Raw genomic sequence first — 64,787 nt, forward strand, 5'->3', positions numbered from 1 at the left:
AAATTAGATAATAATCCAGAGATTGCAATAGATAATAAAAAACAGAAGATAATAAAAAACAGAGGTTTGTGATGATTTTTTTGATGATAAAGAAAGAGAATTCTTGGTTCAGTTCTCTACCTTAACGACAGAAAAAAGGATTGATCAAATTCTATTGAGTCTGACTTATAGTGATCCTTTATCAAAGAATAACTCTGGTTATCAAATGATTGAACAATCGGGAGCAATTTACTTACGATACTTAGTTGACATTCATAAAAAGAACTATGATTCATAGTTAATATTTCGACCTCGCAACCGGACTTTAATAAATTTTTATTAGAAGATACGTAAGTTAGGATAAATAAAAAAATTTCCGACTCCTCAGAATTTGGTGACTTCAACTCCACCAACAACTACTTTTGAATCTTTTTTTGGATTACATCCATTATCTCAAGTTCTGGATCGAACCAATCCATTGACCCAAATAGTTCATGGTAGAAAATTGAGTTATTTGGGCCCCGGAGGGGTGACGGGGCGAACTGCTAGTTTTTGGATACGAGATATCCATCCTAGTCATTATGGACGTATTTGTCCAAAGAATACGTATCTATTATTCACAATTCATATTCCTATTTCATTTTAATGAATATAGATTATGGATAAAAGATACTCATACAAATTCATCATGTGCCAGGAACCATATTTCCTATTAATGAAGCAAATTCAATGAAGCAACAACTGGTACCATAGAGAAGCGGCCATAAATTGGATAGTCTTGACCAATTTGAAAGATCGTTTAATGTAGTTGAAATAACTAAATTTTGGGTTGTTCGATCAAGTAAGGGAAATTCAATGGAATTCATAACTGTCTAAATGTTTTTTTTATTATCTAAATATTCAAGAATTAAGTCCATTCTAATGCCCGTTTATGCATGCAAAGAGTTCGTTGTCGGGCGATCCCGTTGATGAGGTTGCTTGCGTCTATGATCGTGCCAAAGGGCAGAGCTTTGTTTTAAGCACTTATTATTGGGTGAGCTAATACGAGTAGTTACAAATCGGATGCTACCAAAAAATGATATTCATCTATTGTATTTTAATGGTAAGAGGAAAAACTATGAAAAAATAGTGGTTCAATTCTATGCTGTTTTATAGGCAGTTAGAATACACCACTAAGCTTGGTCTGTATTCATATTAACTCCGCTCTTTATTCAAGTAGTTTTTTATTGGCAAAATTACCCGAAACCTATGCTTTTTTGAATCTAATTGTAGATATTATGCCAGTAATACCCTTACTCTTTTTTCTTTTAGCTTTTGTTTGGCAAGTTACTGTAAGTTTTCGATGAAATAGTCAATTGGAATAAATATCCTAAAAAAATTCAGAATTTATTCGTGTTTGGATGTGAATGAGTCGAATTACTTATCCCCCAGTCTATTAGTGAACTATCTCTCCAGGGATTGTGAAAGATGTTCCACTAGAAATATTCTTGTTATTGCTTCGACTCATATTCTCCAAAAAGTGGATCCCGCTCTAATAGCTCCGAATAAATTAAATACATGCATTAAGATACGAAGACTTTTTATTCCACAACAACGAAAGCACTTTTTTACTCTTTCATATACTAGGGGATTTCACTTGAAAAAGAGAATGTTCCATACTAATGGACTCAGGTGTATAACCATAACTATGGGTTATTTTTGCTACTTTAGCTTCGGCTTATATAGGTGAATCCATGGAAGGCCATCATTAACTTAACAAATTTAGGAAATAGTCTTTTTTTTTGTCCCAGGTCCTGCATCCACCAAGAAAAATTCTTCCCCTAAGCGTAAAACTTCAGATTGTAAGGCCTTTCTACTACGTAAGAATAAACTGGAATTAGATCTTAGAAATGATGGACTCAAATAGATGCTCATCATAAGTTTGATTCCCCTCTCTTACTGTTCTATTGATCAGAAGCATCCAGATCCTTTTCTATTTCTTCTATATGGTAGAGTTAAAACTAAAAAAAGATATCCCCCTTCCCTATGTTTTCTCACGTTTTCAATAAAACCCTCTTGTAAAAGCATTTTAGCAATGTTTTCAGTAATGTTAGTAAATGGTATTAGAATCCTCTTCCATTTATGTCAGCATTTCGTATAGAGGCTGGACGAAACCAAGAAATAACTCCTCACATACGAAATTATAGAGGGTCCCCTTTAAGATCAAACAATTCCATCGAATTGAGTATGATTGTATGTGTGATAGCATCTACTATACCAGGAATATCAATGAACCCGATTATTGAAATTGCTCAGGATACCCTTTTTTAGCTTCTAGAATCTATTTCTTAGTTCAAGATCCGACCCCTCTTATCTTACTAACTGGAATCAAAGAATTAGTAGATCTGTTCCGCCCAAAATGGGAATGGACTAAGAAAAAGGGAGGATTAAAAATGCGAGATCTTAAAACATATCTCTCCGTGGCACCAGTGGTAAGTACTCTATGATTCGGAGCTTTAGCGGGTCTATTGATCGAAGTCAATCGTTTTTTCCGGATGCATTGATATTCCCTTTTTTTTTTTAATTATAGTTACTGTTCGCAGGAGGCGTAACGATCTGGGTACTGTCTCGGAGAGAGGCTCGGTGAAATAGACATGTCTGTGAAGATGCGGACTACCTCCACCTGGACAGAAAGACCTTATGAAGCTTCACTGTTCCTTGGGATGAACTTTGGGCTTTTCATGCGCAGCTTAGGTGGAGGGCGAATAAGGCCTCCTTCCGGGGGGCCCGAGCCATCAGTGAGATACCACTCTGGAAGAGCTAGAATTCTAACCTTGTGCCAGGACCTACAGGCCAAGGGACAGTCTCAGGTAGACAGTTTCTTTGGGGCGTAGGCCTCCCAAAAGGTAACGGAGGCGTGCAAAGGTTTCCTCGGGCCAGACGGAGATTGGCCCTCGGCGTTAAGAGACCCTCCTGGCCCCACCCTAGACACTCTAAGATCCTTTTTCAAACCTGCTCCCATTTCGAGTCAAGAAATAGATAAATAGACACATCCCATTGCACTGATCGAGAGCGTTCGTAGTGATTGAGGGGTCGAAGACTAAGAAGTGAGTTATTTATCAGCCAAACATTCTATTCTTCTTACGACTTTTATTCATCTAGATTGATTCTAAATTGGCTTTTTTTACCCCACTCTAATAAAATAAACAAAGAATAAAAATGATTATGAATTCACTATGGTATATACATATACCGTTATATAAATATAACTTTGATGTATTTTCTTATAGATTTTATAATTAATATATATATATAGGTTGCCCGGGACTCGAACCCGGAACTAGTCGGATGGAGTAAAAATTGGATTTGTTAATGAATTTAAAAAGGAAGATCTTTTATCCATACCAAATTCAAAAGATGTCATTTTTGATGCAATCAAAAATTCTGTTTTTTTTTTTTTTTACTTTTTAATTTCAAATTAGATAAGGGTTCCCACGAAACAAAAAAGAGGAGATCCCTCTTAGAAATGATATTTTTTGTTATTAGGATTCTCTTTCACATATAAATTGGTGTCTTTTTTTTTTATTCATTCGGGACTGACAGGGCTCGAACCCGCAGCTTCCACCTTGACAGGGCGCAGCTTTAGTAGTTCTTATGCTTCCAGGATAAATCTCCCTTTTGTGCTTCATAAAAAGAACTAGCGGTTTGATGGATCATTACCCTAATGATATAACAAAATACTGGTTTCCTCTCTGCCGCACGATTAGGCGAGAGAGAGGAAAAAGATAGAATCGAACAACTGTACAGGCATCTTTTGCGGATTGCATACGGATTTTGATTTTTCGAACCAAGAGATCCATAAATCGGGATCTTAATGCATGTAGATACAGATGGTCCAATGGAGCAAGAATTTTCAGGAACATTTAGAACTTCTCAGTTCCGAACAGAATAGCCATTTTCAAGTAGTGTTCGTCATTCATAAACACTATTAATGGTATTAGTTGTTCGTCAATTCCATCTCAAAAGACAAATGACAACAAGCCACGTGGAATTTATTTTTTACATCAGCACCTAATTTTTTTTAAAATATATATATTATATCACTACTTTTATTAAAATATCTTTATAATTTAATAAAAATAAAAAATATTTTTTTATTTAATTTTTTAAAAGACTTAAATACCCTTTTTTTTATATGTTAGACAAAAATTACCCTTTTAGATTAATCAAATTGTTTAATTTTATTGTTTCAAAATTTAACTAATCTAAAAAACAAAAACAAAAACACATTTAATAAAATTATTTATCTCTCCATAAACCCTAATCAATCATTCATACCAAAAAAATTAAACAAATCTAAAAAATACTAAAAAAAATCACTTTATTATTTATTCTGCTAGGTTTTTCACCCAACCTTCATATCTCTTCTCGGTGCTTGTATCTCCTTCTCGTCTTTTCAATAGCCTCTTCTCCTGATAAAGAAGACAAAGAAGCTTCCTTCACGGCGACCTGTCAAGGTCACCGCGTCTTTCGCGCGCGCCTCACCCAACCGCGGAGAACATGCGTCAGAGACCGTTACCGTTTTCCTCGTTCTAGAGCGCGTTGCCGTCTTCCTCGTTCCAGAGAGCGTCGCCGTAAGGTTAGTCTCTGTAATTTGGTTGAATATTGCTGCTTTAGATTCTTGTGTTAATCCTCATCCTTCCCTTAACCCCTCTTTTCTTGTCTCTTTAGAATTTATTTACCATTCTCACGCATGCATATACATATTAGAGCTAGTTTGTTCATCAATTTGTGAAACTAAAAAATTATAATTTAAAAATAAAAAATTCCAGAGGGCAAGCACGTTGGAACTAAATTATGAGTACTCTAAGCTGACAGAATGATTTGTGTATTAGAATCTTAGGAGGTCATATACGGCTCAGATACAATCAAATACTAAATTATCTCCTTGTTTAATGAGTTGTTGAGTTCTATTTGTTTAGCTCTTCTCAAAGAATTGTACACAATCAGGTACTTCAAGACAAAACCTAACTCAGAAGCATAATCCTCTTTATTTTTGGTTTGATTCAGTCACACCCAAGTCAAAAACAGCATTATCTTAACTCTTTTTTTTATGGTAATGTTTCTTCGGCTTTTAATGGGTCCCTGAGTTGTTTTCTGGTCATTTTTATATATTTATTTGTTAGGGAGTTTCACCAAATTCCAAATCACAAGTGAAAGCTATGTGCAATCAGATTTGTAATGCTTATCAGGCACCAAGTTTGCAACCTTTGCCTTTTGAACATGTTCATTCAAAAGAAGCTAACATATTTGCCTGCAGCAATCTCTGTTTCTCATTTTTGGTGTAGCCAAAATAAGAAGAAACTATATGCCTTTGTCATGGCTCTTTTTTTTAAAGTTAGTTTTAAGCTGATAATTTGAATGTTTAGGAACTTGTGATTAAAGTTAGTTTAGTTTCATTGCCTTAACTTTGGATTAAATCTTGTGTTGCAAATTGATGATGGCTTTTAACTCATTCCTACTTTGATCCCAATCCCCTATGCTACTTCTACCACAAGCCACCCTTTTCCTCTTTATGAGAAGAGAAAAAACAAAGATCTGCACTTTTTGCAGGTTCTTTGTTCTCTTTTGGATTCTTTGTTTCCTCCGACAACTTATAAGGACCATGAGATTCTCATTCTCATTCTCATGTTAACAACGACATCATTAATATAAATATTAGTATATGGTCTCAGCTCAAACACCCCCTATTATGTTTTTTATGGACCATTTGTGTTTGTGAAAATGGGGTAGTGAAAATCATCCTCATTTGAAGCTTGTGTTTTGGGGAGTTTGGTTTGCTGGGGATGAAGTTTATGTGAAGTTATTATTTTTTTTTAAGGTTGTTTGGTTTGGTATATTGATAAATCAATGTATTTGAATGTATATCATATCTAGATACATTTTGTTATCAATAAGTATTTGAATGTATTTGGGTTTAGTGTGAGTGCAATGCATCCATTGCTTTTTTATCTTTATATATATATATATATATCCACCTGACATAGTTAAGATTGTTTAAAGGCACGCAAGACACTGAAACAAGATACAAAGACACTACTAACAAGAAACACAACTTACTTTTTATTTTTTCTTTTATTATTCTTGTTAATTTTTTATACTTATATTTTTTTTATCCAAATTTTTTTAATGAAAAAAAATAAGAATAAATTAAATTTTCATAATTTATTTTAATTTATCATCAAATAAAATATAATAATACTAATTTTTGTGTCTCTTTCTTGTCCTATTGTCAGAAGCAAACGCAGCCTAATGGTGGGTGAAAGTGGAGTGACAATAAAGCTTCAGATGGAAAATTTTATATACTATTGCTTAAAAGTATCATGTTGAATTAAAATCAATTTGTGAGTAATGACTATTAAAGTTTGTTCTCGTGAGTAATCCAATTTTATACTCTTCCGGATTATAAAAATGATGTAATCTTATGACATAGTATATTATTACTAACAGCTGAACTCCTTTTGTCAGCGTTGCAGCAGACACAAAAAAGTTAAGTATGATTATGCTACACATTGTTCTCTATCTCACCTCACATAAACTCAACGTGAATTGAATATCCATGAATGAACCGAGCACCTTCTTTCTTTTAATGACACTGAACCTTCAATTACTGGATCTTGTTCCAGCTCTATGGGGATCATAATAGTATATGAATGCCTGCAAAAGAGATTAATAACATAGTGACATCAAAGTAGTACCGGAACTTAAAAAGCAACTTTGTGCATTACATTCCAGCATCAAAATAACCACAAATAATATAAAACTAGGTTAAATAAAAAAAGGAAATAAATGGAAATAAACAGTCAGGTTCCCTGCCTGACTTAGCTTCACGGTTTCTTTGGTAAAATTATTCCAAACATTGATTGAACCTAGTTCCCGTCTTCAGGTACACTCATTACTCAAAATTATGAAACTGAAAAAAGGACGCCTATTACTGTAATGAAGTAAATCCGCATTTTAGTTCCCACAACTTTCAGAAAATAAATTTAGTTTTTGGAAGATTACTAGACTAGCGACATCAAACTGGTCCATAGACTGCACAGTAAAAAATTGTCCATACATTATTAATTTTGCTCACCAAATGACATTAACTTGATTCCATTAGAAAACAACTTTTTTGTTTAGGATACTTTGATCTTACAAAAATCAGTTGAGTACCTTATAGCTGACATTCAACATTTCAACTGTAGAACTCTAATGATTGTTTTAAAAAAATAAACCAGGTTGAAGATGTGTGCCATACACTAGTTAGTAGTTACACACATGCTAATAAGTAATGGACTTATGGACTTGAATGTATCACATCATGGAAAGATGAAAACAATAACCAAGTATTGGACATAGTTATATATACATACACCGCACCTGCTCCCAATGTGCTGGAGGATCCTCTGGTGCAGTGGACAGGAGTCAGGATTTGTCCACTTTCTCTCCTCCAACTAGTGTGCACTAGATGATTATCAGTAAGGAGTTGATTAATGAAAATTGCTTGGTGCTCTTGCTGGCCAATTAAATTCAATATCAAACCAAAATGCAAAACCAATGTAGACATGCAGTGGTGCTGTAGAACAAGCGAAAATTATTTCCATAAATGCAATATATCGCAAGATTTTTCAATAATAATAAATGTTGAGAAGGAAAGAAGAAATTAACAAGAGAAATGTGGGAGGGAGCAAATATATAATATGTACCACATGTTACCAATAATCTTTACACGAGCAAACCCCATCCTTAAAATGATGAAATCGAAATCCATCTCTCATGATAAGTTCCCTTGAGGTGACAAAAGACAATAGCTTTATTACCGAGTGACAATCATGGCAGACACGGAGATTTTTCATCACATATAAAGGCATCCAAGATGGCAAACTCAGTAACCCAAAAGCGAAGGCAAGCTTTTCACTATGGTATTTCTGACTCCTATGGGGAGAAGAAACTGAACTAATATATCTTCCTGTATGTTCTATCTTCTTCATCATCTCCTCCAGTTTTATATAAATTTCCTTTATCTGTGGATGATTGGTGTCATCTACGGTGAATACATGTACCGTGTTATCAACCTCTATCCAGCTACAGCCTGGACTCTTTCGAATTCCCTTCACTTTCATTAGCTTTCTCATATTAGCAACACCTTCTAACTCTCCAGATTCAGCATATATATTTGCTAGAAGGACATAATTACCAGAATCTTCAGGATTTAATTCCACCAAGTTCTTCAAGGCAGTTTCTGCTAGATGTGATTCATGATGGATTCGGCAGGCTCCAAGTAGAGCCCCCCAAACAGTAGCATTCGGCTTAAAAGGCATTTCATCTATCACTTCCTTAGCCTCGTCTAGCATCCCTGCTCGTCCAAGCATATCTACTATACAAACAAAGTGCTCATTTGTAGGAGAAATACCAAAAACTTTAGTCATGGATTTGAAGTAATGTTTACCCTCTACTACAAGCCCCATGTGGCTGCAGCCAGATAGAACAGAAATATAACTAATGTGATCAGGTTTGCACTCGGTCTTCAACATATCCTCAAATGTCTCAATTACTTTCTTGCCTAAACCATTTTGAGCATATGCTGCCATCATAGCATTCCAGGAAATAAGGTTTTTCACATATATTGAGTCAAAAACTTTCTGTGCTTCTTTGATTTGCCCACATCTTGAATACATGGTAACAATACTATTTGCAACTGAAACATCCGATATAAGGGCGAACTTAATGGCATGCGATAGAATTTGCATCCCAAGTTTTACAACAGCTAAGTCAGCGCATGCCCTAATTGAAGTAGCTAAAGAGATCCAGTCTGGTTCTACTCCTCTTCTTCTCATCAGAACATACAACTTCAGCCCTTCTTCCGATAACCCATGTTGAACATATGTGCTTAGCATTGAGTTCCAAGTGATGACATTGCGCTCAGGCATTAAATCAAAACATTCACGAGCTCTGGAAATGTCTCCATTCTGAGAGAAGGCAGTGATCATGGCTGTCCATGATATAGTATCTCTAAGCGGCATCAATCTAAATGCAAGATAAGCTTTCTCAAAATCGCCAAACTTTGAATACATTGTAATAATTGCATTCCCTACAGGAACATAAGAATCCATACCACTTTTGATTGTATATCCATGAAGCAGCTCCCCAATAGCAGCATGATTTTGTTCTGAACAAACCCCAAGAACAGTTGCAAGGGTAACATCATCCAACACAACAGAAGCCTGTCTCATTTGGTTAAACAATGCCAGAGCGTCTTCTTCAAGTCCAAACTGAGCCACACCAGTGATCAAGCAAGTCCAAGAAACTTCATTGCGTTCCTCTAAGCAGTCAAACACGCGCCTCGCCAATTCTAAGCGTCCACACTTAGCATACATATCTATCAAACCACTTCCCAAATAGGCATCTAAGCCATGCTCCACGCGAAGAATCCGAGCATGCAAGTGTGCACCCCATTCAAGATCACCAATGCTGGCACACGCGCTGAGTACACTACCATAGGTCATGAAAATCGGGTTAAACCCCCTATCACACATCTCTAAAAACAAGAAAAGGCATTTGACCCCAAGGCCGTGCTGAGAGAAAACTGAGATCAAAGTGTTCCATGAAACAGAATCATGTTCCGGCATCCGAGAAAACAAATCAAGAGCCTTATAAGCTCCATACAACCTTGAATAACCGTAAATCATGCTGTTCCAACAGAACAAACTGGGCTCCTCAATGCCAAAGAAGACACTCTCCGCGAACCCAATCGCTCCGCATTTAATGTACATATCAACAAGGGCGTTTTGGATGCTGATATGGGCTCCTAAACGTAATTTGACCACAAGGGAATGCAACTGAAGAGCGAAAGGAGTGCATCCGAGGCAGCCACAAGCCTTCATTACACAAGTAAACGAAAAAGGATCAAATTTGTCCTGAGTTTGACCATTATGAAATTCGAATTCCCGGAGCATGGAAGTGAAGGTCTGGATGCTATGAGCTGGGAGGCCATTGTGAGAGTAGCCGGATATGAGGGTTGTCCAAGAGACGGAGTCTCGTTGGGGCATTTCGTCGAACAGGTGTTGTGCGTGGGAGACCCGACCAGAAGAGAGTAGCGCATGGATGATGGCATTCCAAGTGAAGACATTGCGGTGAGTGGTGGACTCGTGGAAGAGGCGGAGGGCATCGTCGGTGAGGTGGCAGTTGGAATAGACGTGGAGGAGGCTGTTGCACAAGAAGACGGAGGCATACCAGCCGGAGAGGATGAGGTGGCCGTGGAGCACGCGGGCGTTGCGTGGGGATTTGAGGGAGGAGCAATGCTTGAGTGTTTCGTAGAGGTTCTGGTAAGATAGGTAAGAATAGGGCATGTGCCTAGGCAAGGGCATGGCAAAGAAGAAAGGAAGAGAGGTTTAATATTTGAAAAAAACTGTAATCTTCTTCTTCTTCTTTGATCGGGTCACCGGATTACTGGTTCAACCGGTGGATCACTGATTTACCCGGTTAATCCGGTCATAATTAAAAAAATATAAAATTATATAAATAAAATTAAAATAATATCTTAAAACTTAAAATGCAAATTTTTACAAACATTAATAATCTAATATCAAGTCTTTGCTGATGATGCTTGTTCTTGAGATTGTGGCGTTTCTGATGGTGTTTGAGATGAAGACATTTTTAAAATTCTAGCAAAAAAAACCAAAAATATTTTCAGCAACAAAAGATTTGCTTAAATCAGTTTTTAAGCAACACAGCAACCACCACCATTTCACCAAAGTCAAGATTCTGAAAACCGGACCGGTTATCAAACCGCTTTAGTCACTAGTTCATTGGTCCAATCGGTCCAACTGGTGGTTCAACCGAAAAAACCGTTTTAGTATAAAATAATAAATAAATTATAAAGGACCAAAGATTAGGGTACTCCAAGAACTCCTATTAGATGCAACGGCATTCAACATTATCACATATTCTCATACACACATACAAAGCCTTAACTCAAAGAACAACCACAGCAAGTGACTTGGAAAGAAAATGTAAACACCGAAACAATCACAAGCATACAGAACATGTGAATATTATTATAGCAAACATAATAATAAAATAGCTCTTCTAATGCGTCTCCAAAAATATCCCGAATCAAGAAAACTACATAATCTGATCCACTTGATTCAGAAAGCTACATATATTAGAAAAATTAAGAATCAACTAAAAGAAAAAGAAAAGGAAGGCCTGGTTGATTCGATTCAATTGCCTGAGATGAAGAATCAAACAGGGCTGAGAAGTTGAGAGTTTAAATGTTAAACCTCAATATTCAAATAACATGACTCCATTATTGTTATTATTACACCCTTCTAATGTCACAAACTCAATATATATTATAGTCCGTTGACACTTGTGTATTCACAACTTGGCCTCATCATTCTGATTCATACCTTAAGTAGAAGAAAAAGTCCCAATAAGCTTTCGTTACAATTTTATCCAGAGAGTTGGGGTTTTGGTTCGGAGTTCATGCCAATGATAATGACGAGAGGGATGAATCCGTGAATCAGTAAAATAGGCAGTGCAAATTTTAACAAAGTTCACCACAGTGATTAACAACAGCAAAAAGCACTGAAGGGACACTCAATAATATAGGCAGTGCAAATTTCAACAAAGCTCATAACAATGATTAACAACAACAAAAAGCACTGAAAGAACAGTGAATCAGTAACATGGGCAGTGCAAATTTAAAATTTAGAAGTTATCGATTTAAAATTTATCATCAAATACAATCAGTAAGCAAAGCCAATCAATCAAGCACTGACTGAGCATTCTGTTCTGATTCTGTGACTGGGAAGCAACAAATTCAGCAACAAATTCAAGTTACAGCAACAAATTTAACAAATCCTAGTAAAGTCCCGATTTACAGCAAAAAGGCAAATTTATTGATTACCAATTCAGCAACATGCAGAAATACAGGGAGAAGGGAAATCTGGAAAAGAGAGAACACTAAACCAAAACATTAACCAATAATCACAAAACACTAAACCTTCAGCCAGCAATTACAAACATTAGCACATTATAAAACATTCCAAAACACTAAACCTTCACCCAGCAAAACCAGCAACTACAAACAAAGCCATCAGTAAATTTGAACAAAAAATTAAGAGCCATCAGCAACTAACAGAGCCATCGAGCCATCAGTAACAGAGCAAAGAATTGAAAGCAACAGACTAACAGAGCCATGGAGCCATCAGTAAATTTGAAAAAAAAAATGTACAGCCATCAACAACCAGCAAATACAAGACAGATCCATCAGCAGCAGACAATTACAATTTACAAAACAAAAGAAAAATGGAACAAAAATTGAACAACAATTTCAGAACTTCAAACGAAGAAGAAGACCGAACATTCAGAAATTAAAAGGAAGAAGCGGAGGCGAAGAATTGTAAGCAGGGCCACTAACCTGGGTTCCGTGCCGGGAAGCCAGCGAAGATGAAAACGACGTGCCGAGCTACCTGGGGAAGAGGAAGATGTAAACGACGTGCCAGCGAAGATGAAAACGACACGGGGAAGAGGAAGCAGCGGCGGCGCTGAGGACCCGGGGACGGCGGCGGCGATGAAGGGCTAGGGTTTTCCTTGGCTTCAGAGGTCTCCACTCTCTAGGGAGTGCACGAACGGTTGGGAAGAAGAGGGGGGGGGGGTTGGTTCACGAATGGTTCTGCTTTTGTTTTTTTTTTTTTTCAAATAAACAAAACGGCGTCGTTTTATTCGAACCAGCCGGTTACCGGTCCGGTCCAACCGGCCAATTCGACGGTGGCGATCTAATTTCTGTTCTCATTTCTCTGACTCGTGTCGGTTCAGGGATCTAATTATTCTCAACTCCGGCGACTATGGCGGAGCAACACCGCAAGACGGTGCTTGATTCCGGGTGGCTGGCAGCCAGGTCCACCGAAGTCCAATCCACTGGAATCCAGCTCACCACTACTCACCCCCCTACTTCCCCCACTTCACCATGGATGCAAGCTCTCGTCCCTGGAACGTAATCTCTCTCTCTCTCTCTTGATTGTGACAAACACAGCATTATTAGCTTTTAATTACTATCCATTCATGCATTTCCTTTCATTCTTGTCTTTGTGGTAGTTTACTATCTATTGAATTGACAGTGTTCTGGGGACCTTAGTGAAGAACAAAGTGGTGCCTGATCCCTTTTATGGACTTCAAAATGAAGACATTGTAGATATTGCTGATTCTGGAAGAGATTATTATACCTTCTGGTTTTTTACCACCTTTAACTGTAAGCTGGTACGTTGATGCTCTGTTGTTGTGGTTCTTTATTTGATATTTGTTTCTTTATTGTTTTGATGGATCATGGATTGACATAAGTTAACTAATTACTGGATCCTTTGCAGTCTATCAATCAACACTGCGATCTGAACTTCCGTGGAATCAATTACTATGCTGATGTGTATTTGAATGGGCACGAAATCACATTGCCAAAAGGAATGTTTCGAAGGCATGCAATTGATGTCACCGATATTCTTCACCCTGATGGCAGTAATCTTCTAGCTGTTCTTGTTCACCCTCCCGATCATCCTGGGAGAATTCCTCCTGAAGGGGGACAGGGTGGTGATCACGAGGTCAGGATACGGTTTAGAGCTTATTAAATCAGTTAGGGCTTTGGAATTGAGAGCCTGACGAGAGTTAGAGAGGAAGTGATTGATTATTGTAGAGTGTCTAAGTCATTCTCGTTTGTTGCTCTGCAGATAGGCAAGGATGTTGCCACACAATATGTGGAAGGCTGGGATTGGATAGCTCCAATAAGGTCACTTACTTGATTAATGTTCCATGGACAACGTATTTCCTTTTATTTTCCCTTAATTATGTCAAATAATATATAAAAACCATCATTCTTTTAAATATAGTGCATTTTGAGCATTACATGTTGACTGCTTAAAATTTGAAGAGAATGTGCACTACAGAGTGGGTCATGTAAAACAAAATGCATCTTTATCTAATGCTAGTGTTGAATTTGATTGCAGAGATAGGAATACTGGAATATGGGATGAAGTTTCCATTTCTGTTACTGGGGTGAGTTATATACTTATATTAAATATTTTAGTTCACTATCCCAAATTCTTTTCATGCATGAGAATTTGTCATTGAGACCATTTAAGTTAGCCTTTTTTCTCCTGATCGTCCTTTTCGGTTCGGTGCATTGCCCTTCCTCTCCCTTCTGTATTCATGGTTAAATATAAAGAACTGCTAGTCCTGTCATATACTGGTTTTTTTGTAGTTCACAATTAGAGAAATGCTATGATACCTTTTTCCATACAGCTAATGAATTTGATTGAGCATTCTTTAGAGTTTACTTCTTGATAGTTGATAGTGCTTCTAAGTTCTAACCATTACTTGGGAGGATGATTTCAGTATCTTTGTTTTGTGCAGCCAGTAAAAATAATTGATCCACACTTGATATCATCATTTTTTGACAATTATGAAAGAGCTTATCTACACACAACTACTGAGTTGGAAAATAAGAGCTCCTGGACTGCTGAGTGTTCTTTGAGTATCCAAGTGATCATGGAACTTGAGGATAACATTTGCCTAGTGGAGCATGTGGAAACTCAATATCTCTCAGTTCCAGCAAATTCAAGGGTGCAGTATACATTTCCTGAGGTCAGTGACAACATTCAATTGCTTTTGACAAAGTTTAGTCCACTGTGTGGATGTATCTTATTCTCACTCTTAAACTGCTCTAATCCTATTATTATAATTGTTGAAATCAACTTTCATATCCTGAACCTGAAGTCCTAAATGACTATTATGACCATACAGTCTTTGATATACTGCTGCTAGTTTTTAGGTTCAAGATACCATAAATAATAAGTGGTTCTCTGTGTTTCTTTGTTTGTGAAAAGGAAATAAAAGGTTCAGGTATGAGGGGACATATTTGATGAGGTGATGTTTAGCAATTTCCAAGATATTGGGATTCATAAGTTGTAATTATTACTTGATGTTCCTCTGAAGTGGTTATACTGATGGTGTGATCCAAAGAAACAAAACTGACAGCAAGAGAGTATATAAAGATTTTTAAGTAGTCAAAGTGATCATAGTCATTGTTGTAGCTTATTTTCTTCTGCATCTTCTTCCCCAGCTTTTCTTCTATAAGCCCAATTTATGGTGGCCAAATGGAATGGGAAAGCAGTCTTTGTACAATGTTATCATTAACATTGATGTTAAAGAATATGGTGAGTCTGATTCATGGAGCCATCTCTTTGGGTTCCGCAAAATTGAGAGCCATATTGATGATGCTACTGGAGGGAGGTATGATGAATTTCTTATTTGATGTTTCTTCAATGTGGTATTCTGTACCTTTTTCTTAGTAGAATTAATTCAATCTTAATCTGTTTCTGTATATGTCTGTTGCATGTTTTTTATCTTTTAGGTTGTTTAAAGTCAATGGAGAACCAATTTTTATTCGAGGGGGAAACTGGATATTGTCTGATGGGCTACTGAGGCTTTCTAAGAAGCGGTATAATGCAGATATAAAATTTCATGCAGATATGAATTTAAACATGATTCGTTGCTGGGGTGGTGGACTTGCAGAAAGGCCAGAGTTTTATCATTATTGTGACTATTATGGCCTTCTGGTAAGCCATATTGCTAATATATCTACTTGTCATCCTTTACCTTAAGCTATATTTTTTGAAGATATTTATTGAATAATGCTGCTCTGTCAAACCCATACAAACTTGAATGACTCAATTGTCATTATTAAAAACAGTGTTATGTAGTTCTCTTCATTGTCTGTGTTGAACATGACTTTGTTATGAGCGTACTTTTGGAGGTCTTTTGTTGCGTCCCAGTATCTGTATCTTAATAGTTTATTTTTATATTACATCAATGCCACCATTGGTTTTGAAAATGGTCATGCTTCTGGTTTAAATCTTCCAGGTATGGCAAGAGTTCTGGATAACTGGGGATGTTGATGGACGTGGCGATCCAATATCAAATCCAAATGGACCTCTAGACCATGATCTTTTCTTGTTTTGTGCAAGAGACACGGTGAAGCTTCTCAGAAATCATCCTAGTCTTGCTCTCTGGGTGGGTGGAAATGAACAAACTCCACCAGATGATATAAATACTGCTTTGAAAAATGATCTGAGGCTTCATCCTTGGTTTGAAGCTGTAGATGAAACTAACAAATCTGTAGGACACTTGTCTCCAGAGCTGACCGATCCCAGTCAGTACCTTGATGGCACACGCATATACATAGAAGGATCATTGTGGGATGGGTTTGCTAATGGAAAGGGGAACTTCACTGATGGTCCTTATGAAATTCAAAATCCGGAAGACTTCTTCAAGGATAATTATTATGATTATGGATTTAATCCAGAGGTTGGCTCTGTAGGAGTGCCAGTTGCATCTACCATAAGAGCCACAATGCCTCCAGAAGGATGGAAGATACCAGTGTTTAAGAAACTTTCCAATGGTTATGTAGAAGAAGTTCCGAACCCTATATGGGAGTACCATAAATACATTCCTTATTCGAAACCAAGCAAGGTTCATGATCAAATTCAACTTTATGGTGATGCAAAAGATCTTGATGATTTTTGTTTGAAGGTAAGAGAAGTCTTCATATCTTTGGCCATTCCTGATTTTCCTTCCTTTGTTCTTTCATTGAAGCTGGTGTAAAATTTTTATTCTATTATCCTGTCAGGCTCAACTTGTCAATTACGTACAATATAGAGCTCTTCTCGAAGGATGGAGCTCTCGAATGTAGAGCAAATATACCGGTGTATTGATTTGGAAGACGCAAAATCCTTGGACGGGTCTGAGAGGTCAGTTTTATGATCATCTCCTTGACCAAACCGCAGGCTTCTATGGTTGTCGATGTGCTGCCGAGCCAATTCACATACAACTTAATCTGGCTACATATTCTATAGAGGTAATTGTGTATGAAATGAAGCTCAGTTATATGAATTAGGAATAAAATTAGACACGTCATTTTACAAATATGATAACTTTCAATTGATTTTATAATTTATCTTTTCCCAACACAGGTTGTTAATACTACGTTGAAAGAATTATCTAATGTGGCTATGGAAGCTTCAGTGTGGAATCTGGAAGGAACATGCTCATACTATAAGATTCTTGAAAATCTCTCTTTGCTGCCAAAGAAGGTTGCATCTATTTCTGAGATGGATTATCCGAAGTCAAAAAATTCAGAACCAGTTTAATTTCTTCTTCTCAAACTATACAGCATGTCAGATCACACAACCATCTCTAGAAACTTTTATTGGTTACATATTTCCGGTGGAGATTACAAGCTATTGGAGCCATATAGGAAGAAGAAAATACCTCTCAGGATAACATCCCAGACTTCCAATGAAGGGTCCACTTACAAAATTCAAATTCAAGTGAAGAACACATCAAAAGAACCATACTCTAAAAGTTCAACAAGTAGGCTCAGCTATGTTGATGGTAAGGACTCACTGGAAACAGCAGATTCCTTGGTTGACAAGGAACATGAAGTTGGTTGGTTTAAGAGGTTACAGAGATGTTTTGCTGGGAAAAGTGATGGTTTGAAAGTTTATGAGATAAATGGGGATGACGTTGGTGTTGCTTTCTTTCTTCATTTTTCTGTTCATACCTCAAAGAAGGACAATAAGGAAGGGGAAGACACAAGAATTCTTCCAGTTCATTATTCAGATAACTACATTTCAGTGATCCCAGGAGAGGTGATGCATATTGAGTTGACTTTTGAAGTCACTGACCCTGAGGGTGTCACTCCTTGTGTTGCTCTGCATGCTTGGAATTACGATGAAGCACACTTCATTCTATGAAGTTGTATGATAATCACACTCAACACAACAGCCTTGTGAAATGCTCATGTATTTTAGATTTTAAAGTAATATTACATGACTAACAAAGTTTATTATTTTTTACCAAAATCAAATACTGAATTATAAAATATTAGGCTCAAAGTGTTGGCTAATATTGATGAGAAAAATTATTGGTTTTTTACCTTTCTCTTAAATTTATCAAAGGAAGGGTAAACATAAGGGAAATTTTAGTTGATTTTTTTTAGTAAGAAAAATCATTAGCAACCGTCTCCTTTTAATGTATGAACTCGAACTCAAGACTATTAAAAGAGAACTAATTAATTTAACGTTTCTCACTAAATTAACACAATACTGTTGTAAAATAAATAAATAAGGAAGAGAAATAAATATAAAATAGAGAAATATAAATATGCTCTTATCTTACTATAATATAAGTAATCTCTATATTTACTAATATTATAGATACTGTTGTTTAAAACTAAAGAGAGATAAAAGAGAGAGAAAATATTTGTATAATAAAAAAGAAGAGAATATTGTTTTTATTGATGTATGTTGCTTCAACCGTAGCTTCTCTTATTTATACATGTAACAATACTTGCTTTTCAAACTTCATTTATTTTGATTCTGTCTTGAAAGAGGTTCCTTCAGTATTGAGAAGGTTAGCCTACGTGGTCATCCACATCCTTATCACAACACTCCCCCTTGGATGACCATTTAGGATTATTGCCTCGTTAAAACCTTACTAAAGAAAAATCCAGTGGGAAAAAACCTTAGTGAAGGAAAAAGAGTACAATATCCTTTAGTGATAGGGACTGCCTCATTAAAAACCTTGTCAAGAAAAACCCAATGGGAAAAAACCTGACCAAGGAAAAAAGAGTACAGTCTCCCCCTCTTGTCAACATCATTTAATGTCTCGAAATCTGCGCATCCCAATCTTATGTACCAATCTTTCAAAGGAGGATTTTGGGAGTGACTTTGTGAATAAATCTGCCAGATTGTCACTTGAGCAGATCTGTTGGACATCAATTGTCCCTTGATTTTGAAGATCATGAGTGAAGAAGAATTTGGGAGAAATATGCTTTGTTCTGTCACCTTTTATGTATCCGCCTTTAAGCTGAGCAATGCATGCTGTATTATCTTCAAACAGGACAGTTGGAGCTATCTTATGATCAATCAGTCCACATGATGACAGAATATATTGGATCAGACTTCTGAGCCAAAAACATTCGCGACTAGCCTCATGAATCGCTAGTATTTCGGCATGATTAGAGGATGTTGCAGCAATCGTCTGTTTCGTGGACCTCCATGATATAGCTGTTCCACCATATGTAAATAGGTATCCTGTTTGAGATCTCCCTTTATGTGGATCAGACAAGTAGCCAGCATCTGCATAGCCAACTAGTTGTGACTTGGATCCATATGGATAAAACAATCCCATATCAACCGTTCCATGAAGATATCGAAAGATTTGCTTGATTCCACTCCAATGTCTTCTAGTTGGAGAGAAACTATACCTCGCTAGTAAATTCACCGCGAATGATATATCAGGTCGTGTATTATTAGCAAGATACATTAGCGCTCCAATGGCACTAAGATATGGTACTTCAGGACCAAGGATATCTTCATTTTCTTCTTTAGGACGGAATTGATCATTTTCCACATCCAAAGACCTTACGATCATTGGGGTACTCAAAGGATGTGACTTATCCATATAAAATCTTTTCAAGATCTTTTCTGTGTATGTTGTTTGATGAATAAAGATCCCATTTTTTATATGCTCGATCTGCAGGCCGAGACAAAATTTAGTCCTTCCAAGATCTTTCATCTCAAACTCTTCTTTTAGAGTTTTTATAATTGTTGGAATCTCTTCAGGAGTCCCAATGATATTTAAATCATCAACGTACACAGCAATTATAATGAATCTAGATGCAAATTTCTTTATGAAAACACACGGAGATATATCATCATTTTTGAATCCGTTTTTGGCCAGATACTCAATAAGACGATTATACCACATTCGTCCAGATTGCTTTAGACCATATAAAGATCTTTGCAATTTAACTGAGTATAACCCTTGCGAATATTCATTGGATGGTTTAGATATCTTTAGTCCTTCAGGGACTTTCATATAGATATCCCGATCTAATGAGCCGTATAAATAGGCTGTTACCACATCCATTAAATGCATATGCAGTTTATGATATGTAGATAAACTGACCAAATAACGCAATGTTATCGCATCCACTACAGGGAATACGTTTCTTCATAATCTATACCGGGCCTTTGTGAAAAATCTTGTACCACAAGTCGGGCTTTGTAGCGCACAACTTCATTTTTCTCATTTCGTTTTCTCACAAATACCCATCGGTATCCAACAGGTTTTACATCTTCAGGTGTACGGACTACAGGTCCAAAGACTTCACGCTTTGCAAGTGAATCTAATTCAGCCTTCATGGCTTCTTCCCATTTTGGCCAATCATTCCTTTGTCGACATTCTTCGACTGATCTTGGCTCAAGATCCTTACTTTCATGCATGATATTTAATGTCACATTATATGCAAATATTTCATTGACAATTGTCTTCTTTCGGTCCCATTTCTCTCCTATAAAGACATAATTTATCGAGATCTTGTCATTTTCATAATTTTCATGTACCTGAACATCTTCTGGCGTTATATCAGAATTTTGGACAACTGCAGGTGTCTTTACAGTGTCTTTTTCAACAGGAATAATATTTACCTCTTTTCTCTTTCGAGGATTTTTATCTTTGGAACCGACAGGCCTGCCACGCTTCTGGCGTGTATTTGCTTCAGTGGCTATTTGTCCTACTGGGACATCAATTCGAATTGGGGCATTTTCTGCCATGCCACGCTTCTGGCGTGAATTTGCTTCAGTGGCTACTTGTCCTACTGGGACATCAATTCGAATTGGGACATTTTCCGCTGGTATATAAGATTTAGTTATCCTCTTTGTATTGAAAAATGCATCAGGCAATTCATTTGCTATTCTTTGCAAATGTATAATCTTTTGAACTTCTAGTTCATATTGCCCTGATCGAAGATCTAAATGCATTAACGATGATGCATTCCAATTAAGTTCCTTTTCAGGAAGCTTATTCTCTCCCCCTAATGTTGGAAATTTTGATTTTCATTAAAATGACAATCCGCAAACCAGGCTTTAAATACATCTCCAGTTTGTATCTCAAGATGCCTCACTATAGAGGGAGAATCATATCCAACATATATCCCCAATTTTCTTTGGGGTCCCATTTTGGTGCAATTAGGTGGTGCAATGGGAACATATATCGCACACCCAAATATTCTTAAATAGGAAATATTTGGCTGCTGGACAAAAGCTAATTGCATAGGAGAGAACTGATGGTAACTCATTGGCCTCAAACGAATAAGTGCTGCGGCATGTAAAATAGTATGCCCCTAAACCGAGGTTGGGAGATTTGTTCTCATAAGCAAGGGGTCTAGAAATTAATTGGAGGCGCTTAATAAGTGATTCTGCTAACCCATTTTGTGTGTGAACATAAACTACTGGATATTCAATATTTATTCCATTAGCCATACAATAAGCATCAAAAGCTTGAGAAGTAAATTCACCAGCATTATCAAGGCGAATTACATTGATTGGATTTTCTGAAAATTGTGCTTTTAATCGAATAATTTGAGCCAGTAATCTCGCAAACGCCAGGTTGCAAGAAGATAATAAGCACACATGTGACCATCTCGAAGATGCGTCTATCAGGACTATAAAATATCTAAAAGATCCACATGGTGGATGAATAGGTCCACATATATCACCTTGAATCCTTTCTAAGAATTTAGGGGACTCAAATCCAATCTTTACTGGTGATGGCTTTAAAATTAACTTCCCTTGAGAACATGCAGCACAACAAAATTCACTAGATTTAAGAATCTTCTGGTTCTTTAGTGAATGTCCATGAGAGTTTTTAATAATTTTCCTCATCATGGTTGTTCCCGGATGACCCAATCGGTCGTGCCAAGTTATAAATTTATTTAGGCTAGTAAACTTCTGGTTTACAATGGCATATGATTCAATTGCACTAATTCTAGTATAATACAACCCATATGAAAGTGAGGGTAAATTTTCTAATATAACCTTTTCATTTAAATCATGAGTTGTGATACATAAATACTCATAATTTCCCTCATTCATTGGTTCAATATGATATCTATTTCGGCGAATATCTTTAAAACTCAACAAGTTCCTCAGAGACTTGGTAGATAATAGTGCATTATTTATACAAATTTTGTTCCTCCAGGAAACAAAATTATAGCTCTTCCAGAGCCTTCAATCACATTGCCTGAACCAATAACAGTATTAACATATTCTTCTTTTGGCACAAGATGGGTAAAATATATATCACTTTTAAGAATAGTGTGCGAACTTACACTATCCGCAAGGCAGATATCTTCAGGATATGTCCTTGCCATTTTTCTTCAAAGACAAATAATAATAAAATGAGTAGAAGTACATGCACAGTAAAATTATTCATATGAATACTTAACAAACACATATATTAAACTATTTCATCATTAATCAAATAGCCAACATTTCCTTCAAGATTCTCAAAGAAATTAGATACATCATAAAGAATGGTAAAATTTTTATCATTCGAAACAAAATTTGTTTCCTTTACTTTGTCATCCTTTTTTAAGGATGCTTGATAAAGATCAACTAGATGCCTTGGGGTACGACAGGTAGTGACCAATGGCCCTTTCCACCACAACGGAAGCATTTATCCTCAATTGATTTACTTTGACTATTGTTTCTTTCTTTATCCCACTTCTGGTGGGATCTTTTCTTGTGAATATAATTTCTTTTCCTTCCATAATTTTTCTTGTTATCAAAATCTTGTCATTTACCTCTTTTGGGGTTATAATTTGCCGCATTTGCTTCAGAAAATGGGGCGGCGCCAGCTGGGCGCGCTTCATGATTTTTTAAGAGCAACTCATTGTTGCATTCAGCAACAAGAAAGTAAGAAATTAGCTTAAATTTTTTTTAAATCATTTTTCTCGATACTGCTGCTACAGGAGCACATTCAAGGCATGGAAGGTCGAGAAAGTTTTCTCTAACATATCGGGCTTACGGAAGTATCACCGTCTTTTGATGATTGTATCTTTCTTCAAGGTCTTTCCACAGATCTACAAGATCTTTTAATGTGGGATATTCATTTTTCAATCATACGTCAAGATGACGACAAAGAAAAATCATAACTTTGGCTTTATCCTTCTGGGATGTATTATTTTCAGCCTTAATGGTATCTTCAAGATCCATTGAATCAAGAAGGATTTTAGCATCTAGTATTTATGATAAATATTTGTTTCCAGATATATCAAAAGCATTATATTCAATATGAAAGAGTTTTGACATAATAAAATTTGTTACCTGAAGTCTTCCTAAAACTTCGTTAGAGCTTCGTGCTGATAACGTGTTGTAAAATAAATAAATAAGGAAGAGAAATAAATATAAAATAGAGAGATATAAATATGCTCTTATCTCACTATAATATAAGTAATCTCTATATTTACTAATATTATAGAGCATTATATACACATCAATAAAAATAATATTCTCTTCTTAGAGTTTTGACATAATAAAATAGAGCATTATATACAAATATTTTCTCTCTCTTTTATCTCTCTTTAGTTTTAAACAACAGTATCTATAATATTAGTAAATATAGAGATTACTTAAATTATAGTGAGATAAGAACATATTTATATTTTTCTATTTTATATTTATTTCTCTACCTTATTTATTTATTTTACAACACGTTATCAGCACGAAACTCTAACGAAATTTTAGAAAGACTTCAGGTAACAAATTTTATTATGTCAAAACTCTTTCATCTTGAATATAATACTTTTGATATATCTGGAAACAAATATTTATCATAAATACTAGATGCTAAAATCCTTCTTGATTCAATGGATCTTGAAGATACCATTAAGGCTGAAAATAATACATCCCAGAAGGATAAAGCCAAAGTTATGATTTTCCTTCGTCGTCATCTTAACGTATGATTGAAAAATGAATATCCCACATTAAAAGATCCTGTAGATCTGTGGAAAGACCTTGAAGAAAGGTACAATCATCAAAAGACGGTGATACTTCCGTAAGCCTGATATGTTAGAGAAAACCTTTTCGACCTTTCATGCCTCGAATGTGCTCCTGTAGCAGCAGTATCGAGAAAAATGATTTAAAAAAAATTTTAAGCTAATTTCTTACTTTCTTGTTGCTGAACGCAACAATGAGTTGCTCTTAAAAAATCATGAAGCGCGCCCAGCTGGCGCCGCCCCATTTTCTGAAGCAAATGCGGCAAATTATAACCCCAAAAGAGGTAAATGGTAAGATTTTGATAACAAGAAAATTTATGGAAGGAAAAGAAATTATATTCACAAGAAAAGATCCCACCAGAAGTGGGATAAAGAAAGAAACAATGGTCAAAGTAAATCAATTTTGGATAAATGCTTCCGTTGTGGTGGAAAGGGCCGTTGGTCACGTACCTGTCGTACCCCAAGGCACCTAGTTGATCTTTATCAAGCATCCTTGAAAAAGGATGACAAAGTAAAGGAAACAAATTTTGTTTCAAATGATGAAAATTCTACCACTCTTTATGATGTATTTAATTTCTTTGAGAATCCTGAAGGAAATGTTGGCTATTTGATTAATGATGAAATAGTTTAATATATGTGTTTGTTAAGTATTCATATGAATAATTTTACTGTGCATGTACTTCTACTCATTTTATTATTATTTGTCTTTGAAGAAAAATGGCAAGGACATATCCTGAAGATATCTGCCTTGCGGATAGTGTAAGTTCGCACACTATTCTTAAAAGTGATATATATTTTACCCATCTTGTGCCAAAAAAAAGAATATGTTAATATTATTATTGGCTCAGGCAATGTGATTGAAGGCTCTGGAAGAGTTATAATTTTGTTTCCTGGAGGAACAAAATTTGTATAAATAATGCACTATTATCTACCAAGTCTCTGAGAAACTTGTTGAGTTTTAAAGATATTTGCTGAAATAGATATCATATTGAACCAATGAATGAGGGAAATCATGAGTATTTATGTATCACAACTCATGATTTAAATGAAAAGGTTATATTAGAAAAGTTACCCTCACTTTCATCTGGGTTGTATTATGCTAGAATTAGTGCAACTGAATCACATGCCATTGTAAACCAGAAGTTTACTAGCCCAAATGAATTTATAACTTGGCACGACCGATTGGGTCATCCGGGAACAACCATGATGAGGAGAATTATTGAAAACTCTCATGGACATTCACTAAAGAACCAGAAGATTCTTAAATCTAGTGAATTTTGTTGTGCTGCATATTCTCAAGGAAAGTTAATTTTAAAGCCATCACCAGTAAAGATTGGATTTGAGTCCTCTGAATTCCTAGAAAGGATTCAAGGTGATATATGTGGACCTATTCATCCACCATGTGGATCTTTTAGATATTTTATGGTCCTGATAGACGCATCTTCGAGATGGTCACATGTGTGCTTATTATCTTCTCACAACCTGGCGTTTGCGAGATTACTGGCTCAAATTATTCGATTAAAAGCACAATTTTCAGAAAATCCAATCAAAGTAATTCGCCTTGATAATGCTGGTGAATTTACTTCTCAAGCTTTTGATGCTTATTGTATGGCTAATGGAATAAATATTGAATATCCAGTAGCTTATGTTCACACACAAAATGGGTTAGCAGAATCACTTATTAAGCGCCTCCAATTAATTTCTAGACCCTTGCTTATGAGAACAAATCTCCCGACCTCGGTTTGGGGGCATGCTATTTTACATGCCGCAGCACTTATTCGTTTGAGGCCAACGAGTTACCATCAGTTCTCTCCTATGCAATTAGCTTTTGGCCAGTAGCCAAATGTTTCTCATTTAAGAATATTCGGGTGTGCGATATATGTTCCCATTGCACCACCTAATCGCACCAAAATGGGACCCCAAAGAAAATTGGGGATATATGTTGGATATAATTCTCCCTCTATAGTGAGGTATCTTGAGATACAAACTGGAGATGTATTTAAAGCCCGATTTACGGATTGTCATTTTGATGAAAATCAAAATTTCCAACATTAGGGAGAGAGAATAAGCTTCCTGAAAAGGAACTTAATTGGAATGCATCATCGTTAATGCATTTAGATCCTCGATCAAGGTAATGTGAACTAGAAGTTCAAAAGATTATACATTTGTAAAGAATAGCAAATGAATTGCCTGATGCATTTTCCGATACAAAGAGGATAACTAAATCTTATATACCAGCGAAAAATGTCCCAATTCGAATTGATGTCCCAGTAGGACAAGTAGCCACTGAAGCAAATTCAGGCCAGAAGCGTGGCAGGGTGGAAAATGCCCCAATTCGGATTCATATCCCAGTAGGACAAATAGTCACTGAAGCAAATACACGCCAGAAGCGTGGCAGGCCTGTCATTTCCAAAGATAAAAATCCTCGAAAGAGAAAAGAGGTAAATACTATTCCTGTTGAAAAAGACACTGTAAAGACACCTGCAGTTGTCCAAAATTCTGATATAACGCTAGAAGATGTTCAGGTACCTGAAAATTGTGAAAATGACGAGATCTCGATAAATTATGTCTTTACAGGAGAGAAATGGGACCGAAAGAAGACAATTGTCAATGAAATATTTGCATATAATGTGACATTAAATATCATGCATGAAAGTAAGAATCTTGAGCCAAGATCAGTCGAAGAATGTCGACAAAGGAATGATTGGCCAAAATGGGAAGAAGCCATGAAGGCTGAATTAGACTCACTTGCAAAGCGTGAAGTCTTTGGACCTGTAGTCCATACACCTGAAGATGTAAAACCTGTTGGATACCGATGGGTATTTGTGAGAAAATGAAATGAGAAAAATGAAGTTGTGCGCTACAAAGCCCGACTTGTGGCACAAGGTTTTTCACAAAGGCCCGGTATAGATTATGAAGAAATGTATTCCCCTGTAGTGGATGCGATAACATTGCGTTATTTGGTCAGTTTATCTGCATATTATAAACTACATATGCATTTAATGGATGTGGTAACAGCCTATTTATACGGCTCATTAGATCGGGATATCTATATGAAAGTCCCTGAAGGACTAAAGATATCTAAACCATCCAATGAATATTCGCAAGGGTTATACTCAGTTAAATTGCAAAGATCTTTATATGGTCTAAAGCAATCTGGACGAATGTGGTATAATCGTCTTACTGAGTATCTGGCCAAAAACGGATTCAAAAATGATGATATATGTCCGTGTGTTTTCATAAAGAAATCTGCATCTAGATTCATTATAATTGCTGTGTACGTTGATGATTTAAATATCATTAGGACTCCTGAAGAGATTCCAACGATTATAAAAACTCTAAAAGAAGAGTTTGAGATGAAAGATCTTGGAAGGACTAAATTTTGTCTTGGCCTGCAGATCGAGCATATAAAAAATGGGATCTTTATTCATCAAACAACATACACAGAAAAGATCTTGAAAAGATTTTATATGGATAAGTCACATCCTTTGAGTACCCCAATGATCGTAAGGTCTTTGGATGTGGAAAAGGATCAATTCCGTCCTAAAGAAGAAAATGAAGATATCCTTGGTCCTGAAGTACCATATCTTAGTGCCATTGGAGCGCTAATGTATCTTGCTAATAATACACGACCTGATATATCATTCGCGGTGAATTTACTAGCGAGGTATAGTTTCTCTCCAACCAGAAGACATTGGAGTGGAATCAAGCAAATCTTTCGATATCTTCATGGAACGGTTGATATGGGATTGTTTTATCCCTATGGATCCAAGTCACAACTAGTTGGCTATGCATATGCTGGCTACTTGTCTGATCCACATAAAGGGAGATCTCAAACAGGATACCTATTTACATATGGTGGAACAGCTATATCATGGAGGTCCACGAAACAGACGATTGCTGCAACATCCTCTAATCATGCCAAAATACTAGCGATTCATGAGGCTAGTCGCGAATGTTTTTGGCTCAGAAGTCTGATCCAATATATTCTGCCATCATGTGGACTGATTGATCATAAGATAGCTCCAACTGTCCTGTTTGAAGATAATACAGCATACATTGCTCAGCTTAAAGGCGGATACATAAAAGGTGACAGAACAAAGCATATTTCTCCCAAATTCTTCTTCACTCATGATCTTCAAAATCAAGGGACAATTGATGTCTAACAGATCCGCTCAAGTGACAATCTGGCAGATTTATTCACAAAGTCGCTCCCAAAATCCTCCTTTGAAAGATTGGTACATAAGATTGGGATGCACAGATTTCGAGACATTAAATGATGTTGACAAGAGGGGGAGACTGTACTCTTTTTTCCTTGGTCAGGTTTTTTCCCATTGGGTTTTTCTTGACAAGGTTTTTAATGAGGCAGTCCCTATCACTAAAGGATATTGTACTCTTTTTTCTTCACTAAGATTTTTTCCCACTGGATTTTTCTTTAGTAAGATTTTAACGAGGCAATAATCCTAAATGGTCATCTAAGGGGGAGTGTTGTGATAAGGATGTGGATGACCACGTAGGCTAACCTTCTCAATACTGAAGGAACCTCTTTCAAGACAGAATCAAAATAAATGAGGTTTGAAAAGCAAGTCTTGTTACATGTATAAATAAGAGAAGCTACGGTTGAAGCAACACACATCAATAAAAATAATATTCTCTTCTTTTTTATTATACAAATATTTTCTGTCTCTTTTATCTCTCTTTAGTTTTAAACAACAGTATCTATAATATTAGTAAATATAGAGATTACTTATATTATAGTGAGATAAGAGCATATTTATATTTCTCTATTTTATATTTATTTCTCTTCCTTATTTATTTATTTTACAACACAGTTTTAGAAAGACTTCAGGTAACGTGTATTATACATACATACACACATTTATTGTACACGGTAATAATTAGCCAATATTTTTAATAGAGATACTTGCTACAATTAGGTAAAAATTATGCCATTATTTTTTATTAACCTTTATTATTTATTCAATAGAGATACTTACTCAGTATATATGTTATTTATATTGATTATGTGCTAATATTTTTAGAAAAGAACTAAAAGATGAGATATATAAATATATATAATATTGTTGCTCTATAGGAAGCAGATATAAATTGCTACGCTCTTTTTTATTATATTATACAACTTAAAGTTATAGTATCATGTTATTATTAATTATAGATACTTACTACAATTATATCAAATTTAATTATGACTCTAAATAAATAAAATAGATAACAATCAATATTTTTTTTTTTACATTCAATATTTACTGTAAATATAAAAAATAAAATAACTAATGAATAAAAATATGAATAAAAAATAAAACATAATAATTAAAATTAAATTTGTTAACTAATTAATTTTATTGTCAATACATTATTATTATTATTATTATTATTATCCACTAATTAAAGCAAAAGATAAAGAACTATATAATTAACGAACCATTATTAGAATGAGTGAGAATTATAACATGAATTATTGTGGATACAACTATCTACTAATAAATTTATTACACATAAATGAGAATTAAAACTATATCAATTAATATAATTAGAATGAATAAAAATATCGATGATTGATAATTAATTTAATAATGCATTGAATATTGATTTGATATAATTATAATAAAGATATTTTTGTAAAATAATATAATTATACATTATTTATGAGCTAATTATAATATAATTAAAATAAATTCATTTGGAAAAAAATTCATATGTAATCTTCTTAACTTACAGTAATTTCTTTATTTATGTATACGTATGTATTAATTTTGTTAAATAATTTTAAATATTTTCTTATTTATACATACATATATATTAATTATACATAAAATATTTAAATCACATATATTAAATATTTTTTATTATAATTATTTTCTTATATATATATATATATATATATATATATTTTATTCTACAATGCGTGCAATAAATTTTTATGTTTGAAATCGATATATAGTCTCCAATTTCAACCCCATTCATATGCAAATTGTATACAATTTTTTTTAATAGAGCAATTTTAATTTTAAATGGAGATATGGAGATATATACTTGCTTTTATGTTATTATCTTTTATTAACCTTTATGATTAATTCAATGGAGATAATTACTCACTATATATGTTATATATCTACATTAATTATGTGCTAATATTTTTAAAAAAGAGCTAAAAGAAGAGATATATAAATATATATAATATTATTGCTATTTAGGAAGCAAATATAAATTGCTACGTTCTTTTTTATTATATTATACAACTTAAAGTTATAGTATCATGTTACTATTAATTATAGATACTTGCTACAATTATATCAAATTTAATTATAAATCGAAATAAATAAAATAGATAACAATCAATATTATTTTTTTTTTACATTCAATATTTACTGTAAATATAAAAAGTAAAATAACTAATGAATAAAAATATGAGTAGAAAATAAAACATAATAATTAAAATTCAATTTGTTAACTAATTAATCTTGTGTCTATACAATATTATTATTATTATTATTATTATTAAAACAGAAGATAAAGAACCATATAATTAACGAACCATTATTAAGATGGGTGAGAATTATAGCATGAATTATTATGAATGCAACTATCTACTAATAAAATTATTGCACGCGAATGAAAATTAGAACTATATCAATTAATATAATTAGAATAAATAAAAATATTGATGATTGATAATTAGTTTAATAATGCATTGAATATTAATTTAATATAATTATAATAAAGATATTTTCTTAAAATAATATAATTATACATTATTCATGAGTTAATTGTAATATAATTAGAATAAATTCATTTGAAAGAAATAAAATTAATATATAATCTTCATAAATTACAGTAGTTTCTTTATTTATGTATACGTATATATTAATTTTATTAAATAATTCTAAATATTTCTTTATTTATTTATATATATATATTAATTATACATAAAAATATTTAATCACATATATTAAATATTTTTTTGTTATAATTATTTTCTTATATATATATATATATATATATATATTATTCCACAATACCTGCAATAAGTTTTTATGTTTGATATTCATATATAGTCTCCAATCGCAGTCCCATTCATACGCAAACTGTATACAATTTTTTTAATAGAGCAATTTTAATTTTTTGTTTTATTTTCTTTCACGTACATTTTCTTTTTCCTTTAAATTGTGATATTTTAATTTTTTTTTGTTTTAAGTGCACTTTTATTAAGAATTGCATTACTAATCTAAAATACAAAAAGAGAAAAAAAAGGTGATACATATACCCAAGAAAAAAAATAAACTTAAATATCAGAAAAAAGAAATTTTATATTAAAACATTTAAAAATAACATATCCAATAAAAATAGTCGTAATATATAAATTGAGGCAACAATTTAAATTTAAATTAATATAAAACGAATTTAATCAATTTAAATATCAGCTATTTAGGAGGGTTTGATTGGTTGGATGTGGGGTTTGGGTATTTTTTGGTTAAATTTGATATTGCTGCGGATCGTGTGAAAGTTATGCTTGGTGGCCCGTGGTTGATAGATGATCACTATGTCGCAGTAAAGTCATGGGATGTGGATTTTAGGTAATGTGAAAGCAATTCCAATATGGTGCTATCAGGACCAAGCAATGCTGCGAATTGCTTCTGCAATAAGGGTTCCGGTGAGAGTAGACTTGGCTACTAAACTTGTAGAGAGAGAAAAATATGTCCGAGCTTGTGTTCAAATTAATCTTGAGTTGCCGGTAATCAAGCATATTATAATGGAAGGCATGACTCATGAAGTGGAGTATGAGAGTTTACAGTTGATTTGTTCTACTTGTGCACGGTATGGACATCATAAATCTTTGTACATGGAGAAGGAGTTTTCGGAAGAGAAGGGTGATTCTTTCGGTGATGGAAAGAAGCATGAAGCCCCGACACTAGTGCCACACAATAATCATGAAATTAAAAAAGAGGTTGAATTGGAAGCTCGTGATTTGGGTGAGGATTCTCGTAATTTAGGCGAGAAATTAGGAGTTGTTAAAGAGAAGGATGCGATTACAGAATTATTGGCTCCTCATGTGCCTGATGGTCATGTTAATGAGGCATGCATGGATGATGGAGAGGGTTGGCAATAAGTGTTGCGTAAGGAAAAATTCACAATGGGTCATCCATCAAGTTTAAGAACCAAGATGGAAAGCAGCACAAGTATAGTTCGAGAAGGGTCTCAAGACCCAATTTACATGGTGATGGAGGCAAATCAACTAGCATTAGGATGGGGCAACGAGGAAAATATGAAACTGTGCCATCTCCATCGCGCAAAACTCCTGCACGTTGTGGAATTTCTTTCCAAAAGCGTCCGCGACCTTCCTCCCTACAGAACTTGCCAGTTGATAAAAATGGCGGCGCAAAGGAGGGAACCTTAGTAGATGGAAGCATGGCGGATGCAGCATTGGAAGGTCCGAGGGTAGCAATTATTGAGGATCAGAGTGTGTCAGCACCGCAGGCCAAACCACCTATTGAGGTTGGTGATTCTATTTAGAGTATTATGTAGTTATTTATTCCATCCCTATTATTTATGAATAGTTTAAATATGATTGTTTGAAATATTAGGGGTGCTTCTAATAAGTTAGTTCGGGTGCATTGTAAGGAACTTATTAAGAAATTTAGACCTGTTTTCTTTATTGTGGTTAAAACTCATCTCCTTTTCAGCATTTAAAATTATTTTTGGAAAGGTTGGGGTATCACTCTGTTGGTATAGTGGAAGCAGAGGGACATAAGGGGATATTTGGTTTCTATCCTCTATGCAGGGTGTTTGTTGTAAGTTCATTGATGCTTTTGATCAGGGTGTTACTGTTGAGGTTCAATCTGAAATTTAATTTGGAGGTGTAATGGTATTTATGGTAGCCCTCAATTTAATAAAAGAATTCTCCTTTGGGATTATCTTGTTGCACAATCTATGATTTTTCAAGGACCTTGGATTGTTTTTGGTAATTTTAATGAAGTCATATTTTCTCATGAATCTAAGGACTGTCAATTTTCTCATCATAGAGCAGACAGGTTTGCTACTTCATTAGGGGATAGTGGTTTGTTTGATCTGAAGACTATTGGGAGACAGTTTTCTTGGAATAGAAGGGTGAAAAATTATGTTGATGTGGCAAAAAGTTTGACCGAGTCTGTATAAATAGTGGTTGGTTATCTATTTTTCCAGAGGCTTATGCAAAAGTTTTAAATAGGCTTCAGTCTGATCATTATCCTATTCTGGTGCGTTGTAAAGGTCGTCCTCAGCCTAAAAGGAATCGACCTTTTTGTTTTGTTGCTGCTTGGGCTACTCATCCCGGGTATAAGGATATTGTGAATCAGTCATGGTGGTCTGGTAATAGAGAGATTCATGGCAAGCTTTCGAAAGTGCAGAAGAATTCATTAGAGTTTAACTCGAAGGTGTTTAGTAACATTTTTGTTAAGAAATGTGAATTAGAGCAACAAATTAATTATTTACAGAAGCGTTTGAAAGTGGTGGATAGCATTTATTTGCGTCAGAAAGAGCAACAGTTGCTTGATGATTATAATAATACTCTAGTGCAAGAAGAGCTCCTATGGTTCCAAAAGTTTAGAGAACAGTGGGTAAGGTTCAGGGATAGGAATACAAGATTCTTTCATGTTCAAACTCTTGTGCGAAGGAAGCATAACAAGATTCATGGCCTTTTTCTCAAGGATGGAGTATGGGAAACTGATCTAGAGATTTTGAGTCGAGAAGCAGAGTCTTTCTACAAAAGCTTATTCTGTCATTTGGATGATGTTGATTTGGGTTGCCTTGGTGATGTGCCTCTTCCTTCTATGAATGAGGAAGCTTGCAATGATCTTACGACACCAATTACTATGGAGGAAGTCAAAACAGCTGTTTTTTACATGAATTCTTTTAAAGCTTCGAGTCCTGATGAGTTTCAAGCTTTCTTCTTCAAGGAATATTGGGAGATCATTGGTCTTAATGTTTGGAAGATTGTTAAGCAGGCATTCTCCGGTGTTGCTCTTGATCCGAGAATGATGGAGACTTTATTGGTTCTTATTCCGAAGGTTGAATCGCCGGTATCTATGAAAGATTTCAGATAGATTAGTCTCTACAATGTAGTTTACAAGATAATCACAAAGGTCCTTGTTAATAGACGTCGTCCTCATTTTGTGTAGATTATTGGCCCACTACAAGGAGGATTTATTCCCGGATGAGAAACTCCTGACAATATCATTATTGCTCAAGAGGTCCTTTACTTTATGAAGAAGACTAAATCAAAGAAAGGCACACTGGCCTTTAAGATTGATCTGGAAAAAGCTTATGACAGAGTTGACTGGAGGTTTTTAGCCCATACCCTTAAGAGCTTTGGTTTTCCCAGTCCTACAATTAATTTGATTATGAATTGTGTCACTGCTTCCTCCTTATCTATTCTTTGGAATGAGAATTGTCTGAATGGCTTTACTCCTAGCCGGAGTCTTAGACAAGGAGGCCCTATGTCACCATATCTTTTTGTGTTGTGTATGGAGAGATTGGCATCCTTTATTAGTCATCAAGTTGATTTGGGCTTGTGGGAGCCGGTTGCTGTTTCTAGAGAGGGACCAAGAATATCCCACTTAATGTTTGTGCATGACTTACTTTTATTCTGTAAAGCTACAAAGAGACAAGTGCAAAATGTGATGTTGGTTTTAGAGACTTTTTGCAAAGCATCTGGGATAAAGATTAATGTGGAGAAGTCTAAAGCGATTTACTCCAAGAATGTCTCTGCAACAAGGAAAGAGGTTTTTACAGGGGTGTCCTCTATCAGATTTGTCCAGGACTTGGGCAAGTATCTTGGAGTTACCCTTAGCCATTCTAGGGTAACCCGTTCAACTTTCAATGGTGTCCTGGATAAGATTCGGGGTAGACTAACAAGTTGAAAAGGGAGTTTACTCAATCGGGCTGGTAGACTTTGCTTGGTTAATTCTATTGCAATCGCTATTCCCATGTACTAGATGCAAGTCTCTATTTTTTCTAAAGGAATCATTAGCAAATTGGAGTCTATGATGAAAAATTTTCTTTGGAAAGGACAAGTTGATAGAAGAAGATTGAATCTTGTTAGTTGGAAGGTTCTAGTTGATGACAAGTCATCTTAGTCTAGTTTCACTAGCCTTTTTCTTTTGTTTTCAATTGAATTATGCACTTTCTTGAGCCACAAGCAAGCCAATTGGGTAGATTTTCATGTTTTCTTTGATTTAATCAACCATAGATGAATTAATGCAATTTCATGAGGATTTATGCTATAATTGCCACATATTATGAAAGAATGACAATCTCATGATTTTGAGCATAGCTTTGATGTGTTTGGTTGATTGATGATAGGTGAGGAAAGCTTGGAGAAAGGATGAAGCAAGAAGGAATGGCTAGGAGCAAGAGAGAACAAAAAGTTTGAGCAAAAGTTTGCCTCAAACTTTAGCTCAAACTTTCGGATAAGTGAAAACACACCAGGGAACAAAAAGCTTGAGCAAAAGTTTGCCTCAAACTTTAGCTCAAACTTTTGGGAGAAAAGCTTGAGCCAACGTTTGCCTCAAACTTTTTAGCAAACGTTGGCATCACAAATCAATACCCTGGAGGACAAAAGTTTGCGCCAACGTTTGCCTCAAACTTTTTTGGCAAACATTGGCGCCAACAGCAACACACCCTGGAGACAAAAAGTTTGCGCCAACGTTTGCCTCAAACTTTTTGGCAAACGTTGGCGCCATGAGTGTGCACAAAGGGGCCAACGTTTGAGCAAAAGTTTGACCCCAAAATTTAGCTCAAACGTTGGTAGCAGCAAGAATGGGGCAGCTGGTGTAAAAAGTTTGAGTAAAAGTTTGCCTCAAACTTTTACTCAAACTTTTACTCAAGCTTTTATAATTCCCAACCCGGTTCACTTCGGTTCTCTCTCCAACTCCAAGAGCAATCAACCAAGGCCTCTATCAACCCAATTCCATCAAGAGCAAAGGCCCAATACAAAGCTTGAAGACCATTTGAAGAAAGTGTATAAATAGCTTAGGATTTAAGTTTTAAGGGAGCTTTTTCTTTTAGTTTTCATAGAGAGTTTTCGGAGAGCTTTTGGTGTTGAGTGATTTTGAGTTTCTAAGTCTCGGGGAAGGAGAATTGAATTCCCTTCCTCTTAGTTTTCTTGCTTTCAATTCCAATTACATTTGCTTGGATCTTGGGTTGGAGAATTGAAGAAATTCTGTTTCAATCTCATCCTGAGATCTCTCTGTTTACTTACTGCACAATTGAATTTCAGTTTCTGTTAATTGCTTCTTCTTCTACTTTCTCTGCAATTTACATTTCCTTTGCAATTGCTCTTGTTGGATCTAGGAAGGCATTGAGATCTAGACTTGGTTATCTAGTCTCTTGAGTCCTGAGATCTGGATTTCCATTTTCAATTTCTCTGTTTACTGCTTTTCGAGCTCTTTTATATTTCTGTTTTAGATCCAATTCAACCCAAGGCATCTTCTACTCTTCTGTGTGTTGAATTTTACTTTTCCTTGTTTAATTTCTGCAAATCCAATTCCCAATTCCCTTTACAATTCAAGCCATTTACATTTCTTGCACTTTAAGATTCTGCAATTTACATTTCTTGCATTCTAAGTTTCTGCCATTTAATTTCTTGCTCTTTAAGATTTAGCATTTTACATTTCAGTTCTCTTTAATTTCATGCAAATTACTCATCCCCTTTATTTTCCATGCAATTTAAATTCTGCAAATCATAAATCTCTCAACCAAATCTTGATTCGCTTGACTAAATCAACCACTAAACTAAAATTGCTCAATCCTTCAATCCCTGTGGGATCGACCTCACTCCCGTGAGTTATTATTACTTGATGCGACCCGGTGCACTTGCCGGTGAGTTTTGTGTTGGATCGTTTTCCGCACATCAAGTTTTTGGCGCCATTGCCGGGGATTGATTAGATTGACAATGATTAAGTGAAGTGGAGATCAAGATCAAGCACTTTTTCTTTTCTGTTTCTTTAACTTTTGACTAACACGCTAACTGTTTGAATTTTTGCCTAAGCTAACTAATATTTCACTTCAGCCATGGATTGAAGTGTTATTGCTTTTCTGGTATTGTGTGATTCTTGTGTTTTGCTTGTATGTCAGATACAAGAAGAGAGATCCCTACCTTTCATGAAACTGACGAAAGAATCCTCCGAAGGCTAAGAAGAGAAGCAAGAGAAAAAAATGTTGCTGGAGAGGAAGAATCAGATGAAGAATATCATGAATTGGAGGAACACTCAACAAATCCAACAAATCCACCAGTGAGAATGGCCAACAACAATGGTCAACCCCAGAGGAGAGTCTTGGCTTCATATACATTTGCTAATCCAAGGCATTGTGGGAGTAGCATCCTTACCCCAAATGTCGATGCAAATAACTTTGAATTGAAGCCCCAACTCATCACCTTGGTGCAGAACAACTGTTCTTATGGAGGAGGCCCCTTGGAAGATCTAAACCAGCACCTATCCACCTTCCTGAGGATATGTAACACAGTGAAGACCAATGGTGTACATCCTGACAGTTACAAATTATTGTTGTTTCCATTTTTCCTGAGGGACAAAGCTACTCAATGGTTGGAGTCATTTCCAAGAGAAAGCATCAACAATTGGGAGGATCTAGTGAAAAAGTTCTTAGCAAAGTTTTATCCTCCTCAAAGGATCATCAGGCTCAAAACGGAGGTTCAAACATTTACTCAGATGGATGGAGAGTCATTGTATGAAGCATGGGAGAGATACAAAGCTTTACTCAGGAAGTGTCCACCAGAGATGTTTAATGAATGGGATAAACTCCAAAATTTCTATGAAGGACTGACAATGAAAGCTCAAGAGGCACTTGACTATTCAGCAGGAGGCTCAATGCAACTCATGAAGACAGCTGAAGAAGCTCAGAACCTCATTGACATGGTGGCTAACAACCAATATTTCTTTGGCCATCAGAGACAACGCCAACCATCACTAAGGAAAGGAGTGTTAGAAATGGAAGGGGTTGACACCCTCCTAGCTCAAAACAAGATAATGCAGGAGCAGATTCAACAACAATTTGAGCAGATGGCTAAAAAGATTGATAGCTTGCAAGTTGCAGTAGTGAATACAAGCCAACCATCAACCAAATGGGGGCAAAATGAAGAAAACCAAGAAGATCAGCAGCAGGAACAACCTCAATATGTGCACAACCAAGGTTCAGGCCAAAATGAGGTTTATGGTGACACCTACAATCCATCCTGGAAGAACCATCCAAATCTCAGATGGGGAGATAACCACACTCAAAACCAACAACCATGGCAAAGGAATTCAAACCAAAACAACTCAAGAAGCAACCAGAACAACAACCAGCAAAACATAACCCACAATCCATATAGAAAACCCCAAAATGACCACCCAAATTCCAGCTATTATCCACCCAATAATTCAGTCACTAACCAAAACAACCATCATCCACCTTCCACATCCACATTCCACCCACAAAACAACCCCACAAATAGTTCAAACAACTTCCAGCAACAACCATCTCACTTTACACAACCACAACTAAATCCAGACTCCCAAAGAATCTCTAGTCTAGAGAAAATGGTGGAGAAACTCATAAAAAATCAAGAGATGGCAAGACAAGATCAGGAAGCAGCACGGAAGGATCAAGCCATAACAAGTAAAAATCTTGAGAGGCATATGGAACAAATGGCTAAACGAATTGCAGAGATGAATGAGAAGCAATCAAATGTATCCCCTAGTGCCACTCAAGACCACTCAAGGGACAAAGGAAAAGCTACAAAGTGGGAGGAGTGCAAAGCAATTATAGTGGAAAGTGAGAAGAAAGCCATCAATCAGGAAGAACACAACAAACAAGTTCCACAAGAAGAGACAGAAGAGAGAAGTGAAGAGGATAGAAAGACCAAGAATGCAAAAAGCTCAAAGAGAGATAAGGACATCCCTGAAACACAACTACAAGAAAAGAAGGAAGGGATGAAGCCATATATCCCCAAACTTTCATATCCTCAAAGATTCAAAAAAGAAAACGAGGATAAGCAATACTCAAAGTTCCTGAACATATTCAAGACACTCAGCATCAATATTCCTTTCTTAGAAGCACTTGAACAGATGCCATTATATGCCAAATTTATGAAAGAAGTGCTAACAAAGAAAAGACCCTTGAAGGAAGGACAGATTATTGAAATGACAATGGAGTGTAGTGCTATTCTCCAAAGAGGTCTACCAGAGAAGAAGGATGATCCTGGAAGGTTTTATATACCCTGTACCATAGGAAACATAACTATTGAGAAATCATTCTGTGACCTTGGTGCAAGTATAAACTTGATGCCTCTATCTCTTATGAGGAAGCTTAAAATTTTTGAGCTGAAACCTACTCGAATAACTCTTCAAATGGCTGACAAGTCCATTCAACAAGCACTTGGAGTTGTAGAGAATGTGCTGGTAAAAGTGGGAAAATTTCTTCTCCCAGTTGATTTTGTCATCCTGGATATGGAGGAAGACCCTAACACCCCCATCATCCTAGGGAGGCCTTTTCTTGCTACGGGCAGAGCACTGATAGATGTTGAAAAAGGGGAATTATTGCTGAGAGTGCATGATGAGCACCTAGCATTCCATGTTTTTAAAACCCCACATGAGCCCACTCAAGAAAAAGAGTGTACGGAGGATAAGGCCAGAGATCAAAGTTTGAAGGAGGTAGTCAATGAGTTAGCTCCAAGACTTCCAAATCCATGCTTGAAAGAAGTAGAGATGGTGCAACAGACCAAAGAAATCAAGGAGGAACTAGATCCAAAACCTCCATATGAGAAATTCAACATCTCAGATAAGGAACCACCAAGGCAGGGAGTATCTTTTGAGAAAGAAAAGAAGAAGAGGCCAAGAGGGTGGAGAAACAAGAAGATCCCTACTGAAGGCTTTTCACCAGGGGATAAAGTAGTGTTAAACACCCAACCAATGAAGGTGTCCCCACAATCATCTGAATACTACACTGTGAACCGGGTCCTTTCACTTGAACACCTAGAGATCATCAAAAAGGAGACCGGAAGGAAGTTCACAGTAAGAGGAGAAAAGCTGAGGCACTATGCTTTTCAGCCTCCATGATCAAAGAACGAGATGTCAAGCTAGTGACAATAAAGAAGCGCTTGTTGGGAGGCAACCCAACCTGAGGTAGTTTTCTTTTCATAGCTGTTTCAATAAAAAGGTTGAGTAGTTTTGTCTATATTGCAAGGATCTAAGTTTGGTGTTGCACACCAAAACAATTTAAGGGAGAATGAAGGATTCTAAGTTTGGTGTTCCACCAAAATCTCATTTAAAAGCATACTCTCACCTCTTGCATAATGATAGCTCCAAGCAATCAGACAAATTATTCAACCAGTTAATTACTTCTTAGTTTGGTTCCATAACCTTTAGCAAGGCCAAAAGAATTTATAAATATACAACCTGTTGCATTAGAGACAGTGGCAAGGAATTAAGTTTGGTGTTCCCACACCAAATTGAATCCAAAAAGCCACACTCAATTCATGCATACTAACCAGTCACCTAAGGGCTTGAGAAGCAAGCAACTTTTGAGAATTGTGCAGGGAACGAACCACCATTTGAAGACATTATGCATCATGACTCAAAGGGGCACAACAGAAGGAAGAACAAAAGAACTGCAAACCAATAGGTTGTATTTATACTTAACTTTTGCTGTTGAGAAATGCTTTGATTTATGTCTTGCTAAAGTGTTCATCTAGTTCAAGTAGATTCAATTTTCTTTTGCAATAAGTAAGCTAGTCCAAGTGTGTGCTTGTATGTTTACTTTCACTTAACTAACTGCATGCTTTGTCCCCTACATCTTTAATTCAATAAAAAGAAATGTTTGAATGTGAAGTAAGATAGTTCTCTGTTAGATAGAAGTACAATAAAAGTAAGTGGTGGTATGTATGTGTGATTGTATGATAGCTCACTTTTAGTGAATAAGAGAACTAGGATGTCTCCTTCTAAGTAGAAAGTGGCCTACTGTCTATGAATCTCAATCAAATAAAAATCCTTGGTTAAAAAGAAAAACAAACAGAGAAAAGAAAAGGCCAAAAATTGGCAATAGAATAAAAGAAAAAAAGAAGTAAAGCTAGACACCAATAGCTTGAACCTTAGAATATATGCCTGTGGTGTCTTTGTACTAGGATCTGCTTGGATTATTAAGTTCTTTGGAGTGCATCAACACTCGGTGACTTGGGTTAACTAACCCGGGATCATCAGCTGAAAGTCCACTATCAAGAGCAACCTAACTACAAGGCATTTAGTAACCCAAAGAGGTGCTGGGCATCAATGTTCTAAGAAGGAATGTGAGCCAAGTGTCTATAGTGAATAATGTGTCAAGTATAAAGAAAGAAAAGAACTTGTTACACATGACACTGAACTAAAGCTTAGAGAAAAAAATAATTGTCAAGAACAAAGGAATAATGAGAGGCCATAGCAGTGTGTTACTTGATGCTTGAAGGAGACTTTCTAAGCCTAAAAGTCAATAAGAAGTGAGTGTTTACATATCCACATAAAACCCCATGAACTACCAATAATACTCTGCTAGCATGAACATCATCTTCCATTTCATTCTTTCTTCTCAATAATTCATTTCTTGCTTGGGGACAAGCAAGCTTTAAGTTTGGTGTTGTGATGACAAGTCATCTTAGCCTAGTTTCACTAGCCTTTTTCTTTTGTTTTCAATTGAATTATGCACTTTCTTGAGCCACAAGCAAGCCAATTGGGTAGATTTTCATGTTTCCTTTTATTTAATCAACCATAGATGAATTAATGCAATTTCATGAGGATTTATGCTATAATTGCCACATATTATGAAAGAATGACAATCTCATGATTTTGAGCATAGCTTTGATGTGTTTGGTTGATTGATGATAGGTGAGGAAAGCTTGGAGAAAGGATGAAGCAAGAAGGAATGGCTAGGAGCAAGAGAGAACAAAAAGTTTGAGCAAAAGTTTGCCTCAAACTTTAGCTCAAACTTTCGGATAAGTGAAAACACACCAGGGAACAAAAAGCTTGAGCAAAAGTTTGCCTCAAACTTTAGCTCAAACTTTTGGGAGAAAAGCTTGAGCCAACGTTTGCCTCAAACTTTTTGGCAAACGTTAGCATCATAAATCAATACCCTGGAGGACAAAAGTTTGCGCCAACGTTTGCCTCAAACTTTTTTGGCAAACGTTGGCGCCATCAGCAACACACCCTGGAGACAAAAAGTTTGCGCCAACGTTTGCCTCAAACTTTTTGGCAAACGTTGGCGCCATGAGTGTGCACAAAGGGGCCAACGTTTGAGCAAAAGTTTGACCCCAAACTTTAGCTCAAACGTTGGTAGCAGCAAGAATGGGGCAGCTGGTGTAAAAAGTTTGAGTAAAAGTTTGCCTCAAACTTTTACTCAAACTTTTACTCAAGCTTTTATAATTCCCAACCCGGTTCACTTCGGTTCTCTCTCCAACTCCAAGAGCAATCAACCAAGGCCTCTATCAACCCAATTCCATCAAGAGCAAAGGTCCAATACAAAGCTTGAAGACCATTTGAAGAAAGTGTATAAATAGCTTAGGATTTAAGTTTTAAGGGAGCTTTTTCTTTTAGTTTTCATAGAGAGTTTTCGGAGAGCTTTTGGTGTTGAGTGATTTTGAGTTTCTAAGTCTCGGGGAAGGAGAATTGAATTCCCTTCCTCTTAGTTTTCTTGCTTTCAATTCCAATTACATTTGCTTGGATCTTGGGTTGGAGAATTGAAGAAATTCTGTTTCAATCTCATCCTGAGATCTCTCTGTTTACTTACTGCACAATTGAATTTCAGTTTCTGTTAATTGCTTCTTCTTCTACTTTCTCTGCAATTTACATTTCCTTTGCAATTGCTCTTGTTGGATCTAGGAAGGCATTGAGATCTAGACTTGGTTATCTAGTCTCTTGAGTCCTGAGATCTGGATTTCCATTTTCAATTTCTCTGTTTACTGCTTTTCGAGCTCTTTTATATTTCTGTTTTAGATCCAATTCAACCCAAGGCATCTTCTACTCTTCTGTGTGTTGAATTTTACTTTTCCTTGTTTAATTTCTGCAAATCCAATTCCCAATTCCCTTTACAATTCAAGCCATTTACATTTCTTGCACTTTAAGATTCTGCAATTTACATTTCTTGCATTCTAAGTTTCTGCCATTTAATTTCTTGCTCTTTAAGATTTAGCATTTTACATTTCAGTTCTCTTTAATTTCATGCAAATTACTCATCCCCTTTATTTTCCATGCAATTTAAATTCTGCAAATCATAAATCTCTCAACCAAATCTTGATTCGCTTGACTAAATCAACCACTAAACTAAAATTGCTCAATCCTTCAATCCCTGTGGGATCGACCTCACTCCCGTGAGTTATTATTACTTGATGCGACCCGGTGCACTTGCCGGTGAGTTTTGTGTTGGATCGTTTTCCGCACATCACTAGTTACTCCAAAAAAACATGGAAGTTTGGGGATTAGAGATTCTTATTGTGTGAGTATTGCGCTTCTTGAGAAGTTAGTTTGGACTTTTTTCCAGCAGCCAAACAAGTTATGGTTCAAATTATTGGATGCCAATTACCGATCATCTTTATATGACTGTTTCGATTGTCCTAAGAACAAGGGCTCTCCCATTTGGAGGAGTCTTTGCAAGGCTTAGGAAGTGTTAAAGGATGGGTTTGTTTGGTGTATTGGGAATTTAAACCAGAATTTTTGGTTTTCTAACTGGAGGAAAGAAGGGCAGTTATCTAATGAGATGGATTATGTTCACATCTCTGATTCGAACCTCCGGATACAGGATATCTGGTCAGTTGGTAGGTGGCATTTGGATACTCTTTATTCTCCTTTATCTCAAAATCTGAAAGGTAATATTCTTTCTTACAATCCAGATGTGCAAACAGGTCCGGAAGTGGGTTGGTATTGGTCAAGGTCTGCTGCCAAAGTTTATGACTCACGCAATGGTTACTTGTGGTTATGTAAGTAGCTGTTTGGTTAGGAGGAGCGGGAGAATTGACTTTGGCTTTGGCGCCAGCTTGTTCCGAAAAAGCACAAATTTTTTGCTTGACTGTGTCTTAAGGAGGCCCTTCCTACTGCAAGTTTTCGCTTCAGAAGAGGGATGTCATCATCGGATAGGTGTCCAAGATGTCTTTCTAGTTATGAATCAGTTTTACATGTATTCGAGATTGTCCAAAAGCTCAGCTTGTATGACATAAATTGGATATTTCTTGTCATCCTCTGGATTTGAAGAACTGGTTCTTGTATCATAGCAGAGAGCATTCGTTCAGGTTCTTTTCGGGACTTTGGTGGATATGACGAGTAAGGAATAATAACATCTTTAATCCTCATGAGACTTGGCTTCCGGAAAAAGTGATTTGTCTGGCATTAGTTTTAGAAAAGGAGCTTAGAAATGTTTTTGAATTACAACATATGTCCCTTCCTTCTATTCTAAATGGATTTTGGAATTTCCCATCCATTAGTACTTTCAAGATTAATTGTGATGCTAGTTATTCTGGTTCTAGTGACAGTGTTGGTTTTGCTTGCGTTATTAGAGATTGTAATGGGAGTTGGCAGATAGGATATTTGGGAATGATTGAGAATAATAGCATTCTTCAAGAGGAATTGTTTACTATTTGGAGAGGATATCTTAGCCTGAAAAGTAGGTCAACGAGATGTTATTTGTGAGACGGATTGTGTGGAAGCGTTTCATCTTTTACTAATCACCAAGATGGTTCTGGATTTATTGGTCTGTTGGTGCTCAAAATAAAGAATATCATGCATTGAAATTGGCATATAGACTTTCGTTTGATTATGAAAGATACAAAGAAAATGACAAACACCGTAGCAAAGATAGCGATGAATTTACAACTTCATCATGTAAAGCTTCCTTTTCCTTGGAAAGAGTTTAAAAATAGTCTTAAACGTTATTCTATTTAAAGAGTTTCTTTGTTTTTCTTGTTTTTTTGTTAGTTTATTTAAATCACCAAAAAAAACAAAAAAATGTAAGCACTTCTCCCAAAAAAGGAGTGAAAAAGAGGGAGATTGTATCACAACTTTGTATGACCCTCTATACTTGTTTGTCTAAAAAACATCTATTTGATTGACCATAAGCATGCTCAATTGTTTAAGCATCGACTCTAGACGTATAACTAAGCATACGTATGACTTCCAATTAGAAGTTCAACCATCAATAATCGTTCCTAAAAAAAATAATCGAGTTTCAAATAATGCAATGGCTATACATTTCCACAATTGTCTAATCAGGATAAACCTTCAAGGATCCATGTAAAATATTATCATTGTTGGTATGCAGTGCATATAAATCAAATTCTCTTAACCATATTAATTAATTAATCAAGTATCTAAAATCAAACTACACATCTTAATTAACAGAAAATTAAATCCGCGAGTCCAAATCAAGTTTACATTACATACAGCAAATCCAAATTACACCTTGGAATAAACTCTAACTAATGAAAGCCCAAAAGAAACAGAAAGCATTGAATCTAATTAACTAAAGCTAATACATACTATTAATTACTACAAGAGAAGAAAAAGCAAAGCGAAGAACATCAAGTCCATGGAAACGGCATGATTAATGAGGACAGAAGTAGTTGCAGCAGCATGAGAAGCAGAGAAGGTGCCAGAGGAAGTGTTGGTGGTGAGAACAAGAACCATCCAATCATCCTCAGAACCAAGACCAACCCCAGTGAACCTGGAATTGTTGAGAAACCGTGCGTAGCGATCAGAATGCGTGTAATTAGAGAGCACAACGGTGGGTTCCAATTTGGACACACAAACTGGTAGAATCACACCGTCTGTGGTGGTGTTAATGTCAATGTCACATTTGTCTACGTGTTTTTGGAGGTTTGGAATGTTTGCGCTGGAGGCAGCACCAGTTCTTGTTGACGGGTAGAACTGGTTCACGTTCTCGCATGGCTCGTCCTCTATTTCTTCAGCGATCTCATCAGCTAAACAATTTGCCTTTTTAACTTTGTTCAGTGTTGGAAGATTCTGAGTTTGCCTGAAGCTATTGATTCCCTTCAGAACACTCTCCTCCTCCTTATCTGATTCATCAAATAATAGTTATTAGTTATTTTCATGCATAATTTGTAAACAGATATAAATTCATGTAAAAAGAACCAACTACTTTGTAATTAAATCTATTAAAGTACCGCTAGAGTGTGCAGGAGTAGAAAGGAGTAGAAGATTTGGAAGAAGGAACAGTAGACCAAGTTTGATTGAGGCCATGGTGTGTTCTTCTCTCTGTTTTGGTAAACAAAACTAGTAGTGTTGATGAAGAACAAGTACATTGGAGTTAGAAGAAATGGATCGGAAAAGAACTAGAGACTTTGTTACTGACAAGTGTTAAATGACTTTTCTTCCACGTGGCTTCCATGCAAAGCAAGCTATGTTCTAGAGTTTAATTAGTAACATTTAGTAATTAGTAATACAATGACAGTTGTTAATTAATAGAAAAAATTTCACTTGCACTAAGTGGAAGGAAGACATCTAGAAGTTAAACACCACCGATGAAAACCAAACTTAATTTCACGTGGCCACTGCATGAGATGATTTGGACACGTCAACACAATCCTACTCCCACTTCTCGCCACGTGGCATCATCAAACAACATCTGTATTCATCACCGTCACACTTGCTGTGCTGGATCATCATCAACACCAACTACATTACATATGCAATGCAACATGACACACACAACACAATCAGTGAATCCTTCGTCGTCAGAAAATGGCTTCCCAGAAGCAACACACACAACCAGGGAAAGAACATGTCATGGATCCAACACCCCAGTTCACTTCCCCTGACTACCAACCATCAAATAAACTTCAAGTACTAATCAAAATTTTATTTTGTAAATTCATCATCAGTTTGCTTGGCTCTTGTATTAGATTGATATAAGTAATGATGTTTCAGGGTAAGATAGCAGTAATAACGGGTGGCGACTCCGGAATAGGAAGAGCTGTATGCAACTTGTTTGCATTGGAGGGTGCCACCGTGGCCTTCACCTACGTGAAGGGCCACGAAGACAAGGACGCGAAGGACACCCTTGAGATGATCAACAGGGCCAAGACTCAGGATGCCATGGACCCCAAGGCCATAGCTGCTGACTTAGGCTATGATGAGAACTGCAAGAAGGTCATCGAAGAGGTGGTCAACGCTTATGGCAGAATTGACATCTTGGTCAACAATGCTGCTGAGCAGTACGAGAATATAACTATTGAGGAGATTGACGATCCAAGGCTTGAAAGGGTTTTCCGCACTAACATCTTCTCATACTTCTTTATGACCAGGTACTGACTATAACTGCAATAATTTTAGATTCGTGCACGCGAATGACCTCGTGTATTTGTAGGCATGCACTGAAGCACATGAAGGAAGGAAGCTGCATCATCAACACCACGTCTATAAATGCATACAAGGGGCACCCTACCCTGGTGGACTACACTGCAACCAAGGGGGCCATTGTGGCCTTTACAAGAGCACTCTCAATGCAGATTCTGAGCAAGGGAATTCGTGTCAATGGCGTCGCCCCCGGACCCATCTGGACACCTTTGATACCAGCTTCTTTCGGTGAAGAAAAGATTGCTCAGTTTGGTTCTGATGTGCCAATGAAGAGAGCTGGTCAGCCTATTGAGGTGGCTCCCTCTTATGTTTTCCTTGCCTGCAATCATTGCTCCTCTTACATAAGCGGCCAAGTCCTCCACCCCAACGGTCAATAATTCTATAATAGTTTATATTTTACACTATACTCTTAATCAGGCTTATGTTAGTATGGGCTTTTTATCTAACAGTTCTTATGATTTTGGCATTTTTCAGGTGGTGCCATTGTCAACGGTTGAAGAATGATGAAAATTCACAAGTGATAACCAAGTTCGATATGGTTCTTGTCTATGTAAGAATGCAAAGAGCAGTCAATACCTCAGTACCGTGTGAATAAATATATGTACACAGCAGCTTCTCTCTGCTTTTTCCTTTTGTTCTTTCTATTGGAAACCTAAGAAAATACCTAGTACTTTTGATAAACTATAGTGCAAGTGTGTAACACTACCACTAATAATAATATTGATCATCAATATGAAAGATGAACAAATAGTTTCGTGTTGAAGAACTTCGTGCTCACCGATTTCAGTCGCAAAAAGAACTATTCCGAGTGTTTCATTCGTTATCCGACAAATATAACGTTTTCCTATAAATTACATGTATAATTAATCTTGCAAAATGATGTACTATTCCGTTTCGAGATTGAATTGGAGAATGTTTAAACTCAATTGAGACACAAAAGAATGAAATATTTTTCCTGCTATTTATTTTGAAGATCAATCACCGATGTCCATATTTTTTCGAGGGAAGAAAAAAATTACAAAAAAAAATTAGAGAGGAAAAAGATCAAGATGACACTTCAAAGTTGATCTCAACACCTTTACCACCAATTTCGGCAGTGAAACACTGGAACCCGCACGACTCCAGTTCAGCAATTACTGCAGCTGATAACACTGATTAAAAGCATGTCAAGGAAAAGATACATAACTCAGATTTAAGAAGGTATGTAATATCATGTTGGATTGAGAGAGGTAGAAGACATGGCTTCTGCAAGTAATATTGGTAAAGAAGACAAGATAAAATGAATAATGATGCAGAGAATCTTCCTGAAAATAATGCAGTTCTTATCATGCTTGTGTGTTGGACATATAACTTCGGGTTTATATAATAGAAGTATAGATATAACAGAAAACGAGAAGATAAAAACAGAAATATAATGGAAAACCTTAAAACGACAATTGAATCAGAATCAGGATCAGGAATAAAGAGGATACATGTTGGAAGAAGTGTGAGAACACAGCCACCACCACCAGCTCCGGTTAATTTGGAAACCAACTTGTACTTCAATGTAGTTCTAAGAACAGTTTCTATTGTGGCATGACTGACCACCACAGATTGGAGCAGACCTTGGTTCATTTCCATTAGTTCCTGTATCTTCTCTTCTTTCTCAGTTACAGAGAGAGCATCATCTGATTCCAGTGACTGCAAAATCAAGGTCAATTCCTTGCTGATAGAATCAACAGCACTGAACATCCTCTCTGAAACACCAGCCACCAATGCTTTTGTGTTCCTTCCTACTTTGGTGTTAGTTATGAGCATTTTCAGTGACACGTTTGCCTTCATGTGTGTCATGTTACCAGACTTAAAGCTTATGATGTTACCTGATAATAATAGCAAAACCCAAGTAACTTCAGCATTCAAAGGCAACAACTTTTACTTAAGTTTGAGAACTTTTAAGACAGCAATATTTGATGTATATATGCATATATGATCCTATACAGTACGCATGTGTGAAGAAAATGAAGTGTTTACATCGTAGCCGATATCTTATTTTTCTATGGATTTCAAACAAAAACGCTTAAAATGTCTTTTTTTTAAGACCTTAATTTAACATATATAATCGATTAAATTGTGTTATTTTTGTTAAAATTAGACTAGACAAATCGATTTGACCAAAAAATCGGTGGACCAAACTTTGAACTAATCTAAATTAATATTTTTTTTTATAAAAAATGATTACAATACCCTTATTATAAAAATGACTAAAATATTCCTATTATATATATATATATATATATATATATATATAATAGAAATATTTTAGTCATTTCTTATAATAGGGGTATTGTAGTTATTTTTTATAAAAAATATTACTTTATACTAACTTAAAGTTTGATTTTACCGATTTTTTAGCCAAACTAATTTGTTCAATCTAATTTTGACAAAAATAATCCGATTTAATCGATTAGATGTATTAAATTTTAATTGTTAAAAAATATCTCCCAAAAAAATATTTTAGGTGTCTTTTATGACTTTTACGTGAGTGGCTCCCTTTCTCTATTCACTTGCAAGCCTTTTTTCTGGTATGTCAGTGTGTGTTTCATTATGTGTGATTGTAGCATACCATTTTAGAGTATACAAACCTTCAAAATGCAGAAACACATGTTCCAATTGGTGTTAAAACCCATAGGAATTTCACTTTCTGACAAAGCGATGGCTCACCATATGCGCTTATAGAGTTGTCAATTCCAGAGGGCTTTCCATGGATGATCTTCTCGCCTTCAAAAGCCCATTTATTTACCAAATCAAGTTGCTTCTCCTGAAAAGACTGCCATCCTTGTTGTTTCAAATCCACAGAAACAAAATCAGAGCAGGCGAGCAGGGCTGTCACAGCCCAAAATGAACCATGACCGGCGTTCAGTTTCCTAGTAAGTCTATTAGACTCAAATATAAATTAAATAAGAAAGTTACAAATATTTTAAAGAAATTTACAGTTTCCAAAATGAATAATTTCATATTTTTAATAAAAGGTAAAATAAATAGATATGGATGGATCTTGCCTGTGACATATGGAGCATATGACGTCTAAGAACTCAACAAAAATGAAGTACCAATTGCAGATCATTACTCTTGAATAGAAGGCTCACACATTCAAGTATTTGTTCCTGAAAAATATTTTTAGAAAAACGGAATGAGTTTTGCAACCCAGTGACTAGACAATACATCTATAATCCACATGAGACCATATAAACATTATCATAAAAATAATTTTAGTTAGAAAATAATAATTTATATGAATATGTGAATCAATAAGGGAGTTCTCATACAGAAATAAAATCAAATAGTCCACACTTAGGCGGCTCCACCTCTAAGGGTAGCCCTTTCCTCTCGTGTGTCCGTACGGAATAACAGATCTAACGTGTGGCCTACACGTTAGGCTAGCAACGCCCCTGCTAGCTGAGGTCTGAGCCAGATGCATCTAGGTTAACGTCATAACCGCCGTTAACTACGGTTTTCTAATACGAGTCTCCCAAACCAATTCAAAACATATAATTTCAAATACAACAAATCTTTGATCTTTCAAATATATAAGGTATCGAATCAAATCAAATCAGATAATATTTTCTCATCCGAATCATATTCAATCATATTTTCTCAATCTTAAGGCATTTCAAATATATTCACAATTCCAAAATAAGTGAGTACCAACCCAATTTCAATACTTCAAAAATACATATTCAAATAAAACCAAATGTTTTAAGATAATATAAACTTTTATTTTCAAACATACATATAGTCTCATAAAAATATATAGTCTCATGTGCATATTAAAATGAGCTTCACAAGGATAAATATTTAGTTCTAATAAATCAATTAGTAAAACTAATTTAAAATCATTTGATAATAATTTTTGTGAGTATAACTAAGTTTAAAGTTCTGTATATCAAAATAATTATAGATGTAAAATCAAACCATTATAAATGTAAAGCCTACTCACAACATGGTCCTAAGGGACCGAAGATATCGAACCCGGAGTGCCAGAATCCAAGGTGAGGAGGATTGAAGTAAAATGAAATAGATGAGCACAGAATTTGGATCGAGACGGTGGCAGCAACTTCCACGGCTACATCGCAGATGAAATCATAACATCAACAGCTCCAACCGTTCCATGATAGCACTAATACCAGTACTCAAGATAATTTCCAGCAGAAACGCAACAAAAGTAGGGCGATAGTACTAAAACAGAGATATATTATCGCAATTAAAACCAGAGCATGTGAGAAAAGAAGAAAATATAGCAGAGTAAAGGTGGAAGCGTTACAGTTTCATACATGGAGTCAGAACAGGGGAAAAATTGTGCTGATTTAGAGACAAGAATGAAGGGGGTGTAGGGCTGAGCAAGATCACAACAGGGATGGAGACGGTTCATTAGTAGTGACGTCGGTGATGCTCCCCTGACGACGAGCTCCGTTGATGGCAATAGCAGACGCGACGATGGTGAACGGCTCCTCCATCGCGACTCTTTCTTCCTCCCTTCACTGGCCGACTCAAACTCTCCCTCTTCATTCAGCAATGACGGTGACCCCCAACAGAGATGGCGGCGGTTGAAGCTTAGCGGCGACGGAGACAAGGCGCGGCGGCTGTAGCAGTTCGACGGCGGCGAGGCAGAACGGTGGCAGTCCTTCTTCTGTGTCTCCTCTCTCGCACTCGTCCCTCCTCTCGGACGCACCTTTCTAGGTTCTGGCCTCTGATGGCGACGCAACTGCAGCGAGCTGGACGCGGCTGGCGGCGACGCGACGGGACACGAACGGCATGCTCCAAGTCGGCGGTGATGAGGTGCGACTCTCTCTCTCTCCTCGCATGTTGGCTCGGCGTGGACAGCTCCCGCCTTCCTCCTCCATTCTCTTCTGGCAGTCTCCCCTTTTCTCTCTTTCCTTTTTCTTTCTTTCTTTTTTCCGTCAGAGTCTGGGTGTGCGTGCTGTGAGGAAGAGGGTGTGAGGGGAGTGAGAGTGTGTGCGGTAGTGAGAGATGAGTGAGTGTGTTAGAAGAGGGTTAGGGTTTGGTTTGAAAAAAGAGGAACAAGGGGTATTGTAGGGATTTTACATTCTACCATCCTTATAAAAATTTTCGTCCTCGAAAATTGATATAATCTTCAAAACTTTACATGCTTTTAGCACTTTACCGAACATGAGAAATGAGCATAATGAGGTGCAAAAGTTACAAGATAGGATCCTGATAAAATGATGTCATTGGCGTTTCCCTACTCTCGTTCCCTTGAAAACTCAGATATACATAGCCCTCTTCACGTCGTTCGTCAATCTTTTCTAAATACAATCTTGGTTCTGTAGTACATATCCATGGTAGCAACCAGTCTTATGTCAAGTGTTCGAATTTCAACTTTCTGAACTTCCGCATCGGTAGCTGTGTCCTAAAGAACTAACGTATCGCTTGCTATATCTGAGAATCGCACGTGACATTGAAACAAACACGAGTTTGCTTAAAAGGATTCTAAACTTAGGCAGAAAGGAGCAAACATCACGATGGTGTTCGCAAGAATTCGGGGAGATGCGTAGGATCGCAACTAAACAAGGATATACAAAAACAGTGAAGCATGCCAAAAAGAGAATCAATCGCATCTTAGTAAGAAAATCTGAATCAAGAAACTTCGATAGAACAATAAAAGAAAAGATGGTGTATGAAGTCAAAATAAGTTTATGTTGGATCAAAGAAGTACGAAGTTCACAAGAGATGGCCACTAAAATCAACGGTAATATTCACAAAGATTTAGGAGAATGACTAGGAACACAATTATATAACACACAATCTTTTAGAATCAAAGAAGAGGAAGAACATACAAGGCCTAAAAATTTTATAATATTTATCGAGCAAAATAAGAACACTAGGACAAATGAAGTTAAAGAAAACAATAAGAAGCAACAACACTATAGGTAAGGAAAGCTAAACAGCAACAAATATACAACGTAAATAAAATACCCACAACAATTATAAATCCAAATCCCAAGCAACAAGACAAAGACAATAATAGAGGGACAAAGCAAAACAAAAAATAGAAGATTTGACCGCACCTTTTAGAAAGACAATTGTACAGTTATGAAAATTAAAAACAGTAATTGTCACAAAAATTAACATCCTCATTTTCTCTTATCTAGAATTCTTTGACAAAGGCCATTTGAAATAATTATTGCCATAACCTTGAATATTAAGTATACTAGAATAAAATTTAATAGCTTTTGACTATAAATAAAAGATAAATAACGTAAAATATAATGAGAAAATGTAAGCAATCATCTCATTATTCCCAAGGCCAAAATTCACCTATACATTTAATTCATTTTTGTTATTATTGTAAAATAAAGTTAAATGATTCCCTATAATCATGTAGCTAAACTTAGTATGAAGTTACAAATAAATTCACATATAAAATAATAATAATAATAAAACTAAAATTTAAAATATTAGCAATTAACACACTAGGATCAATTATAATAACTACTTTCTTCTTTCTTTTTTTTTTTGGTCTAAATCTCCAATTATGAATTTGCTCTTAACATAATCAAAGCACATAGCAAAAGAATTTCAGAAAATTAGTATGAAATCAGATTTTTTGTAAAGATAAAATACAAAAAAAAAAATCATATTCATAAATATATATACTTTATCTTTGTTTGTTTTTTTTTTTTTTTTTAGATAAATGGAAAACACACATGCAAGTATGACTATGGTTATAGAAAAAGGTTGACTATTTCTTTTTTGTGAAAAGGAGAACAACAACTATAAACTATAAATTACCAATTGTAAACCAGTCATTATGCATACACGGATGCACATATTTTATATCGACAAATATCTATATCTGCTTTGCAGTAGTTTTCAACCGATATTAATGGCTCTTAAAATTTTAATATGCATAAGAATAAATAAAATAAAAATAGGAGCATATAATCATCAATGGTTGGAGGAAGATGTGAAATCCTTGTAAAAGAAATTTTTTCAAAAGAAAAAGGAAAGGAAAAGCTTAAAGTAATGGTGAGGTTTTATGTATAAAATAATAAAATACATTCTGATAGAAATCAAAACGCCAAATGCTGAAATACTTTAACAACTTCGCAAAGAGTCAAGAATTATAATAATTAAATACTTAAATGAGTGCAAAGCAAGAGAACAGAGCTTCCATAATCGTGACAAAAAAGCTAATGATTAAGATGTAAAGCAAGAAAATATTCAAGTAAATACTCCATAATACTAATAATAAAATTAGCAATAACTTCGTTACAAGAGAAAAGACTTTCAAATTACTAATCATTCAATAAAAAAATCCTAACTTGTTGAAAAATTTACCACAATAGTCTATATATATTATGATTGTCCTAATAAAATCTCAAGTTGTTTTGAATATTGATTCCCACTTATAAGTTTAAAAGCAACAAAGTTCACAAAAATCCTATATTATCACATTAAAATAAATAATATATTTTCAATCCGAGTAAAAATTTAATTTAAAGTATTATTATATAGCTCAAGTAAGTACATAATTTTACTTACACTATTTTATTCCACAAACCTAATCAAATGTAATTCATGAAACATCAAGTTTCGTTGAGAAATCTGATAATTTTAAAACTAGAGTTATTAAGGGGTACATAATAAGAAAGCATGGTTTATAATAATTAGTTGAATATAATAAAGAAAAAAAAATTCGTATAAGTAATTTATTTTGCTTTAAGAAATTAGATATCTAGTCTTTTTATCAAAAATTGTCAACAATTCTTTCCAATCTCTAAGATCTACTTCCAAATATCACAAAGGCACTACAAATTAAATCAAGAAAATCAGTCTCCCTAAACCTTTGAGAATAAGAACAATAGTTGAAAATAAGGAAATTTTTAGAAAAGCAAGGGTTAAGAAAATTCTCAGGTTTCAGATCATACTCAACAGCAAAATTCATCTTATAATCACCAACCAAAAGGCAAGCGTTCACAATCTTTCTCTCAACTTATCAAGCAGGAAATAGTTCCGTTACAAAAAGTCATATTCAGCAACAAAGAACCATAATGGAAACAGATCATCAATTAGAAAAACAAAACTAAACTTCTAGATCGAAAAACCAGCTAACTTATCACCCAAATAATTCACTACACTTAAGCAAAGAAAATCAACAATCGAACAATCAACAATAACACTCTATTCATATGTTGCATCACATAGTCCTTCTTGAGCAATTAAATAGCTGTTTTCAAAATTATTGATTTGAAAAAAGAATCAAAAGCTAATCAAAATTATGTTAGCTTCAAAAATCATCAACATAAGAAGGAAAATCTCAATATCGCTTATCAAATCCAGAACAAAGCATCTCGATCAGAAACTCAGCAAATTCATGCAATCCACAAATCCAAATACAATTCTATAAGGAAATCAGATGGTAATTCACAACAAACATAAATCGAATCTTTTAAGTAACTCATGAACTATTGACATTAGGAATCATAGAGAACAACCCAAAGACGAAGAAGATTAAAGCACACATTCACAAAATCGGAGAAAATTAGAACTAGCTAGGAGAGAAATCGCGAACCAGAACCAAAATTGAAACCATTGCAAAAACACATTCGAGAAAATCTACCAAAGGATATGTCAAGATTGGGTACAAAGGACAAGAGTAGTAAGAAGTGGTAGAGGACGCATGCTTTCAATAATCAGAAGACAACAATGACATAGAGGACAAAGAGGACATTCCTATAGGCCTTTGATAGTGCCACAATTTGTACAAATAGGCGCGCTTCTATTTATACAATTGTGATCCTATCATAGGACACTTGCTCCATATTACACAGACTAAACCTAAGCTCTGATACCACTTTGTCACAGCCCAAAATGAACCATGACCGACGCTCAGGGAAACAGTTCCCTAGCAAGCCTATCAGACTCAAATATAAATTAAATAAGAAAGTTACAAATATTTTAAAGAAATTTACAGTTTCCAAAATGAATAATTTCATATTTTTAATAAAAGGTAAAATAAATAGATATGGATGGATCCTGCCTGTGACATATGGAGCATATGACGTCTAAGAACTCAACAAAAATGAAGTACCAATTGCAGATCATTACTCTTGAATAGAAGGCTCACACATTCAAGTATTTGTTCCTGAAAAATATTTTTAGAAAAACGGAATGAGTTTTGCAACCCAGTGACTAGACAATACATCTATAATCCACATGAGACCATATAAACATTATCATAAAAATAATTTTAGTTAGAAAATAATAATTTATATGAATATGTGAATCAATAAGGGAGTTCTCATACAGAAATAAAATCAAATAGTCCACACTTAGGCGGCTCCACCTCTAAGGGTAGCCCTTTCCTCTCGTGTGTCCGTACGGAATAACAGATCTAACGTGTGGCCTACACGTTAGGCTAGCAACGCCCCTGCTAGCTGAGGTCTGAGCCAGATGCATCTAGGTTAACGTCATAACCGCCGTTAACTACGGTTTTCTAATACGAGTCTCCCAAACCAATTCAAAACATATAATTTCAAATACAACAAATCTTTGATCTTTCAAATATATAAGGTATCGAATCAAATCAAATCAGATAATATTTTCTCATCCGAATCATATTCAATCATATTTTCTCAATCTTAAGGCATTTCAAACATATTCACAATTCCAAAATAAGTGAGTACCAACCCAATTTCAATACTTCAAAAATACATATTCAAATAAAACCAAATGTTTTAAGATAATATAAACTTTTATTTTCAAACATACATATAGTCTCATAAAAATATATAGTCTCATGTGCATATTAAAATGAGCTTCACAAGGATAAATATTTAGTTCTAATAAATCAATTAGTAAAACCAATTTAAAATCATTTGATAATAATTTTTGTGAGTATAACTAAGTTTAAAGTTCTGTATATCAAAATAATTATAGATGTAAAATCAAACCATTATAAATGTAAAGCCTACTCACAACATGGTCCTAAGGGACCGAAGATATCGAACCCGGAGTGCCAGAATCCAAGGTGAGGAGGATTGAAGTAAAATGAAATAGATGAGCACAGAATTTGGATCGAGACGGTGGCAGCAACTTCCACGGCTACATCGCAGATGAAATCATAACATCAACAGCTCCAACCGTTCCATGATAGCACTAATACCAGTACTCAAGATAATTTCCAGCAGAAACGCAACAAAAGTAGGGCGATAGTACTAAAACAGAGATATATTATCGCAATTAAAACCAGAGCATGTGAGAAAAGAAGAAAATATAGCAGAGTAAAGGTGGAAGCGTTATAGTTTCATACATGGAGTCAGAACAGGGGAAAAATTGTGCTGATTTAGAGACAAGAATGAAGGGGGTGTAGGGCTGAGCAAGATCACAACAGGGATGGAGACGGTTCATTAGTAGTGACGTCGGTGATGCTCCCCTGACGACGAGCTCCGTTGATGGCAATAGCAGACGCGACGATGGTGAACGGCTCCTCCATCGCGACTCTTTCTTCCTCCCTTCACTGGCCGACTCAAACTCTCCCTCTTCATTCAGCAATGACGGTGACCCCCAACAGAGATGGCGGCGGTTGAAGCTTAGCGGCGACGGAGACAAGGCGCGGCGGCTGTAGCAGTTCGACGGCGGCGAGGCAGAACGGTGGCAGTCCTTCTTCTGTGTCTCCTCTCTCGCACTCGTCCCTCCTCTCGGACGCACCTTTCTAGGTTCTGGCCTCTGATGGCGACGCAACTGCAGCGAGCTGGACGCGGCTGGCGGCGACGCGACGGGACACGAACGGCATGCTCCAAGTCGGCGGTGATGAGGTGCGACTCTCTCTCTCTCCTCGCATGTTGGCTCGGCGTGGACAGCTCCCGCCTTCCTCCTCCATTCTCTTCTGGCAGTCTCCCCTTTTCTCTCTTTCCTTTTTCTTTCTTTCTTTTTTCCGTCAGAGTCTGGGTGTGCGTGCTGTGAGGAAGAGGGTGTGAGGGGAGTGAGAGTGTGTGCGGTAGTGAGAGATGAGTGAGTGTGTTAGAAGAGGGTTAGGGTTTGGTTTGAAAAAAGAGGAACAAGGGGTATTGTAGGGATTTTACATTCTACCATCCTTATAAAAATTTTCGTCCTCGAAAATTGATATAATCTTCAAAACTTTACATGCTTTTAGCACTTTACCGAACATGAGAAATGAGCATAATGAGGTGCAAAAGTTACAAGATAGGATCCTGATAAAATGATGTCATTGGCGTTTCCCTACTCTCGTTCCCTTGAAAACTTAGATATACATAGCCCTCTTCACGTCGTTCGTCAATCTTTTCTAAATACAATCTTGGTTCTGTAGTACATATCCATGGTAGCAACCAGTCTTATGTCAAGTGTTCGAATTTCAACTTTCTGAACTTCCGCATCGGTAGCTGTGTCCTAAAGAACTAACGTATCGCTTGCTATATCTGAGAATCGCACGTGACATTGAAACAAACACGAGTTTGCTTAAAAGGATTCTAAACTTAGGCAGAAAGGAGCAAACATCACGATGGTGTTCGCAAGAATTCGGGGAGATGCGTAGGATCGCAACTAAACAAGGATATACAAAAACAGTGAAGCATGCCAAAAAGAGAATCAATCGCATCTTAGTAAGAAAATCTGAATCAAGAAACTTCGATAGAACAATAAAAGAAAAGATGGTGTATGAAGTCAAAATAAGTTTATGTTGGATCAAAGAAGTACGAAGTTCACAAGAGATGGCCACTAAAATCAACGGTAATATTCACAAAGATTTAGGAGAATGACTAGGAACACAATTATATAACACACAATCTTTTAGAATCAAAGAAGAGGAAGAACATACAAGGCCTAAAAATTTTATAATATTTATCGAGCAAAATAAGAACACTAGGACAAATGAAGTTAAAGAAAACAATAAGAAGCAACAACACTATAGGTAAGGAAAGCTAAACAGCAACAAATATACAACGTAAATAAAATACCCACAACAATTATAAATCCAAATCCCAAGCAACAAGACAAAGACAATAATAGAAGGACAAAGCAAAACAAAAAATAGAAGATTTGACCGCACCTTTTAGAAAGACAATTGTACAGTTATGAAAATTAAAAACAGTAATTGTCACAAAAATTAACATCCTCATTTTCTCTTATCTAGAATTCTTTGACAAAGGCCATTTGAAATAATTATTGCCATAACCTTGAATATTAAGTATACTAGAATAAAATTTAATAGCTTTTGACTATAAATAAAAGATAAATAACGTAAAATATAATGAGAAAATGTAAGCAATCATCTCATTATTCCCAAGGCCAAAATTCACCTATACATTTAATTCATTTTTGTTATTATTGTAAAATAAAGTTAAATGATTCCCTATAATCATGTAGCTAAACTTAGTATGAAGTTACAAATAAATTCACATATAAAATAATAATAATAATAAAACTAAAATTTAAAATATTAGCAATTAACACACTAGGATCAATTATAATAACTACTTTCTTCTTTCTTTTTTTTTTTGGTCTAAATCTCCAATTATGAATTTGCTCTTAACATAATCAAAGCACATAGCAAAAGAATTTCAGAAAATTAGTATGAAATCAGATTTTTTGTAAAGATAAAATACAAAAAAAAAAATCATATTCATAAATATATATACTTTATCTTTGTTTGTTTTTTTTTTTTTTTTTAGATAAATGGAAAACACACATGCAAGTATGACTATGGTTATAGAAAAAGGTTGACTATTTCTTTTTTGTGAAAAGGAGAACAACAACTATAAACTATAAATTACCAATTGTAAACCAGTCATTATGCATACACGGATGCACATATTTTATATCGACAAATATCTATATCTGCTTTGCAGTAGTTTTCAACCGATATTAATGGCTCTTAAAATTTTAATATGCATAAGAATAAATAAAATAAAAATAGGAGCATATAATCATCAATGGTTGGAGGAAGATGTGAAATCCTTGTAAAAGAAATTTTTTCAAAAGAAAAAGGAAAGGAAAAGCTTAAAGTAATGGTGAGGTTTTATGTATAAAATAATAAAATACATTCTGATAGAAATCAAAACGCCAAATGCTGAAATACTTTAACAACTTCGCAAAGAGTCAAGAATTATAATAATTAAATACTTAAATGAGTGCAAAGCAAGAGAACAGAGCTTCCATAATCGTGACAAAAAAGCTAATGATTAAGATGTAAAGCAAGAAAATATTCAAGTAAATACTCCATAATACTAATAATAAAATTAGCAATAACTTCGTTACAAGAGAAAAGACTTTCAAATTACTAATCATTCAATAAAAAAATCCTAACTTGTTGAAAAATTTACCACAATAGTCTATATATATTATGATTGTCCTAATAAAATCTCAAGTTGTTTTGAATATTGATTCCCACTTATAAGTTTAAAAGCAACAAAGTTCACAAAAATCCTATATTATCACATTAAAATAAATAATATATTTTCAATCCGAGTAAAAATTTAATTTAAAGTATTATTATATAGCTCAAGTAAGTACATAATTTTACTTACACTATTTTATTCCACAAACCTAATCAAATGTAATTCATGAAACATCAAGTTTCGTTGAGAAATCTGATAATTTTAAAACTAGAGTTATTAAGGGGTACATAATAAGAAAGCATGGTTTATAATAATTAGTTGAATATAATAAAGAAAAAAAATTCGTATAAGTAATTTATTTTGCTTTAAGAAATTAGATATCTAGTCTTTTTATAAAAAATTGTCAACAATTCTTTCCAATCTCTAAGATCTACTTCCAAATATCACAAAGGCACTACAAATTAAATCAAGAAAATCAGTCTCCCTAAACCTCTGAGAATAAGAACAATAGTTGAAAATAAGGAAATTTTTAGAAAAGCAAGGGTTAAGAAAATTCTCAGGTTTCAGATCATACTCAACAGCAAAATTCATCTTATAATCACCAACCAAAAGGCAAGCGTTCACAATCTTTCTCTCAACTTATCAAGCAGGAAATAGTTCCGTTACAAAAAGTCATATTCAGCAACAAAGAACCATAATGGAAACAGATCATCAATTAGAAAAACAAAACTAAACTTCTAGATCGAAAAACCAGCTAACTTATCACCCAAATAATTCACTACACTTAAGCAAAGAAAATCAACAATCGAACAATCAACAATAACACTCTATTCATATGTTGCATCACATAGTCCTTCTTGAGCAATTAAATAGCTGTTTTCAAAATTATTGATTTGAAAAAAGAATCAAAAGCTAATCAAAATTATGTTAGCTTCAAAAATCATCAACATAAGAAGGAAAATCTCAATATCGCTTATCAAATCCAGAACAAAGCATCTCGATCAGAAACTCAGCAAATTCATGCAATCCACAAATCCAAATACAATTCTATAAGGAAATCAGATGGTAATTCACAACAAACATAAATCGAATCTTTTAAGTAACTCATGAACTATTGACATTAGGAATCATAGAGAACAACCCAAAGACGAAGAAGATTAAAGCACACATTCACAAAATCGGAGAAAATTAGAACTAGCTAGGAGAGAAATCGCGAACCAGAACCAAAATTGAAACCATTGCAAAAACACATTCGAGAAAATCTACCAAAGGATATGTCAAGATTGGGTACAAAGGACAAGAGTAGTAAGAAGTGGTAGAGGACGCATGCTTTCAATAATCAGAAGACAACAATGACATAGAGGACAAAGAGGACATTCCTATAGGCCTTTGATAGTGCCACAATTTGTACAAATAGGCGCGCTTCTATTTATACAATTGTGATCCTATCATAGGACACTTGCTCCATATTACACAGACTAAACCTAAGCTCTGATACCACTTTGTCACAGCCCAAAATGAACCATGACCGACGCTCAGGGAAACAGTTCCCTAGCAAGCCTATCAGACTCAAATATAAATTAAATAAGAAAGTTACAAATATTTTAAAGAAATTTACAGTTTCCAAAATGAATAATTTCATATTTTTAATAAAAGGTAAAATAAATAGATATGGATGGATCCTGCCTGTGACATATGGAGCATATGACGTCTAAGAACTCAACAAAAATGAAGTACCAATTGCAGATCATTACTCTTGAATAGAAGGCTCACACATTCAAGTATTTGTTCCTGAAAAATATTTTTAGAAAAACGGAATGAGTTTTGCAACCCAGTGACTAGACAATACATCTATAATCCACATGAGACCATATAAACATTATCATAAAAATAATTTTAGTTAGAAAATAATAATTTATATGAATATGTGAATCAATAAGGGAGTTCTCATACAGAAATAAAATCAAATAGTCCACACTTAGGCGGCTCCACCTCTAAGGGTAGCCCTTTCCTCTCGTGTGTCCGTACGGAATAACAGATCTAACGTGTGGCCTACACGTTAGGCTAGCAACGCCCCTGCTAGCTGAGGTCTGAGCCAGATGCATCTAGGTTAACGTCATAACCGCCGTTAACTACGGTTTTCTAATACGAGTCTCCCAAACCAATTCAAAACATATAATTTCAAATACAACAAATCTTTGATCTTTCAAATATATAAGGTATCGAATCAAATCAAATCAGATAATATTTTCTCATCCGAATCATATTCAATCATATTTTCTCAATCTTAAGGCATTTCAAACATATTCACAATTCCAAAATAAGTGAGTACCAACCCAATTTCAATACTTCAAAAATACATATTCAAATAAAACCAAATGTTTTAAGATAATATAAACTTTTATTTTCAAACATACATATAGTCTCATAAAAATATATAGTCTCATGTGCATATTAAAATGAGCTTCACAAGGATAAATATTTAGTTCTAATAAATCAATTAGTAAAACCAATTTAAAATCATTTGATAATAATTTTTGTGAGTATAACTAAGTTTAAAGTTCTGTATATCAAAATAATTATAGATGTAAAATCAAACCATTATAAATGTAAAGCCTACTCACAACATGGTCCTAAGGGACCGAAGATATCGAACCCGGAGTGCCAGAATCCAAGGTGAGGAGGATTGAAGTAAAATGAAATAGATGAGCACAGAATTTGGATCGAGACGGTGGCAGCAACTTCCACGGCTACATCGCAGATGAAATCATAACATCAACAGCTCCAACCGTTCCATGATAGCACTAATACCAGTACTCAAGATAATTTCCAGCAGAAACGCAACAAAAGTAGGGCGATAGTACTAAAACAGAGATATATTATCGCAATTAAAACCAGAGCATGTGACAAAAGAAGAAAATATAGCAGAGTAAAGGTGGAAGCGTTACAGTTTCATACATGGAGTCAGAACAGGGGAAAAATTGTGCTGATTTAGAGACAAGAATGAAGGGGGTGTAGGGCTGAGCAAGATCACAACAGGGATGGAGACGGTTCATTAGTAGTGACGTCGGTGATGCTCCCCTGACGACGAGCTCCGTTGATGGCAATAGCAGACGCGACGATGGTGAACGGCTCCTCCATCGCGACTCTTTCTTCCTCCCTTCACTGGCCGACTCAAACTCTCCTTCTTCATTCAGCAATGACGGTGACCCCCAACAGAGATGGCGGCGGTTGAAGCTTAGCGGCGACGGAGACAAGGCGCGGCGGCTGTAGCAGTTTGACGGCGGCGAGGCAGAACGGTGGCAGTCCTTCTTCTGCGTCTCCTCTCTCGCACTCGTCCCTCCTCTCGGACGCACCTTTCTAGGTTCTGGCCTCTGATGGCGACGCAACTGCAGCGAGCTGGACGCGGCTGGCGGCGACGCGACGGGACACGAACGGCATGCTTCAAGTCGGCGTTGATGAGGTGCGACTCTCTCTCTCCTCGCATGTTGGCTCGGCGTGGACAGCTCCCGCCTTCCTCCTCCATTCTCTTCTGGCAGTCTCCCCTTTTCTCTCTTTCCTTTTTCTTTCTTTCTTTTTTCCGTCAGAGTCTGGGTGTGCGTGCTGTGAGGAAGAGGGTGTGAGGGGAGTGAGAGTGTGTGCGGTAGTGAGAGATGAGTGAGTGTGTTAGAAGAGGGTTAGGGTTTGGTTTGAAAAAAGAGGAACAAGGGGTATTGTAGGGATTTTACAAGGGCAGCCGCCAGGGCCACGCAAAACGATGCTGATGATCTCGGAACCCATGGGAAGTTCAGAAGTGAAAGACACAGTAGCATGCTTAAATCTGCGCAAGGGAAGAAACACAATGAAAAACAACTCAATCAACTATATTTGGTAACAGAAAAAAGAACTATAAATATTGCATGCTAGTTGAACACTTTTTTCTGATGGTATTTCCTAACTCAGCGTACCAAAGACTAATCCCATCTGAGCTCTAGCTAAATGTTTGTCACAGTAAATTATTGCATACACAAGTCAGATTTGAGCTAAATACTTATTTAAACAAATGTTTGAACTAGCTACCCAAGTTGGTTCTTTGATGACATATTTAGTATATACTTTAAAAACACTCTTACTAATGATCCAGAAGAAATTATAAGAATAATGATTAGAGAA

At 35.6% G+C, this 64,787-nt stretch overlaps 6 protein-coding genes and 2 pseudogenes across 13 annotated transcripts in view; 2 read left to right on the forward strand and 6 right to left on the reverse strand.

The window, feature by feature from the left end:
• Positions 1–4,293: 4,293 nt before the first annotated feature.
• LOC107645886 (pentatricopeptide repeat-containing protein At2g13600) lies at positions 4,294–12,669 on the reverse strand. 8 transcript variants are annotated; one of them, XM_088490021.1, is made up of 4 exons: positions 7,720–12,661; positions 7,384–7,519; positions 6,547–6,675; positions 4,294–4,605 (listed from the first exon to the last, which is right to left on the reverse strand). In XM_088490021.1, the coding sequence occupies exons 1-2, from the start codon at positions 10,368–10,370 to the stop codon at positions 7,468–7,470; spliced, it is 2,703 nt and encodes a 900-aa protein (XP_088346147.1). In that variant the 5' UTR covers positions 10,371–12,661; the 3' UTR covers positions 4,294–4,605; positions 6,547–6,675; positions 7,384–7,467. The 8 variants fall into 8 exon arrangements, with proteins under 8 accessions (XP_088346147.1, XP_088346153.1, XP_088346150.1 ...); XM_088490027.1 differs by lacking the exon at positions 4,294–4,605 and having other exon boundaries at positions 6,436–6,675; positions 7,384–7,579; positions 7,710–10,356; positions 12,428–12,669; XM_088490024.1 differs by lacking the exon at positions 4,294–4,605 and having other exon boundaries at positions 6,436–6,675; positions 7,720–10,356; positions 12,428–12,661.
• A 112-nt stretch (positions 12,670–12,781) lies between these two features.
• Positions 12,782–17,938, forward strand: LOC107645885 (mannosylglycoprotein endo-beta-mannosidase-like). The gene is made up of 11 exons (XM_088490028.1): positions 12,782–13,003; positions 13,128–13,266; positions 13,374–13,601; positions 13,728–13,786; positions 14,004–14,052; positions 14,410–14,640; positions 15,119–15,288; positions 15,410–15,614; positions 15,919–16,587; positions 16,685–16,912; positions 17,028–17,938. The coding sequence occupies exons 1-10, from the start codon at positions 12,855–12,857 to the stop codon at positions 16,745–16,747; spliced, it is 1,962 nt and encodes a 653-aa protein (XP_088346154.1). The 5' UTR covers positions 12,782–12,854; the 3' UTR covers positions 16,748–16,912; positions 17,028–17,938.
• Positions 17,939–45,276: 27,338 nt separating this feature from the next.
• Positions 45,277–46,618, reverse strand: LOC107645883 (putative GPI-anchored protein At5g19250). The gene is made up of 2 exons (XM_016350016.2): positions 46,089–46,618; positions 45,277–45,980 (listed from the first exon to the last, which is right to left on the reverse strand). The coding sequence occupies exons 1-2, from the start codon at positions 46,162–46,164 to the stop codon at positions 45,454–45,456; spliced, it is 603 nt and encodes a 200-aa protein (XP_016205502.1). The 5' UTR covers positions 46,165–46,618; the 3' UTR covers positions 45,277–45,453.
• Position 46,619: 1 nt separating this feature from the next.
• On the forward strand, positions 46,620–48,050 carry LOC107645882 (NADPH-dependent aldehyde reductase 1, chloroplastic). Its single transcript, XM_016350015.3, has 4 exons — positions 46,620–46,767; positions 46,852–47,228; positions 47,291–47,649; positions 47,755–48,050. Exons 1-4 carry the CDS (start codon positions 46,666–46,668, stop codon positions 47,775–47,777), a joined length of 861 nt encoding a protein of 286 aa, XP_016205501.1. The 5' UTR covers positions 46,620–46,665; the 3' UTR covers positions 47,778–48,050.
• Positions 46,630–50,383, reverse strand: LOC107646494 (mevalonate kinase-like). Its single transcript, XM_088490436.1, has 4 exons — positions 50,319–50,383; positions 49,981–50,192; positions 48,753–49,139; positions 46,630–48,431 (listed from the first exon to the last, which is right to left on the reverse strand). Exons 1-4 carry the CDS (start codon positions 50,381–50,383, stop codon positions 48,325–48,327), a joined length of 771 nt encoding a protein of 256 aa, XP_088346562.1. The 3' UTR covers positions 46,630–48,324.
• Positions 50,321–52,618, reverse strand: LOC148554682 (uncharacterized; annotated as a pseudogene).
• A 3,704-nt stretch (positions 52,619–56,322) lies between these two features.
• On the reverse strand, positions 56,323–58,620 carry LOC148554683 (uncharacterized; annotated as a pseudogene).
• Positions 58,621–62,323: 3,703 nt separating this feature from the next.
• Positions 62,324–64,787, reverse strand: part of LOC148554684 (uncharacterized) — a 3,704-nt gene continuing 1,240 nt past the window's right edge. The window contains exons 2-4 of the mRNA XM_088490437.1: positions 63,584–64,238; positions 63,260–63,385; positions 62,324–62,426 (exon numbers count right to left, since the gene is read on the reverse strand). Coding sequence (XP_088346563.1) covers positions 63,269–63,385; positions 63,584–64,238 — 772 coding nt within the window. The 3' untranslated portion in view covers positions 62,324–62,426; positions 63,260–63,268. The remainder of the gene's footprint in view (positions 62,427–63,259; positions 63,386–63,583; positions 64,239–64,787) is intronic.

The sequence above is a fragment of the Arachis ipaensis genome, chromosome B6 (genome assembly GCF_059453495.1).
Source record: "Arachis ipaensis isolate K30076 ecotype BB chromosome B6, ASM5945349v1, whole genome shotgun sequence".
Taxonomy (NCBI): Eukaryota; Viridiplantae; Streptophyta; class Magnoliopsida; order Fabales; family Fabaceae; genus Arachis; species Arachis ipaensis.

What these genes read in the sequence shown, in the direction of transcription:
- LOC107645886 (XM_088490021.1), bottom strand. Translation starts at nt 10,370, where the DNA reads ATGCCCTTGCCTAGGCACATGCCCTATTCTTACCTATCTTACCAGAAC. An exon ending in TGCTCGTGTAAAGATTATTG is followed by an intron (nt 7,520 to 7,719) that starts GTAACATGTGGT and finishes TTAATTGGCCAG; the next exon opens with CAAGAGCACCAAGCAATTTT.
- LOC107645885 (XM_088490028.1), top strand. Translation starts at nt 12,855, where the DNA reads ATGGCGGAGCAACACCGCAAGACGGTGCTTGATTCCGGGTGGCTGGCA. An exon ending in TGCAGTATACATTTCCTGAG is followed by an intron (nt 14,641 to 15,118) that starts GTCAGTGACAAC and finishes CTTCTTCCCCAG; the next exon opens with CTTTTCTTCTATAAGCCCAA. An exon ending in TTGATGATTTTTGTTTGAAG is followed by an intron (nt 16,588 to 16,684) that starts GTAAGAGAAGTC and finishes TTATCCTGTCAG; the next exon opens with GCTCAACTTGTCAATTACGT.
- LOC107645882 (XM_016350015.3), top strand. Translation starts at nt 46,666, where the DNA reads ATGGCTTCCCAGAAGCAACACACACAACCAGGGAAAGAACATGTCATG. An exon ending in AACCATCAAATAAACTTCAA is followed by an intron (nt 46,768 to 46,851) that starts GTACTAATCAAA and finishes ATGATGTTTCAG; the next exon opens with GGTAAGATAGCAGTAATAAC. An exon ending in CCAAGTCCTCCACCCCAACG is followed by an intron (nt 47,650 to 47,754) that starts GTCAATAATTCT and finishes GGCATTTTTCAG; the next exon opens with GTGGTGCCATTGTCAACGGT.
- LOC107646494 (XM_088490436.1), bottom strand. Translation starts at nt 50,383, where the DNA reads ATGATCTGCAATTGGTACTTCATTTTTGTTGAGTTCTTAGACGTCATA. An exon ending in CAACTCTATAAGCGCATATG is followed by an intron (nt 49,140 to 49,980) that starts GTGAGCCATCGC and finishes TATTATTATCAG; the next exon opens with GTAACATCATAAGCTTTAAG. An exon ending in TCTCACACTTCTTCCAACAT is followed by an intron (nt 48,432 to 48,752) that starts GTATCCTCTTTA and finishes GCTTTTAATCAG; the next exon opens with TGTTATCAGCTGCAGTAATT.
- LOC107645883 (XM_016350016.2), bottom strand. Translation starts at nt 46,164, where the DNA reads ATGGCCTCAATCAAACTTGGTCTACTGTTCCTTCTTCCAAATCTTCTA. An exon ending in TACTCCTGCACACTCTAGCG is followed by an intron (nt 45,981 to 46,088) that starts GTACTTTAATAG and finishes TTGATGAATCAG; the next exon opens with ATAAGGAGGAGGAGAGTGTT.